The sequence below is a fragment of the Aquarana catesbeiana genome, linkage group LG12, assembly GCF_042186555.1.
Source record: "Aquarana catesbeiana isolate 2022-GZ linkage group LG12, ASM4218655v1, whole genome shotgun sequence".
Taxonomy (NCBI): domain Eukaryota; kingdom Metazoa; phylum Chordata; class Amphibia; order Anura; family Ranidae; genus Aquarana; species Aquarana catesbeiana.
In genome coordinates, this window is record NC_133335.1 from 169,405,143 (window position 1) to 169,477,231 (window position 72,089).

Below are 72,089 nucleotides of genomic sequence, written 5' to 3' on the forward strand. Positions count from 1 at the left end.
TCATTTTCGTCTGAAAAATAAATTTATTTAGTTACTCCCAAAATTTTATTTATTTAGTTTTTCGTTAAAAATTGCATTCGTCCGAAAATCCAAATTAATTAAGGTCGAATCTGTCATTGAAGGCTTATGGTGTCTGTCGAATGTTCAAAGAAGATTCGACGGAGCAGCTAAACTGTACGTGTACATTTCCGGTCGAATTTTCCGCCTACAAGCTAGCTGTAGTAGAATTCTAATGTTGTATGACTAGTAATAATTATATTTATTAATTATTTTACTAGTCAACCAGCATTAGAATTTTTCTATAGCCTATGGGCGGATGCATTTGACCGGAAATGTACGATTGCAGCGTCATACAATTTAGCTGCTCCGTCGAATCTTCTTAGAATTTTCGACAGACACCATAAGCCAAAGATTCAACGTTTGTATGTTTTTCGTTGCTTTGTTGAATCTTCGTCGTTCATGTTGAATGGTCTACTCTACCCCAACAGTCAGCCAACTTTCACATTTGTTTCTCAATCTCCAAGTGCAATGGCGGGCGCGGCATCCGACGATGTGTCAGATATTGATATGGCATTATAATATAGAATCTATAATAATAAACCCCCCCCACAACACGGGCAGCCTCTGAGGCTATCACAACACTAGCAACACTAGTATCACTATCAAGTTCACAACACTAACACAATAGCAGCAGATTATTATGAAAAAGTTATGTTGAACTGTAGCTTGCTTCACTGTTGTTCTGCTGCTGTGCTTATGCTTAATTGCTAAATAATTCAGGTTCTCTGACAAACGGACCAGCTAAGATTGACTGTCTTCTGAAATGATTCAGTGTGTGTGTCTCTCTGCTAGAAAATCGTAAGTGAAAGTAAGTTGGCTGTACGTGTGTACTTAATTCTAGCTATTTTACTGCCCCTTCTCTTTGGTTACAATAGGCCAATAACATTCATCATCATCATTATTTTTATTTTACTTCCCCTACCCAATTCCAGCAGCGATCTTTTCTCTCTATGTCGAATCTTTTCTCTTTGTGTCAAATCTTTTCTCTCTATGTAGAATAATCTTGGACTAATAGAGTTAAGGTTAGGCACATTCGACCACAGGTTCGATAGACACAGATTGTTATTGTCATCATCATGTCGAATCTCCTATCTATATCGAACTGTTGTCGCAACAAAAATGAAAATAAAGCATTTGTTTATGTCGGATCTTTCGGTTTTCGTATTCTGCACTTTCGTTATCGTTTGTTAAAACGATAACGAAAATACCTGAAATTTGGACGAAAATGCATTTGGACGAAAACGAATGCACATGTCTATAATTCAGTGGCCGTTGTCTCGTTTCCAGTGGGACAGATTCCGTCAATTGGCACCGGACGTGGAACTGCACGGGATTCCCTGCTCCGATACAGCTATGGAGTATCGCATTGCCACTGCCCAGTTCTTGATCCATAAGACGGTTTCTGCGGCTACTTGGACAGCGTACAGCAAGGTTTGGCTGGAATGGGGGGACTTGGTAAGTGAGGTTGGGGGGTGCTCTCATGATGAGGGTAGGGCACCCGGGGCGGTGTTCTTCAAGCATGAGGATGGGACTGCTTTGTCCCGCTTCCAATTTCAGGCGTTGTTTAAAAAATGTTTGGTGGCGGCGGGGTTGCGGGCGGATAATTATTCTTTCCATTCTTTCCGCATTGGAGCAGCTACTTAGGCAGTCCGCTGGGGTTTGGATGATAAGGTGGTGCAAAGCATTGGGCGCTGGGAGTCTGCTCGATTCAGATCGTATATCCACCCTCATTTATTGTAAGTCATCGGGGGGGGGTTTCCTTGTGGCTCCTCTCTCTCCTGATTCTTCACATATCCATGTTGTTTGTTCCTGGGGACCCTTGAGTTGGTTTGGGGGTGCTATATTCCCCCCCCCTTTGTTTTTCTTTTCTTTCAGATTCAGAGGCCTGCCTGGTGTGGATCCTGGGGCACTCTTATGTGTATTGGGGTGCCAGGAGGGCTGATGTCAGGAAGGGAGGCAGGCTGCTGGGTTTATCTGGGGATGAGGGCATGGTACGTTGGCTTGGGATTCATGGGGGGGGGGGTTCCTTGTGGCTCCTCTCTCTCCTAATTCTTCACATATCCATGTTGTTTGTTCCTGGGGGTCCTTGAGTTGGTTTGGGGGTGCTATATCCCCCCCCTTTGTTTTTCTTTTCTTTCAGATTCAGAGGCCTGCCTGGTGTGGATCCTGGGGCACTCTTATGTGTATTGGGGTGCCAGGAGGGCTGATGTCAGGAAGGGAGGCAGGCTGCTGGGTTTATCTGGGGATGAGGGCATGGTACGTTGGCTTGGGATTCCAAGCATGCTATGGTCCAGGGTCATGCCTGAAATGCACAGGTACGCTCGATTGGACCGGCCCCCTGATGTGGTTCTGTTACATGTGGGGGGTAATGACCTTGGTTTGCGTTGCACACGGGAACTGATCAGGGACAATAAATTTGATTTTTTGCGATTACAGTCTTTTTTCCCGGATACCATGTGATATAGTGGCCAGGTCTGCTTGGCGTTTGGCTCGTTCTGATGCAGATATTAACAGAGCTAGGGTCAAGGTCAACAAGGCGGTAGCCAAGTTTTTCATACGTAATGGGCGTTTGGCTGTGCGTCATTGGGAGTTGGAGGAGGAGACGTGGCGTTTTCTACATCCGGATGGTGTTCACCTAAATGTAATCGGCATTGACCTGTGGCAGCTGGGTTTGCAGGATGGCATCCAGCGGGCTTTGCAAGTTTGGAGGACGAAACGTACATAAGGTGTCACGTTCATGTGCTGTGGCGGGAGGTCTATGGGGTCTTTGAAGGCGGTGATGGAAATATAATGGAGGTTTAGGGGGTTGGGCCCATCTGGAGGTTTGTTATAATAAAGAGGCTGCTATGGTCTATGGGGACTTTAAAGGTGGTGCTGGAAAAATAATGGAGGTTTAGGGGGGTTGGGCCCATCTGGAGGTATGGGTGTCCCTTCTCTTACTAACAATACAATGTACCGATACATAATTATTATTACGGGGGGGGGGGTTACGTTTCCCTTGCTTACCGGTGTTCGAGAATTTGTTGTTTTTCTTTTGCTAGATAGTCGTAGCAACGGGAGGTCTATGGGGACTTTGAAGGCGTTGCTGGAAAAATAATGGAGGTTTAGGGGGGTTGGGCCCATCTGGAGGTATGGGTGTCCCTTCTCTTACTATCTCTTACTAACAATACAATGGTAACAATGGTGTGTAGTTAGTTATATCTGGAAGGAAGCAACTTTATGGGATGTACCTATACAACTATTTGGTCGAGAAATAATTGCCCTTCAAAGACCTCTAGACCGGGCAGGTTTAAACTGATTTGTATTTGGTTTAATGGTTATGTAAAAATGTATTATATGCATTACGTTTTATGTTTGTGAGTTTTTTGTATTTTATTTTGTTGTAATAAAGAGCCTGCTATGGCCATTCGACTCCAAAAAGGAACGTGTCGTCTGGTCAATCATTGGTTAAGGAATATAGAGAGGTTGATAGCTTTGTAGGAAACGGTAGCCTCAGTAATCTGCCCATCCCTTAGTCAAGTGCTTGTCCTCAACATTAGAAATAACCGAAGTTTTGGTGCAAATTTTTGCAAACAATGACCACATGAACCGAACTATACAAACAGTAAAGTAAAACAACATTGACAAAAGTGACACATGTTAAATTGTACATAGTGTGTCAACTACAAACATAAAACTTTGTTGGACAGAGGTCAAGTGATCTTTGCATTTCTCTAATAGGGCGTACACACGGTCGGACTTTGTTCGGACATTCCGACAACAAAATCCTAGGATTTTTTCCGACGGATGTTGGCTCAAACTTGTTTTGCCTACACACGGTCGCACAAAGTTGTCGGAATTTCCGATCGCCAACAACGCGGTGACGTACACCACGTACGACGAGACTAGAAAAGGCCGGTTCAGAACCAAGCGCGGCACCCTTTGGGCTCCTTTTGCTAATCTCGTGTTAGTAAAAGTTTGGTGAGAGACGATTCGCGCTTTTTCAGACTCGTGGCTTTCAGATCGTTTTCTGACGTTCAGTTTGTGCTTGTGGGTTTGTATCTGCTCTTCAGTGCGTGCAGTCAGTTCGTATCGGAGTTTTCTGTGTGATCTTGCCTGCTCGTTGCTGTTTTTCAGGTCGCTCTTCACAGGCCTTGCTGTTCTTCAATGCATTCTGTTACTTCGTTCTGAGCAGCCGACCGTTTTCTAGCCATGTTTCGTATGCGTACTCCTCGTAGAGTTCATGCTGTGCGGGGGCTTGGTGTTGGGGTCCTGACCTTGACACAAGTCCAGTCCATGAACAGGGTGGGGAGGAGTTCATGGACCAAGAATTGGTTGCTTCAGCGTGACCAGTTCTGTCATATGCCTTTGCTCCGTGAGATCCGTGAGAATAATCCTGATGATTTCAGGAACTTTCTCAGGATGACGGACCCCGTGTTTCACCGTTTGTTGGCTTCGCTGACCCCCTATATCAGCAGGCAGGATACCTGCACGAGGCAAGCCATCACTCCGGAGCAGAGGTTGGTCGCTACCTTGCGGTATTTGGCCACAGGGAGAAGCCTGCAGGACCTCAAGTTCTCGACAGGCATCTCCCCCCAGGCTCTGGGGATCATTATCCCAGAGACCTGTTCTGCCATCATCCAGGTCCTGCAGAAGGAGTATATGAAGGTAAGATTTTTATCCTTTTATATCACATTTTATTGTATTGAATGTTTGCTAATATATTTCTTTCCTCATTCCCTAATTACCATGATTGTAATATGCTGTGAATGTCCCCTTTGTCCTCATGCATGCTGGATTTTTATGTCATTATTATTTTAGGTCCTTCATACATATTTGCCCTTCAATAACCTCCCCAGCATGGTGTCTCCTGCCCTATATTCACCTCATGTAGTCACTTAACAATGTATTTTATCAGCTCCATAGTAGTGCTTTACCCCAAACACCCCCTAAAATGTTTGGAAATGTTATTTTTGATTTAAACTCAGGCAGAGTGCCAGAGGCTTTTTTTTGTGGTGTCCCCAATTTTTTTGTAACCCCCCCCCCCCCCCCCCCCCAACTGCTAAGTCAGCTGATCCCAATTCATTATCCTCAATCATCTATCTGCTGACTTTGCCAAACCCATACACACTATACCCATCTCTTTACTGGTCAGATTTATGGATGAATTCCCCAAAGCATGTAGTGCAAGGGCCTGCCTGTCTACTTTTCAATGGTACTGTTTAAAGTTCTTGTATCCTATTATTATCTTGATAGGTAATAGCAGAATGTCCAAATGTCCTCAAATGTGTACAGTGTGTATTTATATCTTTGTATTATGACACTTCTTACCTGTCCAGTGGTCTGCCAATAGTGTAACTAAGGAGGGGCTGTTCCAAGTAATACCCTGTATTTAGGCATTCATCTCTCAATGAAGTGAAGAGGGTTACCTGTCCAAGAGTTCCCCCCCTATAATGTTAGAAATGGACCATGAGAGGGGGGGAGGGGGAATATGTTAGGTGTACCTTATACTTTGTTGTTGTAAAATTCCCCTTAGTAAATGCTATCTGGAGGTTGACCCATAATGTTTGTGTCTAATCTGCTTGCCATGTTTCTGTGAAAAAATAGTAATGTTTATTGTTTTTTCCTCAACAGTTTCCTTCCACACCACAGGAATGGCAGACTGTGGCCTCCCACTTTGCCCAGCGGTGGGACTTTCCTAACTGCGGAGGGGCAATTGATGGGAAACACGTCCACATCGTCCCACCACCCAACTCGGGGTCGTACTATTATAATTACAAGGGGTTTAATAGTATAGTGATGTTGGCGGTGGTGTCAGCTAATTACGACTTCTTGTATGTGGACGTGGGGAAGAATGGCCGGATGTCCGATGGTGGAGTGATCGCCCAGACGGAGTTCTACAGGCGTCTCCAGAATAGCAGCTTGGACTTGCCACCTCCAGAGGACAATGTTGAAGGTCTCCCATTTGTGTTCGTTGCTGATGAAGCGTTTGCGCTGGGGGACCACCTGATGCGGCCATTCCCGATGAGGACCCTCACCCCGGAACAGAGGGTTTTTAATTACCGGCTGGCCAGAGCCCGAAGAGTGGTGGAGAACACATTTGGAATCCTGGCCAGCCGGTTCCGACTATTTCTGACACCCATCCATATGACGGAGTATAAACTGAACCATATTATACTGGCGTGCTGTGTTCTCCATAATTTTTAAGAAAACATTCAGCCAACTATGCTGGCTCAGTTGGGCCTGAGGCCGGAATACCAAATACATCAACAATGACGGCGCTTGAAATCGGCCGTCCTGGCTTGCCCTCCCTGAGTGCCCGTGATGTCCGGTTACGATACCTGGAGTTCTTTGCGGGTAGGGAGGCTATCAATATGCCAGACAATCTGTGACACCTTTTTCAAATAAAAAACAACCAAAAGCAATTCTTGGTGGACATTTACTGCTTGTGTTTGTTTGAGCTGACCCTGACAGAAATGTGTTGAGTGCAGAAAATGTCGTGATTGGGTAACCTTATAAAGAATAGTGATGGCTGGTACTTCCTAAATGCAAAAACACATTTCACTACAAGTGCACTTGCAACTGCACTGAACTTGCACTTGTAGTGCAAAGTGTATTTGCCCTTAGGAAATAACCCCCATTTTTGCATAAAACAGCAATTACATCACCCCAAAAGTGTTGTAGTGTTGAGACAATAATCCACACATTCTTGAGTAAGGCACTTTTTTATACCTGCACAATCACATGTGCATTTACCAAAGGTTTTTAAAACAAAACAACATGTTTGTTGTATAAGAATTTTTGGGGGGGCATTATCAAAAATCGAAATATCCATTTCAGATAAAACAGGCCTGTGTAAAACCAACAAGAAAGCCAAAAAACTTGAACTTACAAAGTTCACATTAGGTAAAACCTGAAGGCTATATCAGACATCAGTATTTAGGAACTGGGTTTGATATAGCGTTCAGATGGGGGGAAATCACCCCTGGAAAAGCCAAATTTGGAAGATGCACACCAATTTACGAATGTCAACATGTGCTATCTGCCATCAGGGGGGATCAAGGGACGTGTTTTGGGGGAGCAAGCCCTTCCTCAATGCGACTTTATAATTGAGGAAGGGGTTGCACCCCCAAAACGCGTCCATTGATCTGATGGCAGATAGCACATGTTGGCACACTGTGTGCATCCTCCAAATTTGGCTTTTCTAAACATTGTAAAAATTTTTGTAAGATAAAACAGGTGATTTTGTGGGGTTTAAATTCGCCCCAAAACATCAATGATGTTATTATTTTTTTTAATAACATCAGTGATTTGTTGCTGGATGTTTTGCAATTGGAGATTACACCCCATGATCTCCCCGATCAGTATCTGGGCACTTTCAGATGTAAAGCGTTCTGGATCACGATCACCTAAAAAGAGATAAAGAACAAAAAAAACAGGTCTCAAAAATCTGCCAACATCCATCTCTTTTACCTGAGCCTGTGGTCGCAGACACTCACCTGTTGTGGTGCCAATCTCCACCACATCTTCTTCTTCCTCCTGCTCTTCTTCTTGTGTTGGTATTTCCCCTTCTTCCAGAGGGGGGGGTCTCTGGTCTCCTGGGATGAGGAGTGTCCTCCGAGTCTTTTCTCCCCTATGTAAAACAAAAATGGTATACTTAGCACACAGATATTTGATGGCAGAACTAGAAATAGGAAATATTGCTTGGAAGTGGGGTACAATTGTCTATTTTAGCAGAGTTCCAAGATGTATATTTTTTATTGCCCTTTGTCAAGCTGCAATACTTTACCTGTTTGGTACAAGCTTCACAGATGTAGCCCCCCCTATAGTATACAATGGAGCACCTGTGTGCCCCCCTTAATAAAAATGGTGTTCTTGTGTCCCACACTAGTGCTCCAGTGTCCAGATGTGAAAACAGCTGCTCAGTGTCCTCTCCTTACACAGAATCTAGTTTGCATTTCATTCTAGTAACAAACCCATCTACACAAACAAATATTTGGCATCCAAGTAGGCCCAAAAAAAATGTGGGAAAATGCATATGGCCTAAACAATGGTGTTCTAGAGGCTGAAAGAAAAATGTTTGATACGAACGAATAATGGGCTCATGAACATTAAAGTTGACCTTTTTAAACGTTACAATTACTAAAAGCATATGGAGCAGAACGAACGGAATAGACAGAAAGAATATGAACACAGCACAACTACTTACTTTTTTGCAGCACTCTCCGGATCTTTCGGTACTGCTCTGGCTCTCTCAACTTCAGGTCCGACCACCACTTCCTGAGCTGATCTTTAGACCGTCGTACCCCGAAATTCCGCTCTAGACTCCTGACCACTTTCGCCATGATCTTGGCCTTTCGGATGTTCGGGTTGGGGTAAGGCCCATATTTTCCGTCATAGTCGGACTTCCTCATGATGTAGACCATCTCCAACATCTCCCCAAACGACATATTTGTGGCCTTAAAACGTCTCCTTCTGGATCGGGACGTGCCTGGATCCGCCCTTTCCTCCTCCTCCTCCTCGTTGCTACAATTAGCCCGCACCTGCTGTATGTCCGCCATCATGCTCTTCACCCACTGCGCAGAACGAAAAGGGGCGGGGAATACACTAGAAAGAACATCAGGGGCGGGCGGAGTTACACGCATGCGCAGTGTATATAAAGCGTAACACGCGTGCGTATTACGTTTGATCTGTGAGCGGAGGAAGGAGCATTGAACGCGGCGATCGTAAGAACGAAGGTAAGAGACAAACTGGGGCCTATACTGCTTCTATAGATTGAGGCCTATATTGTAACAAGATTAGGAGAGTTTGGTGTGACATTAGGCTTTGTCTTGTGTTGTGTCTTGCAGTGAACATGGATATGGTACTGAAAGATCAGGACTTCATTTCAGTCTTCATAGAGATGCTAAGGGAGCTGCCCTGTCTGTGGGAGATTAAACACCCCCATTACAAGAACCAAACAAAGAGGAAGGCAGCACTGGAGCAATTGTGTGAAATTGTGCAGCAGGTGATCCCCACGGCAGACATCACTTTTTTAAAGATTTTCATTGGTGGCCTGAGGAGCACATATCTGAGGGAGCGCAATAAAGTCCTGGATTCGCAGAGATCCGGAGCAGCAGGTGACATCTATGTCCCCAGGATGTTGTACTACGACAGGCTGCACTTTCTGGCAGGCCAGACTGAACCCAGGCCATCCCTCTCCAGTCTTCCTTCCACGCTTCCTTCCCCCCTGGCTGAGGCTTCTGACGCCCAACCTGGGCCTTCCAGGCCACATGTAGAGGAGCCCAGATTGAGCCAGGTATAGCATTCCTCTAAATATTTCTGCTTGTCCAATCAATGATGTTACCTAGATGTTAGTTGGGAGTACTAATTTATGATTGTGATTGATGATGCAAAAACTAAAACCATGTCCCTTTTTCATACACAGGGAAGTCTCAGCCAGGAGGTGGCCGGGCCGAGCCGGCTGGCTGATCTGCAGGTCCCTCCATCCCCCCTGGAAAGAGAAAGTGGCAGTAGGAGGAGTACCCTAGAGGAGGCGGCTATCAGATTTTTTTATAGGGCTACAGAGGTCCTGGGAGCACCCCACACCAGGCAGGAGAACATTGCTGCATTCATAGCATATAAAATGTAGAGGATGGAGGAGGGCCAAAAAGCCATGTGTGAGGCCCTCATATCTGAGGCTCTGGCGAAAGGTGTGAGGGGCCAAATTACACCTCACACACAGCTTTGGGATGGTCCTCCTCCTCCTCCTGCAGGTCCTACTCCTCCTCCAGGTCCTACTCCTCCTCCTGCCACATCTCCAACTGCACAGCCACAGCCCGGAAGGAAGTGTGGAAGGAAGACCAGAGAGTGATTGCCCTGGATCCAGTCTGGTCGGCCAAAAGATGCAGCCTCTTATGGTACCACAGCCTGGGGACACTGATGTCATCTGCTGCTATCCGAGTCTCTGTGAATCCCGGACCAGACTGCCCTCCCTTACATATGGACTCCTCAGGCCACCAATTTTGAGGTTTAAGAATTGATGTCTGCCGTGGGGGTCCCAGGCTTCACTAATTTCTGCTGTTGATCCAGTGTTGCCTTCCTCTTTGTTTGGTTCTGAGCCCTTAATAAAGGAGTTTTGTTTTGAATTATACTCTCCTATGTGTTTTACTTCAAAAATGACAGTTTGTTTGTGAGGATTCAGGTACATTTCTAATATACAATGTGAAATGAACAAGGGACACCAACAACAAAAAATCTCCTGGAGATTAAATAGTAAAAGATATCAATGGTGTTGGGGTAACTTGACACACAAAACACAGACAAAAATATTCTGGAGTAAAAATAAAAATAACATTGAACAAAGATCAGCCTTGGAAAAAATCCAAACATTAAAGAAAAAAAAAAGGCTTAAAAACAAAAAAAAAAAAACATAAAAAATATAAAACTGTCAGATGTGACATCTAATAACAATATATTGAGGGAATCCCACTAAAAAAACACAAATAAAACTTTGTGAGAAGTGTATGTGAATATGAGCAGCAAAACGACTTAATTCTTGTCACATTATAAAGAAGAAGAGAGTGCGCTGTATTAAACCATTTTTTACATTGCAGCGTGACGAAAGTGCTGTATCCATTGCGAACGCTAAGTTTACCAGAACGAGCTGTCCCGTGTCGGAATTTCTTCTGAGCATGCGTGGCACTTTGTGCGTCGGAACAGGCCACACACGGTCGGAATTGACGCGATCGGATTTTGTTGTCGGAAAATTTTATCTCCTGCTGTCCAACTTTGTGTGTCGGAAAATCCGATGGAAAATGTCCGATGGCGCCCACACACGGTCGGAATTTCCGACAACACGCTCCGATCGGACAATGTCCATCGGAAAATCCGACCGTGTGTATGGGGCATTACTCTGATGAGCACTTCAAAAGATCAGCTACCAATCTTTGGGCAGTGAGGGAATTTAATCCCTGCTCCTCAGACAGATGACATGCTGTTGATATTAAAAAAAAAAAAAAGAATTAACAAAAAGGGTTTTTGAATGTAGTTGATGTTAAAGTGTATGTGTAGTGGCTTACCTGTGCTGCTTGTGATGTTATCAGAGAAATACTGTGCCTGCTTTGCTTCAACATTTGATATAGTTTGGCATGGTTCTGCATCATCATCAGGTCCTATAGCAGTAGCTGGAGCTGTGTCATCAAACTGAACGATATCCATTCCTGTTGTCGCAGTTCTGGTATCAAAGTGTGCTTTCCTGTGTCTTTCTAGGTTTAAGATAATAGAAAATCATGAAACATTGGCCTTTAACCACTTCAGCCCCGGAAGAATTTACCCCCTTCCTGACCAGAGCACTTTTTGAGATACGGCACTGCGCTGCTTTAACTGACAATTGCGCGGTCGTGCGACGTTGCACCCAAACAAAGTTGATGCCCTTTTTTCCCACAAATAGAGCTTTCTTTTGGTGGTATTTGATCACCTCTGCGGTTTTTATTTTTTGCTCTATAAACTTAAAAAGAATGGGAATTTTGAAAAAAAAAAGCAACATTTTTTACTTTTTTCTATAATAAATATCCCCAAAAAGTATATTAAAAAAAATTTCTTTCTCAGTTTAGGCCAATATATATTCTTCTACATATTTTTGGTAAAAAAAAATCGCAATAAGCGTATATTGATTGGTCTGAGCAAAAGTTATAGCGTCTACAAAATAGGGGATAGATTTATGACATTTTTATTATTCATTTTTTTTTATTAGTAATGGTGGAGATCTGCGATTTCTATCATGACTGCGACATTGCGGCGGACACATCGGACACTTTTGACACTATTTTGCGACCAGTGACATTTATACAGCGATCAGTGCTATAAAAATGCGCTGATTGCTGTGTAAATGACACTGGCAGGGAAGGGGTTAAACACTAGGTGGCGATCAAGGGGTTAAGTGTGTCCTAGGGAGTGATTCTAATTGTGTGGGGAATGGGCTCACCACAACATGACAGAGATCACTGCTCCCGATGACAGGGAGCAGTAGATCTCTGTCATGTCACTAGGCAGAATAGGGAAATGCCTTGCTTACATAGGCATCTCCCCGTTCTGTCGCTCCGTGTCACGATCGCAGGCCCCCGGCGGGCATCGAGTCTGCAGGACACGTGGGCACACAGCGGGTGCACGCCCATTAAAGGGGACGTAAAGGTATGCCCATTTGCGCAGCTGTGCCATTGTGCTGACGTACATCATCGTGTGCTGGTCGGCAAGCAGTTAAAAATTCAAGCGCACAATATGGGTAGAGTCCTGAAAAGTGTACATTTTTAAATTGTGGCTAAAATGGAAGTTTACGCATAAAAAAAACACCTTTCCTGCAGCACAGTACAGTATTCTTGCACATAATAATGTAATCACAGAAGCATGCATGCTAAAGAATATGCTTTGCATTGATGAAGACATTGCAGAGAAGACTAGATGGATTATATGCCTAGCTGAGAATGCAAGAAATGGCAGAAAAACATCTAAAATAGCTTTTTTGATCATTCTATGTATTTTCTGCAACTGGGCTTCCTCCCTATGTTTCAAGTCATCTCTTGCGCAGCTGGTCCTTTGTTCGCTCCACACCATACTTCTTGTCAATCACGTGGACAACTTTCTCCATGATGGTGTCTTTTCTTGTATTAGGCTTGGCGTAGTTGTAGAGCCTCCCATCATAATCATTTTTATCAAGAATCTTCCCATAGCTTTCATCTCCTCCAGGGACATAGTTGTTGCTTTTTTTTCACTCTGTGCTGGCTTATTCGTTCAGGAACAGCATGCTCCTTTTCTTCAGCCATTGTTCTGCTGCTAAAGATGGCGCCGGATGAAGAAGAGGGGTGGAGCTTGAAAACTCCCATAGAGCACCCCGGTACATGCCGACCCGGCATACAGAACGTTGTCACGAACGATTACACTGACCTATCCACAGAAGATTCGTAACAACTGAAGGTTTAGTCATACAAAATTACACAATACATCAAAATTCGAAGCCAAAAGTTAAAAGTACCTTTGTACATTTGATTTCTTAAGGCAAAAATAACATGACACCTGTAGTTAGTACTGAAATGATTGCTAATTGCAGACAATCAAATTTACATATACTATTTAGAGGTTGTTTTGCCAATCTACTGCTCCACGACCCAGAAAATATTGTATATAATCCAGGCAATCCTGAGGGGCTAGTTGACTAGAGAGACGTGGTGGGGGACAGCCTAGGTTTAAAAGCCCTTCAGTATCAGGCATGCCCTTACCAGGCATGACATTCCAGACAGAGTATCTTCCCGGGCCACCATGGATTGTGGCATGTAGGTGGAGATAATACGCCTTAAGAAATTATGCAACACACAGCAACAATGAACTATAGTGTCAATTTTTGGGGGGGCTACATTTATTGCTGTATGGAAGATACGAAAGTGGTTGTCCATAATACCAAATGCATTTTCTATAACTCCTCTAGCATGAGATAACCTGTAATTAAAGATTTTTTGATCAGGTGTAAGGTTTTTAAGGGCAAATGGTTTCAACACATGGTCAGATAATGCAAATGCGTCATCTGCAACAAATATGAAGTTTAGTCCTTCCACAGTGTCCTCTTGGGATGGTAGATTCAGAGGTCCATTTTTTCAAACGATGAGAAAATTAGGTTTTCTCAATGATTCCCCCATCTGAATTTCGTCCATTTTTGGCAATGTCCACAAAGATAAACTCATACTTTGCAATCACGATTGCCATTAGGATGATGCTAAAGTAGCCTTTGTAAATAAAATAGAAGGAGCCAGATTTTGCTGGGAGCGTTATGTGAAGATGCTTCCTGTCTATGGCACCACCACAGTTGGGGAAATTCCAATAATCTTTAAATTGTTTAGCTGTTGCTTTCCATTCCTCCACAGATGCCGGTAGCTGTGAAAGGTAAATATATATGTTGTAAACATTTTTAGGCTTAATTATCTATACATTTTTTTTTCCTTTATTATACAGGATCTATTTGGCAATGAATCACAAACTGTCACATCACCACCAGAAAACAGGAACAAAAAGAGAAAGACGAGGCAAGAGTCTACAGGCAACTTTCTACTACAAGCATCTACAGTGTTTAATCAGAAGAGGGATGAATCTGATGACCTGGGTGCATTTACTGCCAAGAAAATACGCCGGATGTCAGAAGACCAAAAACAATTACTGGAATCATTACTCATTCAGCTTCTTAATAAAGGCTTAAGAGGGGAGCTCACCACAAATACGCACTTAGCTGAGCACAAAACCACACACACCCAATCATCTCAACAACCTCAACAAATGCATTAGTGGCGTGTACCATTTACACAGCAGGATTGTCCACAAAACAACTGGGGACATGAGTATCAGTACACATTTGTGAATAACATACATTTAGTTTAAAACATTTTCTGTTTGTCAGTTTGACATGTTATGAACTAGTTTGAGTTTTCACATATGTTTAGAGCTTCAAAATGCAAAGATTACCAAAGCAAGCTCTGTTGTACAGTGTTTAAGAGTTAAAAATAAAAGCAGTGTGTTATTACCTTTAAGTATTTGTCTTGCATGAGTGTTATGATGGCTTGATAGGTCTCAGGTATGATGCGGTCTAGCAACTGGGCAGAGATTCCAGTGGTGAACTTGAGGTCTTCAAAACTTCTTCCAGTTGGCAGGAAACAAAGTGTTGCTACCAGTCTCTACTCCACTGTGATTCTAAGTCTTAAGATTGTGTCCTTTTTGTTATGGGGCTGACACTTGACTCAGGAGGAGCTGAAAGGACTCATCAGGCATCCTCAGATAGTTCCGATAATCATCAGGATTGTTTTCCTTGATCCAATCTCATAATAGAGAAATTATCACGGTTTACTCCATAACCTCGCCTTTTGCTTCTGCTTGCTGTATAGCCATCACTCCAAACATTGCTATGGCAATGGTCCTCTCATCCACATCCATGTTGAAGGTGGTGCTGATGTAGGTGATGCAGTAGAGATGCTCACTGCGCACAAGGTTTGTTCTGACGAACACACGTTGCTCCTCTGGGCGTCTACGTAAACCACAGGAAGCCAAGGTGCAGAGGTCAAATAAATGTTGTCACTTCCTTTTTATATGCAAAAAATGCATGACAAAACGATAAATTGATGTTCATAAACGATTTATTGTTCGAAAATCTGTCATTACCTGATGACATGATTGTTTGCTCTCACGAACGTATGTTCGTTTTTTGAAAGCGCAATTAGCCGATTTTTCGTCTAGTGTATGGCCAGCATTAGGCTTAAATTCCATTTTAATCAATCTGTATTATGATCAGTTGTATGACTCGCATGCAGATATTCATTCAAGCAGTCAGAAACCATCAGCAGAATTCCTCCACCATCAACCTGCCATATATTGTATGATTCCTATTCAATTTGAGTCTTTTAGTTACACGTGTGGTTGTAAAGCCTCAAAGTTTTTTGCCTTAATGCATTCCATGCATTAAGGTAAAAAACCTTCTGTGCTGTAGCTCCCCCCAGCCCCCCCCCCCTTTATCTTACCTGGGTCCGATCCGATCCAGCAATGTGCACCAGTGCAGCGGCTCCAGCCAATGTCTTTCTCCTCATTGGACAGATTGATAGCAGCAGGAGCCGTTGGCTCCTGTTGCTGTCAATCAAATACAGTAACACGAGAGGGGGCTGAGTCTCTCTGTCTGTGTGACACAGCAGTGGTACTCGGGAGTAAGCCCACACAGGTGCCCCCAGGGAAAGCGACTTTCCCTGGGGGGGCATTTGATGAAGAGGTGGGGCCTGAAGCACTGGTGAGGCACCCAAAAGAAGAGGATCAGGGCTGCTCTGTGCAAACTGATTGTACAGAGCTGGTAAGTATAGGCATGTTTGTTATTTTTATTTAAAAAAACAAGGGTTTACAACCCCTTTAAAGAAGCTCACATCTTTTTTTTGATGACCCCTATGGGGAAAAGTGAGTGTAGCAATTTGTCCAGTCTTTCTACATCTTGTATAAGGCTAACTGTGTGGTTGGACTGGCATGGGCAGTGCGCCTCCCACTACTGACCATGCAGCTACAGTATCAAGGAAAAAATAACAACTGAGCTTTGATTCACACTGCTTGCACCATCATTGGAAATGCAGGGGGAAGGGAATGTAAGCTCTGCTCCAGTCACATAAACTGTCTGTATAGATTTTGCATAGCTCCCAACCAGAGGCGTAACTAGAACCTTCTGGGCCCCAGTGCAAGAAACCATGAAGGGCCCCCCTGACCCTGGCCAGGGCCCTTTCCTCCGAGCACGGTGACGGAATGCCAGGGACCGGCCGCATTTGCGACCTTTGCGACCCTGGTAGTTCCGCCACTGGTGTCAGTAATTTTGTTTTGTTTTATTTTCTTTATAATTTTTACCATTTTATTTTATTTTGACATTTTGTTACAATATTATTTTTTAAAATTTTTTAGGAGCAACGTTGGAGGGCTTTGGTGAAATATCAGGGGTCTAAACAGACCTCTGATGTTTCACCTTTGAGACAGGGAAAGGAGATTGAGGACACAACCCTTAATCTCCTTCTTTGCAGCCTCAGCAGCACAGAATGAATGGACAGGAATAGCTCTGTACAGAGGTTTCCTGTTAATTCACAAACTGAAGTATAGTAAACACATTTTACTATGCTTTAGTTTTGAATGGACAGAGTCAGTGATCAGTACGGATCACTGGCTCTATTTATTCAGACAAGGAAGGGGCTGGTAAATGACACATCCTGACAGCTTCCCCCTCAGCAGCTGGCAGAAGTGGGTAGAGGGGAAACCGGCAGCACTGCACGGGAGCCAGGAGAGAGTACAGGGGCCTTGTGAGAGCATGGGGGCAGGAGAGAGCGTACAGGAACCCGAAGAGACCACAGGAGCTGGACAGCATGGGGATGGGAGAGAGCACGGGGGTGGGAGCAGTGCCATCTTAATAGCATCATGGGCTCTGAACTAATGCATTGGGTCCCCTGCCAGGGAGACGGTGACTTGTGGCGTGCATAGTGCACAAAAAGCAAAAAGTGGGTTTGGCTAAATTATACTACATATTGGGCATGACTTTTTACTCTGATTAAAAACAACAAACACAACCAATTCACCCCCTCTATTCACAGTCCCAGACCTCTCTACACACTGCACATCTGTTTACACTTACCCTCTTTTCCCCTGTACACTGCTCCCACTCCTGTTTTTATGCTATCTCCCTCTGTGTACACACTGTCTTCTGTCTTAAATGCCTTTCCCACAGCGGCCTGTACATATGTATGTCTGCGCATAGTACAGGAGAGGTCAGAAGGGCAAAGTACAGGAGAGGTCAGGAGGGTACAGTATGGGAGAGGTCAGGAGGGCACAGTACAGGGGGTGGGCAGATGGGCACAGTACAGGGATGGGCAGAGTACCAGGGTGGGCAGGAAGGCACAGTACGGGGGTGGGCAGGAGGGCATAGTATTGTTGTGTCAGGAACCATGAAACACAGAGACAGAAAATGCAGTAAAAATCATACCTTTTAATAAAATGGTACAACTGGTAAATGTAGTCAAAACATAGCCAGAGCAGAAAGTCTCTAGATATGTTGACCAAGGCGAAGGCAATTGATGAAATGAACCAGGCAGTTTAAATAGCCAGAAATGGCTGGCTGTGGGCTTGACTGACGAGCAGGAGATGATCAACAGGTGAGCCACTGTGGAACAATGAGTACTGGCAATTAACCGACAGCTAAGCAACCTAAGCACAGAGAAGGAAGGGCTGAGAGCCCAGCCCTGACAGTACCCCCTCCTCAGGCATGGGAGGTGAGGGAGGCAAGGGCTGGACTGCAAAGCTCAGAGCCAAACGTACATGAGGATTCCGCAAGTGTTCCTTAAAGAAAGGTCTGGAGTCAACGAGAATGGCAAACGTGATCAACTTCTCCAGGTTTGTAGGTATGTCTCGGGCTGCTATCTCATCTTTGATGTTATCTGAGAGACCATGAGAAAAAGCAGGCACAAGGGCCTCATTGTTCCAAGCAACCTCTGCTGCCAGAGTATGGAATTCAATGGCAACAGTTCTCGTACTTTGTTTGATATGAGGCTCTTAGCAGCAGAAGAGGAGCGTGTGGGAATGTCAAATACTCTTTTAAAAGAAGCCACAAACTCTGGGTAACTCAAGACAACAGGTTTTTGCGTCTCTCATAGAGGGTTTGCCCAGGCCAAGGCTCTATCAGAAAGCAAAGAAATGATGAAGCCTACTTTGCTTCTGTCCGTGGGGAACGCCTGGGGCAGCATCTCAAAGTATATCCCAACCTGGTTCAGAAACCCTATGCATTAAACTGGATCACCTACAAATCGCAGGGGAAGCGGAGCAGAACCAGAATACCTCTTACAGAGGTAATATTCAAGGTGGGTGTCTGCACAGAGACTGGAGCAGCAGCAGGGACGGGACGGCCTGCCCAACCTTTACTGACACATTATCACACACATAGGTTGGACTTGATGGACTTGTGTCTTTTTTCAACCTCACCTACTATGTAACTATGTAACTATGTAACCTGTTGTACTGGCACAGCCATAGTGGGAGGATCCAGGTGAGCAGTCCCTGAGTAAATTAACCCAAAGTACATAAGTTGAGCACTCTAGTCCTTTTATACCCACGCACAAACATGAAGGTGAAAAAGCAGACTGCTATGCACATAAACGCAGTCTCCTCTGCACAGGCACTGCGTCCCTCTGATGATCTTATCCCAGGAGAGCTGTCCATCGGGAAACCTGTTAATAATAAAGAGCTGTGTGACCTGGAAAGGGCATAGAGTCAAGCTTACCGTGACCATAAGAACTCCTGCATGCAGCTCCAGGTGCTCTGCTCCCATGCCTCTGTGGGGCAAAACACATACATGTTGCTTCTTCATTCTGTCTCTCCACTGAGTCTGGCCAGTATGTACTATGCAAGCAGTGTGGGGAGTGGACACCTCTCAGCATGCACTGCATTTTGGGATGCATTTGGCCACTCGAGCTGAGCTGATATGGGACAGCTGGCTGTGGAACTGTACACATGCAGTTTGGAGCCTGTAGCTACTGTAGCACCCTCTACCATAGGTAGGTGCTAGAGTGAAGATTTTTTGGTAAGGAACTGTCAGTACAGGTAAATTTAAGCAGGCCTATGCTGCAAGCTGGGCCTGTTTATTTTGATCTGGGGGCAGGGAGTGGTTAGTGTAGCAGTGGGTGTGACCACCTGTACTTCTGTAGTTCTGAGGCAACTCCCCTGCTTCCAGTGAGAATGTTCTGGAAGAGGGGCAGGGCCTAGAACTGGAGTGGCAGGCAGCTCATGTGAGGAGCCCTGACCAATCCCCAACTGGTATTGGCAGGGGGCAGGTCTCCCATATAAGCTGAGGAAACAGACCACTGGGAGGAGTTGTCGGCCAGGAGAAGTGGATAATGGAGTACTAGACAGCAGCAGGAGGGCACCCCCATCGGGGGGGGGGGGTGCGCCGATCCCAGGAGGAGGCCCGGGAGAGCTGTGAGGGAGCTTCATCCTTACAAGGTCATGGGTGAAGTCCTCATCATTACACGGTCATTGATGAGGAGTTCCTGGAGCAGAGGGGCAGGAGAAGCTGTCGGAAAGTACGGTCCGGTTAAGTTCTCCAACACAGACTCGGGGCAGAGAAAGGTCGGTGAGTGTACCGGGTGGAGGGCTGGATGTGGAGACATGCCAGGAAGTATGTGATGGAACGTCGTCCTTACACGGACATGGATGGAATCCTCATCAATACACGGTCATTGCTAAGGAGTCCTGGATCAAAGGAGAAACTGTGGGGAATAGTGTCAAATCGATGCGGCCTGAGGGTGCAGGATTTGCAAGTTGGACTAGCTGGGAACAGTAGTCCACCGTTCAGCACATGCTGTTAAACTACTAGGCCTCCGGGGAGAGGTACTGCAGGTCTCTGGCTTAGTAGCAGCAACCAATCAGAGTCAGCATTAGAGACTAATCAGAGTGGGTTATTTTGCATTTAGAAAAGGGTGTGACAGGAAACATAATGTGCTACAGAATAAGTTTTGTGCAGGAGGGAAGGATTCCTGGGAGCAATAGTCTGCAGGAGTTACGCAGAGGAGGAGCAATAATCTGCATGGTGATGGTGAGAATGTAGATGTTATACATGTGCATCATTCTTCAAGGCTCAAACTAAGTTCTAAATTATAAATATGATGGCAAATTAATTTGATTTATGGGCATCTCATATATCCTTTTCCCCCAACCAAGTTATACCCCCCAATAAACAAAAACAAAACAAAGCAAATGACTGTTCATTGTCTCAGAGGTGATATATGAAGATCTGGCAGCAGGGTCATATATATGGATGTTTAGATACTAGTGGCAACATACCACTACACTACTATTCCTGACTGCTCCCCTGTGTTCACGGAGTTCAGAAGAGGTTCACATTTTTACAGAGTAACGGAAAGTGCAGGTGCCCCTGATGCACCTAGGGCCCCTGGTCACTGCCTGGGTGGGAGAGAGAAGGAAACTGTATAGGAGGGGAGGCGGGGTGGTTGCATACAGAGGAACCAATCCTCTCTATCTTCCTCCTTCAGCCACTAAATGCCGGCACTCTCTGTATGCAGCCTCCCCTCCTGCTCAGGTGAACAGGGGGCCCCACAGGCCTCCTGGAGCATGGGGCCAGGTCGCAACTGCAACTCCTGTGGCGCCTGTAGCTACGTCAGTGCTCCCAACTGTCCCTAATTTCAAGGGACTGTCCCTGATTTGGAACAAAGTCCCTCTGTCCCTCCTTCCTCCTCATTTGTCCTTCATTTTGGTCTGATTTATATAAATTCCACTTTTTATCTTTCAAAAATCGTTTCCCAGTGCTAAACCTTTCATTTATTTTCTAAATTGCTGCATTTGTAAATGTCAAAAGCCAATATAAAGGAATAGTAGTGATAAAAAAAAGCACTTGTGGATTTAACAAATCTTTTTTTTAATTATAATTCTCCCTTAAAGGGCCATGGCAAGAGGTGTGTCCTATGCCTACCTAATTTTGCTAAAAGGAGTCTCTCATTTCCATCTGGTTGGTGTTGATTCTGGGGGAGACTGGAGTATCAGAACAAGGCTCCAGTTTCACTGACTGTGATTCAGGGCTGATTCAGGGCTGTGATTTTGTTTTTAACCAGTTTAGGACCGCCCTATAGCATATTTACTGCTACAGGGCAACCCTCCTGTGCAGAATCATGTATATATATGTGATTCTGCACTTCTACCTAGGGGACACACGCGCGCACCGGCGGTGGGCTTCTGCTGTGATTACTCACAGCAGAAGACGATTTGCGGGTGACAGGCACTGGATGTCTGCTGGCACTCACGGATGATTGGTCAGCAGTGGTTTCGGGAGGGGCTGGAGCCCCGAATGGGTCCCTGAAAAGCCTCGGGTCTCAGGGATGCATAACTGTATTAGTAGCCCCGAGTGCTGCCGAGCGGGGACTGATCTGATCCCGAGCGCCGCCGAGTGCCGCTGAGTGCAGCCGAGTCACATAGCAGGTCCCACCTTCTGGAGCCTGCAGCGCCTATGATGGACGTCCCACTGGTCCAATGGCAGGACCGTGGGATGTGTGATGTCCATCATAGGCGCTGCAGGCTCCAGAAGGCGGGAATTACAATGCAGCCGCCACGCCACTGTGAGATCCCCGCTCTGCGCTCAGCTCTCCTCTCTCTTCTCCTCCTCTGGCTGCCTGCTGTGATGATGGGTGCACCGCATATGGCTAAGCTGAGCTGCTGCTGTAGGACACATGAAGTCTCATGGTCTGGTAGGTCAGTGTGTGTCACTACTGTTGGTGTATGTAGGTCGGTGTATGTAGTCAGGTAGGTCATTGTGTGTCAGGTAGTTCAGTGTATGTCAGGTAGGTCAGTGCTTGTCAGGTAGGTCAGTGCATGTCAGGTAGGTCAGTGTGTGTATGTCAGGTAGGTCAGTGTATGTATGTCAGGTAGGTCAGTGCGTGTCAGGTATGTCAGTGCGTGTCAGGTAGGTCACGCAACCCCACCGCCCAGCCAAAAAACCCTGCGCCACTACCGCCACCCCCCCATCCCCCACCCCACCTGTGACGGCCTTGGACTTCGGGCTGAAGCCCCTGGACTTTTTGCCACCTAGCAACTCCCCTGTCGGGCAGAGATACAGAATGGAGCTCTGCTTATGTAAACAAAACAGATCTCTGTTCTGATAGGGGGAAGGGATGGATTTTGTGTCTCTGCAAAACAAGGAATACAATCCATCGCTTCCCTGAGTAAAAGCAGCGCACATAGTACAGTGACAGTGCATATTTTTTAGCACTGATCATTGTATTAGTGTCACTGGTTCCCACAAAGTGTCAAAAGTGTCAGTTAGTGTCTGACTGTCTGCCACAATATTGCAGTCCAGCTATAAGTCGCTGATCACCGCCATTACTATTATAAAAATAAATAAATAAAAATTCCAGTATATATACTATAGATTGTATTTGCGTAAACCAATCAATATATGCTTATTGGGATTTTTTAAATTTTTTTCTTTGGATATCTTTTATAGCAGAAAGTACAAAATATTGTTTTTTGTTTTTCAAAATTGTTGGCCTTTTTTTTGTTTATAGTGTAAAAAATAAAGAAAAACACAGAGGTGATCAAATACTACCAAAAGAAAGCTTTATTTGGGGGAAAAAGTTATATAAATTTTTATTTGAGTATAGCATTGCATGACCACACAATTGTCAGTTAAAGTAACTCAGTGCCATATAGTAAAAAATGGCCTGGTCATTAAGGGGGGTAAATCTTCCGGAGGTCAAGTGGTTAATCATAGTTGTAATGATGTTGGTGTTGGCAGCAGTGTGCTATCTAAATAATGCAATAGACTTTCTATGTTGGGAAGGGCTGAGAAGCAGGAAGCCATTCACTAAAGATGAGATTTTCTTTTAAAATACATTAACGGATGATTGTAGAGACAAAGCAAGGCATCTGTACATGCATTTATGCAGTAGTATTCTATTTTTACTGATCATGAGAGTTCTTCTTTAAAGTGTTATTAAACCCAGTAATTTGAAAATAGTTAAGCAGCCCACCCACAGTGCCCACAGCTTATAAATCTTCTTTTTACATTAAAATACTGCCACTATATACCTTTTTGGCTGATCTGTATACCCCAGTCAGTGATAAACTGCACAGATTCTCCAGTGCTGAGAGTTCAGGAAGGTGGAGATTTCCACTTCAGCCTGTATACACGTCCACATTTGTAATGTCAATATCATGTGAATTGGCTATCTCTGAGAACAAGAAACTGTTCTCTCCAGCATAAAAGACACAACTGAGCATGTGTCGGTTGGCTACTTTGCCTATGTTAGCTGGCTTTCCCCAGATAGTGCAGGAGGGGGAGGATCTGTGCATACAGAATAAAACAGCCTTTATACACAATGCAGAGCATTAACCCCTTAAGTTTCACAGTGAGTATAACAAACATGCTATGCTGCATATACAGACAGATTTTACTGTTGTGGGTTTAGTAACACTTTAAGATAAGAAATGCAGTATCTCATAGAACAAAATACATGGCACACTTTCCATGGCTCTGTGGCCACCCAGTGTCCATCCAGTGGTAATACAATCTACAAACGTCCAAGATGTCCAATCTATCAACAAAACATAATAAAACATAGGGCACTCTTCGCTGACAGCTCTGCTGCCACCCAGTGTCCAACAGCCTGCAAAAGTCCAAGACAACAAATATATCCTGTAACAAAACAGGCAGAGGAATTTGTTAAAACTGGGACAGACAAAATCTGGAGGAGCTATGCATAGTAATCAACCAGCTTCTGTCTTCTGTTTTCAAAAAGAAAGTTGGAAGTTGATTGGTTGCCATGCACAGTGGCAACATCAATGTGCAGTTCAATCAATTTGATCAAATCAGAAACTGATTTAATAACCCTCCCTTGCTTTGCAGTTTCGGCAGGGTGCCGGGTGAATGGATTGCAATTTTTTTTTTTTTTTTTAGAAGCACATGATTAGAGCCTGAGGCTCTAATTGGTTTAAAAAAAAGGGTGGGGTAAGTGCAAGGCTGGTGACCGGGGGGAGGAGGATGTTGGCGGTGGATTGTTTGCCGCCCCCCCCCCCAAAAAATATACCACCAGCCGCCACTGCTTTTGGCTAAGATCAAGTGTAGTGTCTGTTCTTATCAGTGTGTAGTAGCAGGGCTCTGCCATCATTCTGGTCTTATGGCTGGCTGTATAGTATCCTTGATGGTATGATGTAGTTCCTGAGGAATCCAAAGCTCCTAACTGTCCCTGATTTCGAGGGACTATCCCTGATTTGGAACAAAGTCCCCCTGTCCTTCTCATTTTTGTCTGATCTATATAGATGTTTATAAAATACACTTTATCTTTCAAAAAGTGTTTCCCAGTGCTAAGACTTTCATCCAATTTCTAAATTGCTGCATTTGTAAATTTCAAAAGCCAGTGTAAAAGAATAGTACAGGTAAAATAATAAAAAAGGACTTGTGGGTTTAACTAATTTTTTTTTTTTGTATAATTCTCCCTATTGGTGGGTGGAATGGGGAAAGATGTGGGGAGGGCTATATGAGATGATATGAAGGTTCCCATGTTACAAACAACCATTGCAAATGGTACTATTTGTACTAAAATAAAAAATATCAGCATACGTTTGCAAAATGTGACAATGAATTTAAGTTTTGGTCACCAATGCCAGAAGTCTGTTAAGCAAAACAGGTGAGTTGGAAGCTCTGGTGCACGAGGAGAAATTTGATCTAATTGGTATTTCTGAATCTTGGCTTCATTCTTTTCATGACTGGGCTATTAATATTCCTGGCTATGCTCTCTTTCGGAAAGACAGGGTAAAATGTAAATGTGAGAAGTGATGCCAAAGTGAGTGTGAAAGAGGACCTAGTTGATGGAAAGTGTGATGAGTCTGAAGCATTATGGGTGGAACTGTACATGGGTGTGCATTTTACAAAGGTTATCATTGGAGTTTATTATAGACCTCCCAGTGTTAGTGAGGTGATGGAAAGGGCTGCAAGGGCTAGGACAGTGATAATAGTGAAAATAGGCAGGTTGACATCCGCACGCTGAATGCTGCAGCCGATAGACCTTCTCTGATGCATGCTAACTTGAACTTCTAACTGTGAGTTACTACAATAAAGTTGTTCAACACAGCGTTAAGCCCCGTTAATTTGCGTTTAACACCTTTTGCCGACGTCTGGCGTTTTTACAGCTCTAGCGCTGAAGCCTCAGTACGCACTGGTCCTGGGTTTTTTTTTGCAGCTTAAAAACGGCTATGTCATTTACAGCTCAAAAACGCCATGGTGGGCACGAAGCCATAGACTAGCACGGAGAGGCGTTTTTAAGCTGCAAAAAACGCTCAAAAAAGCGGCTGTAAAAACGTCCGTGTGCATGAGGCCTTAACTTTAAGAGAGAAAATTTTCCAAGGATGAGGGCTGCTCTCCAGGACTGGGAGAGAATATTGGCATCAATGGACACAGAACGGAAATGGGAATTCTTCAAAGTGACTGTATGTAAACTCACTGCAAAGTATATTCCCATGGGCAATAAGTTTAAAAGGCTAAAAATAAAACCAAAGTTAAAATGGCTATAATTAATAAAAAAAGAGCTTTTAAAAAATATAAAAATGAAGGAACGCTATCATCGTTTTAAATGTTACAAAGAATATAACACAATATGTAAAAAGGAAATCAAGGACACAAAAATTCAAAACGAACTACAAATTGCAAAAGATAGTAGGACAAACCTCCAAAAATTCTTCAAATATATTAATATTAAAAAGGTCAGGTCTGAGCATGTAGGCCCTTTACAAAATAATCTAGAGTGGGTGACTGGGGACAAAGAGAAAGCAAATTTATTAAATACTTAGTGACACAGCTCTAATTGATCCACAATTGCTCAAAAGTGATATGGTCCAGAAATATTTGATCAGAATAAAGGTGGATAAAGCACCTGGGCCGAGTGGTGTATTTAGGTTTTGTGCTGCCCTAGGCCTGAATAAACTTGCCCACCCCCTAATTTAAATATGACCCACCCGTTCCTGTCAAGACCACACTTCTTCCTTTTTAAGACCCGTCCTGTCATCTTCATAGGAGGAGGACAGAGGGATGCACCCCCAACGCCACTGCTCCTGTCAGCTGTACTCCCCTGATGGTGGCCTTGCGTGCGGGAGTAGGGCGTGGGTGCTGTTTTCATGCGGAGGGGATTTTTTGCCGCCTCTCCCTGCAAAGTGCCTAGACCTGGGCCTTGTCGGTAGGGTTGCCACCTCATCCCTTTAAAACCGAACACATATTAATTACACAGTTTCTGTGGCTGATTAAGGTGATAATTAAACTCACTTGGTGCCTTATATGCATGAAATTAGCCTCAGAACCTGTGTAATTCATATGTGTTCGGGCTTAAAGGGATGAGGTGGCAACTCTACATATCAGCCTAGGCCAAATCACAGCACTGCCTGGACCAGATGGCATCCACCCATTGATCCTAAAATAATTGAGCTCTGTCATTTCAAGGCCATTGTTTCTAATATTTAGGGACTCTTTAATGACTGGAATGGTACCACTGGATTGGAGTAGGGCCAACGTGGTGCCTATATTTAAAAAGGGATCAAAGTCTTTACCAAATAACTATAGACCTGTTAGTTTAACTTATATAGTTGGGAAGATACTGGAAAGTTTAATAAAAGACCACATAGATGAATTCTTGCTGGAAAAAAATATTTTAAGCAACAGACAGCATGGATTCATGAAAGACAGAAGTTGTCAAACAAACCTGATTTCTTTTTATGAGGAGGTAAGTGAAACCTTGGACAGAAGAGTGGAAAGATCAATTTGTAAATAGATAGAAAACTGTCTAAAAGACAGAATTAAGAGGGTAGTAGGTAATGATTCTTACTCTGAATGGTCTATAGCTATCAGTGGTGTAAACCAAGGTTCAGTGTTGGGACCCTTACTTTTTAATAGCTTTATAAATGATATAGGGTCTTGGATTAAAAGTAACATTTCAGTGTTTGCAGATGACACCAAGCTATGCAGTGGAATAACGTCCTTACAGGATGTCTCCAACTTACAAGCTGACCTCAATGCACTGTCTAATTGGGCAACTAAGTGGCAAATGAGGTTTAATGTTGATAAATGTAAAGTTATGCACTTGGGGGCTAAGAATATGCATGCATCATACATGCTAGGGGGAGTACAACTTGGGGAATCCATGTTGGAGAAGGATCTGGGGGTTTTGGTAGATCAGGGCCGATTCTGGGCAGGTGCATGGTGTGCACTGCACCCAGGCGCTGCAGGAGGGGGGAAGCCAAAGTGTCAGGGCACCATCAGTCCCCAGTGTGCTGCCTCGAGCTCAGTTAGTATTGTGTAGCCCACAGCAGCTGCTCCTGGCTTCCTAGAGTGCACGCCAGTCGAGGGCGCCGTGGTCTCGCTCAGTGCCTCCACCACCCAGCGTAGTGTGCACATCTCCCCCGCCCGCCAGCGTTCCTGCTACACATTCCCACCCGCTGTATAGCCTGTACGAGGAAGAGGTAGGCTAGGTCTGCCCCACCTCCTCCCCATGTCTCCCTGTGCCCGTCCACAACCCCTTCGTGCAGCCAAACTGTGCCTGGGAATGGGGTGTGGGCGGGAGATGTCTTCCAGCCTTCCATGTGTCATAATCTTCCTGCCTTCCATGTACCATAATGATCCTTCTTTCCTGCCTTCCATGAACCATAGTGCTTCTTCCTGCCTTCCATGTGCCATAGTGGTCCTTCCTTTCTGTCTTCCATATGCCATAGTCTTCCAGCCTTCCATGTGCCATAATCTTCCTGCCTTTGGGCATCTCCACATGGTGAGTGGGTGGCCCCGCAGAAGGAGGCTGCGTCCGCGTGGAAGGTGAACACCGAGGGCAGCTAGGAGCCCAGGAGAGAGAAGAGCTTCACAACCTCCTTGACACCCAAAGTGGTACTCAGAAGCATCCCCAGAGTCCCAAAGTCTGAACTCTGTCTCCTCCAACCTCCTCTCTGCTCCAGCATGTCTACAGTATGTCTAGGGGCTCTTTCTAACAGACTCTCTAATAGAAGGCCTCCAGGTCCCATTAGAGTACTCTGCTTCTCTTCCTGTATTTTGTTTATTGTTAAGACATCGTAGGAGGATCCCAGGGTAACGAAGACTCCTTTAGGGCATCATCTCTGTGTTTGAGTCGTTGCCATATAAACATTTGTAAACGGGAGGAGTTAGTATGATGACCACGCCCATGTGGGGAGTGCCACAAATATTTCTGCACCCAGGCGTCTGTGACTCTAGAATCGGCCCTGTGGTAGATCATGAGCTCAATAATAGCATGCAATGCCAAGCTGCGGTTTCCAAATCAAGCAAAGTCCTTTCTTGTATTAAAGCGGAGTTCCGCCTGCAAAAAAAATAAATAAAAGTCAGCAGCTACAAATACTGCAGCTGCTAACTTTAAAACAAAGGACACTTACCTTTCCAGGGCGCCCGCAATGTTCTCACCCGAAGCCAACCCGTCCCTTGGCTCCAGGTGGAAGCACCTGCATCTTAAGTAAGGGAATCAGGAAGTGAAGCCTTGCGGCTTCACAGCCTGTTTCCCTACTGCGCAGGCGCAAGTCGCGCTGCGCGTTCTGACTGGTCCCTTGCTGTCTTCTGTGACCTGTGTCTCCCAGAAGACAGCAGGGGGGACGGAGGAGGGGCCGGACATGGCACAGATCACCGCGGATACTGCGGCGATCTTTTGCAGGAAGTGGGAGCAAATACCTGGATTAGGGGGAGGAATCCGGACAGCGGAAGTTTGATTTCTGGCTGGAACTCCGCATTAACTCTGGACTCCAGAGAGAGAGATATCATTTTGCTCCTGTACAAATCATTAGTAAGACCTGATCTGGAATATGCAGTTCAGTTTTCGGCACCAGTTCTCAAAAAGGATATCGGGGAACTGGAGAAGGGCAACCAAACTGATAAGAGGCATGAAGGAGCTCGGCTATGAGGAATGATTAGAGGAACTGAATTTATTCTCTCTTGAGAAGAGGAGATTAAGGGGGGATATGATCAACATGTACAAATATATAAGGGGTCCATACAGTGAACTTGGCGTTGAGTTATTCACCTTAAGGCAGGGCCAGATTTTATGGAGTGAACATACGTAAGGGCCGACCATTTTACCTGACATTCTTTGAACCATTAAAATTCGGTCTAGGTGTGTTCGTACGAGCACTAATACACTGCCCAACAAGAATTCTCTGCATTTGTGGCTGTGTGTGTGGTGAAAAGATAAGCTTGGGCATGTTATTTGGATATATATATCTTTTGTGGCCCCCAACAAATCCCCAAGCACCGCTCAGGACTAAGGATGAACTTGGGCGTGTTATTTGGATATACCGTATTTATCAGCGTATAACACGCACCTTCACTTTAAGAGGGAAGTTTCAGGGAAAAGCTTAAATTTTAAATAAAGAACTGTGAAGCAAAATAAGGCTCAGTGGCCATCAATGCAACCTAATCAGTGCCCATCTGCAGCCTCACTAGTGCCATGAATGCAGCCTTACCATTGCAATCAATGCAGCCTCACCATTGCCATGAATGCAGCCTCACTATTGCCATGAATGCAGCCTCACCATTGCAATCAATGCAGCCTCACCATTGCCATGAATGCAGCCTCACCATTGCAATCAATGCAGCCCCACCATTGCCATCAGTGCAACCTGATCGATGCTCATCTGCAGCCTCGGAGGGCATCAGGGAGGGAGGTGGGACGAGCGCCAACAGATTACATACAGGAGAAACTCCTGTTTACTTGGCAGCCTCTTTAATACAAAGTCTTGCTTTCTATGATAGACAGAGCAGTCGTCCAATGCCAGCCCAGGAGACTAAACGGGAGATTCTCCTGTATGTCATCTGACGGCACTCGTCCCGTCCCCTCCCTGTCCCCTCCAGGGGAGCGCCGATAAATACGGTATATATCCAAATTACCAGGGGGGCTGTAATAAACCGTAACACGGGCTGCAATTGGCCCGCGGGCCAGACTTTGGACATGCCTGCTTTAAGGTCATCACAGAGGACAAGGGGGCACTCTTTATGTCTGGAGGAAAAGTGATTTCACCTCCAAATACAGAAAGGTTTCTTCACAGTAAGAGCTGTTTATATACATTTATAGATAAAGCTGATTCTGAGAAAATCCGATTGCCTCTCGGGGGATCAGGAAGGAATTTTTTCCCCTCCTGTAGCAAATTAGATCATGCTTTGCTGTTTTTTTTGTTTTTGTTTTTTTGTTGCCTTCCTCTGGATCAACTGTGGGTATAGGATTGTATATACAGGACTATACATGTGTATATAAATATATGTCTTTTTTATTTTGTTTTATTGGTTGAACTGGATGGACTTGTGTTATTTATTGAAGGGGTTGGCTACCATTATTACTAAGTTTCCCTCAAGGTGCCTCTCACATAAAGCTCTGCCGCCACCCAGTGTCCAACTTCTAGTACTACACACTAGAGAAGTCCAGCACAATAAATCTTTCAAAAATATCAAAACACGCTGCCACCCAGTGTTCACCTAGTAATACTACAGGCTCGCAATGTCTATTATGTCAATTTAACTGTGACTGTTTTTTTTTTTTTTTTATTTCAATTGAACACTGTTGTATCCCGAAGCTGCAACTTTTCCAGGACTGAAATTGTTTCGATATGGAAAAACATGAATGAATCAATAATAAGAAGCGTCAATGGCTGACACAGGGGAAGACTACATTTCCCAGAATGCCGCAGACGGTATCGCGAGAACTGTGTGCGGGATTTGGGAGCTTTATATTGGAAGGGAGCGGCGTGGTGAGATCTCTTCCGTCCTCATGGCTGCTAGGAGAAGGTGGGTGATCATTGGTTGGTGGAGCGGCCACTTTGTGTTGTGGATTGTTTCTATAATCCTTTCCATTTCATACTAATGTCCTATATAACTATTGGTTGTTAGAATTAAAGTTGGTCATTCACCTTCCAATGTGATTGTGCGATCTTCTTAAATACCAAACCTGGTAGAAGTCATCTTACCATGTCATCGGGGCTGGTCATCTTTAGATCTGTCATTAGACGTTTAGTACAATCCGATTGCAATGTGTGTGGTCTGATGGAAGGTGGCCATGCATGCTTTGTGTGATCTCCTCAGGGTCAGATGGTGTGCAGTGCACGGAGCAATGTCATTGGGTGCGGCTCCTTTAGGTTGTCTTGGCTTGCATGGTTTTATCACATGTAAAGCTGACCATACACTATACAATCTGAACACAAACGTAAACATTCCATTGTTTGTATTCAGATAGACTGGACTTTAAAAAAAAAAAATGCTCCTTTAAAATAAATTAAAAAGAAATTGGAGGGAAAACTTTTTTTTTTTTTTTTTTTTTTTTTTTTTTCCAGAAATGGCTGTTGCTAGGCAGATCTTCCTACTCCAGTTCTTGTCCTCCCTTGCGTTGTCTCCTAGGAGATGGGGCGTGATGTCGTCCCCCCCCCCCCCCCCCATCTACTTTTTTCAGATGGGTGGGGTGGGTTTTTTTTTCCCCCCCCAGAGTTTTGTATGCCTGTGTGCATGGGCACATTACAATTGGGCTGTATCTTAGCTCAGTAAAAAAAACTGTGCTGAGCTTTTTCCAGCAGCTGTGTGCAAGAGGCCTAAATAGTTTGGGCCAAACTGGTGTGAACTTTTCCTTTGCTAGCGTTGTGCCTGCTGGGTGTGATGTATAAAATGTAGTTGAGACAACCTTCATCATCCCGCATTGTTCTGGGGGCAAAACAAGACCTTCCTGTCTCTCACCAGGAACAAAATGGTCAATCCTGAGCAGCTTTCATCTATTTATAGGCAGCTTTGCTAATCAGAGGAAGCTTTGTATAACATAGTCGGAGATCGTCAGCCAATCGGAGGAGGCTTTGTGTTCATAGAATACAAAGCTGCCTATGAATGGCTGCCACTCAAAGGCTACTTTCACACTGGGGCTGTGTTGACGGTAAAGCGCAACTCGTCTTAGTGACGCTTTTAACCCCCGCTAGCAGCCGAAGGGTTAAAATTGTCCATGTTGTGGCACTTTTCAGGTGCTTCGGAACGGCTGCCCATGCATTCCAGTGGGCAATGGTGGCTTAGAGTGCTGTGTACTGCGCTCCTAAACAGCCCCAAAGATGCTGCTCCTGTCCTGCAAGCGCACCGCCCCAGTGTGAGACATAGGAGGCAGTTTTCAGGCGCTTTACAGCGCTAAAAATAGCACCTAACGCCTGAAACTCCTTCAGTGTGAAAGTAGCCAAAGCAACATTGATTGATCTGGGTGAGACGGGAAGGTCTCCTCACTCCCACAATACTGTACGTAGCTGAGGCCATGTGGAGTTTGTATAGTGCACACAGCAGATTCATCCGTTAGTCCCCTTTCACACTGGGGCACTTTGCAGGCACTACTCCACTAAAAATAGTGCCTGCAAAGTGCCCTGAAAGCCGCTGCTGACTCTCCACTGTGAAAACCCCGAGGGCTCTCACACTGGAGTGGGGCGCTAAAATAAAGTCCTGCTAGCCTCATCTTTGGAGGGGTGTATACACCACTCCTGCCCATTGAAATCAATGGGGCAGTGAGGCTATACCGGCATAGCGCTGCTGCAGTGCTTTGCGGTGGTTTTAACACTTTCTCGGACGCTAGTAGGGGGGTAAAAGCACCCTGCTAGTGGCCAAATAGCGCTGCAAAATTGGCGGTAAAGCGCAGCTAAAAATCGGCTTTTTACCGCCAAAGCACCCACCGCCCCAGTGTGAAAGGGGCCTTAGAGGAAGAAATGGCTTGGCTCAAACTAAAGTAAACCTGGACCTTTTGTATGTATTGTACAGCATGTTGGTGACTTGGAGTTGGCTGGATAGGATGGTCAGTAGAACTCTAACCAGATGAAGGCAGTGTGGTTTTTCTACTACCACATTAATTGGTATCCACCTCCTATGAAGGTCATGGATTGGTCTCAATTGACGTAAACTTGGACATGGGTACATTGTGTGCTACTACATGCAGACTGCTCTATGGGCACACTTCTGTGTTGGTGTAATGACAACTATTGTTGGGCCTCATTCATTCCATTATGCTCCAGTAATGTACATTGCTGCGGAGCTATGATTTGGACTAGAACCCCAGCGCACCTTTTGAATACAGCATGTAACAATGCACTGATGAAGACCCCACATGGCCTCTTTGTCTGGTAGCATGCTCAAATCAATGGACTTATTTAATGCACCACACAGGAGTGACTGTGTCCTCAGTGTTTCATTTAGTGCTAGTTCACACCAGATGCAGTTCTGTGCGCTTTTTTTCACTGCACTAAAAAAATGCATGCACAGGGTTTGTCAAGTATTCCAATGGCTCTAGTTCACACCAGTGCAGTCAGTTTTGGGTGCAGGAAAAAAGTTGAGCTTTCTGCATCTTTTTTTTTTTTTCTGCACTGGAACCTAGCAACTTGTATCAGAACTGTAGGCAAAAACTGATCCGAAACATATGAGTGCATTTTTGTGGTGTGAACTGGTCCTAAAAATGCATGCTCAGTTTTCCATGTATTCCAGTGGCTCTAGTTCACACCAGTGCAGTCAATTTCTGCACTGAAAGCTGACTAGAATTGACCACATTGGTGTGAACTAGAGCCATTGGAAAACACTGTGCATGCATTTTTAGTGCAGAAAAAAAGCGCATGGAACTGCATGTGGTGTGAACTGGCCCTTATTGATTTCATGTTTTTGCTTAAACGTGAGAATTTTTGGTGATTTACAGCACTTGTCAACTTGCTTTAACAGGCATGTGATGGACATCATGAGAAGCATAGCAGAAATGATCCCAGGATGATGCTGTTGGTAGGTATTTTTTTTTTTTAACTTGTTTTGCCAGGAAAGACAAACGCCAGTCCATCAAAATGTGGAAGTCTGTCTCAGCTATGCATTGGTGGACACAACAACTTCATTTTGCCACAGAATGCCTTGGGTTAGGTTTAAGTCAACCTGTACAGGTTTATTTCAGTGTTGGTCCAACTAGCTGCACATGCTTGGGCTCTTTCTTAAGGGGTATGGCTAGGAGGGGGTGGATCTTGGGCTGTAATCATAATGGGTTGGGGTTCATTTCATGGAGCACAATGCTTGGCCTGCATATGTTGGGGGGGGCTTGGAGAACCAAAAGAAATATATAAGGCATATTGTCCATGTTGGGTTGCACAGGTGGAGGAATGTGAGCTGTGCCAATTGTGTGTTTTGTAGTCGCCTGTCATTCAAAGCTACTGGAACAGCTGCAGAAAGCCTATAGACTTCCATTTTGCATAGAGCTTGCTGGTTGAAATGGTGTGTACACCAAGGCTCCATGCACACTGGACGTTAAAATGTTATAAAAACGGCAGTAGCTTTGCAGTGAGTCTAAGACCCCTTTCACACTGAGGGTGTTTTGCAGGCACTATAGCGTTAAAAATAGCACCTGCAAAATTGTAATCAATGGGGCAGCGCTGCAATACTTCCGGCAAAATGCCGCACCAGCAGCATTTTGCAGGCAGATTTAACCCCCTTTCAGCTGCTAGTGGGCGGTTAAAACCGCCCCGCTAGCGGCTGAATAGCACCGCTAAAACGAATTGTAATGCGTCACTAAAAATAGAGCTGCTTTACTGCTGACGCCCGGGGCGGCTTGGTGTGAAAGGGGTCTTAATATTTTTGCAATAGCGTTAGCATTTTTAGCTTTTATTTTTGTCAGAAAAATGACTCCTGAATGCAACTTTTTATGACGTTCAGAAAACTGCGCATAAACTCCACTGCTGACCAACATCTAAAAACGTCCATGTGTGCATAGACACATACGATAGCATAGAGGGGAGTTTATGGGCTGTTAAAAAAAAAAACACCCAAAAATGGCTGTTTATGAGCTTCAGTGTGCATGGAGCCTGGATAAATAGAAGCATTTTCTATGATGGCTTAATCGGTGATTGATGGCCAGTCTGGCTCTGAAGATGGGTGACACAGAACCATACCTGATCTCACAGGTAGGTCTGTACATGGCTCTATTGGCAGGGCCTGATATAGGCAGGCAGATATAAGGACTGTGCTGTGATGAAATTAACCTAAAATGAGCTGGAATTACCGTCAGATTGCTGGTGGTGAGAAGGGTTCTTCTGAGCACACATCCCGTTCTGTAACACTCATTAGAAATGCTTTTGCTGCTTAAGTGTATAATTGCCCATTTACATGGTACAAGGCTTTCTGAAAATGCAGTAGAATAAAATGCCATCTCGGTTGTCTTACACTTTGTTTTGTTCTCTTCAGGTCTGATCACTTGGAGTTTCTGATCTTTCAGGTCTGCCTGTTTGATTGTGGTAAGTTTAACATGGGTATTACATAAACTAGGGGCTTTGAAGAGTAACTGAGCTCTGGAAAGGTTCTACTTGGGCTTAAATACCCTTTCTAAATGTTCCCTATAACATGGCAAAGCTTTATTACTTGTAATGTGCAGACTGGAGAGCTGCAAGTCTAAAGGGTTTTTGCTCTTCTGTAAATTTTTTCATAAGTTTTTTTTTTGTTTTTGCTCGTTAAACTTGCCTGTCTTCTGTCAGATTAGGCGACCCATCAATGTGTAACGGAAGTAACGTTTTGTTGCTACACCCTGCACTCCACCACAATAAGGATACACTGAGAAGGGGGCAAGTGGACATCTTGTTACACCCACCGGAGTTTTGCATTTTTTACTTTTTATTAACAGTAAACTGAGTTTATATGGTGAAATACAGTACCTAGAACTCTATATAAATGTTTAGATTTTGAAAGCGGTGAATTTCTGTTCGATTAGCAAACCTGTGAGATCAGCAGGCTTGCCGCTGCTTTTAAAATTCAACATCTAAACGGTCAAACTAAGCTCTTAGTACTGTTTCACCATATAAACTGTTTACTGTTAAATGTGTAAAATGCAAAACTCCAGTGGATGTAACAAGATGTCTGCTTGCCCCTTCTCAGTGTATCCTTACTATGGAGTGTAGCAAGATGGCAATGAAACGTTACATTCTGAGGGGTCACCTAATCTGACGGAACACATGCTTTGCACAAAGCAGCCCCATCTTCCTTTTTCTGTGGTCCCCCGTTGGTGTTCTGTGCCCCACAGGAAGACCTTTTATAAAGGGGGTACTTGTGCAGGCTTGAATCCAAGACTTGCTGCCTGCATCTGTAGACACAGCATGGCCTGCCCCTTGTCAGCATTTGATAGCAGGAGCCAATGGTGCCCATTGCCATCAATCTGCCCTGTGAGAAGAGCTGCTGCTCCCAGGCACTGTGCTGGGTGAGATTAGGCTCGTGTAAATATAGGGAGATCCTACATCACAGAAGGTGTTTTTACCTTGATGCATTAAGATTAAAAATCAATAAGCTTTTAGAACCACTATGTAGAACTATTCCTTCCCCAGTGTATGTCCCTTTAATCTAAATATATATAATGCTTGGGGTAGTTGGAGCAAATAAACACATGTAGGAAGCTGGCAAACGAGCGCAACTGCCACCAGACAGAGCTGCATTGGGTTTTGGGTGGATTTGATATGTTGTGTCACATGATGAGATTCGGGATATAGGAAGTGCCGTCAGATGCGATAACTGACGATAATATCCTGTTCTGATTGGCACCCATTTACTTTTGTTGATGATCGTGTATGGATTCCTTGCCTTACTAGCTGTCCTGTTACAGGAGGATGAAAGCCTGGCAGTGGATGTCGGTCCAGCAAGAGGGGAGATGACCAGTCGTGCCATGTCAGGTAATTGTGCTGTCTTGCCATTTTGTTTTGTGAGCCAATGATGCTTGTTATCCCTGTCTGATTTCAGTCATGAGGACACATTCTATTACTGATGGCTCTGTAAATGATTGCATGCATGTGCCTGATTTTGCAATGTGAGGATTTGTAAAACATTTGTGCATTTAGACATTTCAGTAGTATTGAAAGCCTATTCTGCATTAGCAGTAAATATTGACTTGCAATGAGCAGAAATTCTAAGGTGCACAAATGTGTTCTGCTGGCTTCCATTCTTTAAAGCTCCTGAAAGTCAGGATGTAGGCATGCTCCCACATAATGGTCTATAAGCTGTGTAAGGCCCTATTCACATCTGAGCGTTTTGTAGCTTGAAGCCTGAAGCTACAAAATGCTGGAGGGGGGAAAAAAATCAATTCTTTATGGAGATGGTTCACATCTCTTCTCCAGACGCCAGAAGCTCAAACAAGTTCTGGAACTTTTTTTTTTTAGGCAGATCTGGCTGTTTTTCTGCTTTTTACATTGGTGACCTTTTTGATCTGCACAGAAATTGCAGCAAAATTGTGTGACTTTCTGCCTGAAAACAATACTCAGGTGTGAATGGGGCCTAAGTGTTGCAGGATTCAGACATGGGTTGGCTCTTCTACAGCTGTTGGAAAGAGATCTACCCATGTGCTTTAGAGGCTTTGTACCTGGAAGAGTGACAGTTGTGCAGAAAAGCAAAGGCCCTTCATCACGCCTGTTATGGTGGCAAGAAATCTAACTTTTTTATATAGAGACATGCAAGATGCTACTGCTAACATTTGAGTTGACAAAAGTTCCTCTTCAGCAGAGCTTCGGAAGCTCTATAGGACTGGGACTCTTTAAGAAATGAAAAGGTTCAGGGGTGGAAGTGAACTGTCAAGTGCTGCAAATGGCATATTGTCCATGTTTGTACAGAACTAGAATTGCTTGGTGGTTACTTCTATTCAGCATGAGTAGATCTGATTGAATTTCAAAGAACTTTCCTGTTCCTATCTTCCATAAACAGTTCAGTTATGTCATGATGGAAACGCTGTACAAGTTGGCAAGTGCAGTTTTCTAGCATTTCCCAACCTGTAAGAATGGGAATTGACTCCAATACTGTAGACATTTTCTGGTGGGGGTTATTCTACAACTCGGCCTCTTGTGTGATGGGTTTATAGCTTTTCTCCTACAATGGTCAAGTGATCTCTTCCTGACAGAAGGAATGCTGGTCTATACACAAACAGCATTATTGGAGAATATGCAAGACTGCTTACTTGCAGTTTTATTGGCAGGAAAGTAGCCACGGCACAGTGATTTATTAACTTGTATTAATGGAGCTTTCATTCTTTTGTAGGAACTTCCATAATGAATACTTGAATGCCCAGCAACATCATTCCTGGTTTTAAGGTATACTTCCCCTCCTGTTTGTCTTTTAAAGGTCATCAGTGATGGTATTCTTTCTCAGTAAATCAAAGCTCCTGGAGCAGCTGTAGAAAGGTCCTGTAGACTTCCTTCTTAGAGCTTGCTGTTTGAAATGGCAGGTGTGGACATTTAAATTGGTACTATACATGACAAGGAATACATTAAAGGGTAACTACTTTAATGGGAATAAGTTGGCATTTGAATGTTAGTTTGCCATTCCTTTTCACTATGCAACACTAGAAAAAAATTTTTTCTATAAAATATGGCTTCCTGGAGGTGTTTTGTACAAACTGTACACAACTCCCTCTGAAAATGTCATTTCCTTGTGTGATTGGCTAACTGATTTTCCCAGAAGTCTGGACAAAGATGCAAGTCAGATTTTTGGCACCCCTCCAGCAAAAATCTCATTTTTGATATGCTACCAAATGGATTTCACATCTAAATATATGCAGAGCCTGCAGCAGCGGATTATAAAACCACTCCCATACAGATTCACTCTGCACATGGGTACAAAGCTATTCCTTCAGAATAACAATGTAGGAATCTGCAATAAAATCCCTGCAATGTACATTGATCACCAAGAAGTTTTTGTTGCGAGAAATAATTTTTAGGGCCAGTTCACACCACAAAAATGCACTCTGGATACATTCCGGATCAGTTTTTGCTTAGTTCACAGCACACAGTTCCAGTGCATTTTTGATACAATTTGCTAGGTTCCAGTATCTCTACTTTTTTTTTTGGAAAACACTGCACGTATTAGTGCAGAAAAGCACATGGAACTGCACCTGGTGTGAACTAGCACTAATTCTACATTCTTAGTGGTACAGGGCATGTGAAAATCTTGCCTGGATAAATGGAAGCATTTTAGGTGATTACTTAATCAGTGATTTGTTGGACAGTCTGGCTCTGGAGACATGTGACAGCCATAGCTGATCCTCCCAGGGAAAGGCCTGTACATGGCTCTGATCTCAGGCAGATATAAGGACTGTGCTGTGATGAAATTAACCTAAAATGAGCTGGAATTACCGTCAGATTGCTGGTGGTGAGAAGGGTTCTTCTGAGCACAAATCCAATTCTGTATCTTCATTAAATGCTTTTGCTGCTTAGTAATTTTAGGGGGGTGGGGGTCCAGTGTTGCACATATTAGGCCAGTGGTTCATTAACATGTAGTAATGGGACTTTTATTCTTTGCAGGAACTTCCATAATGAACAGTTGAATGCCGAGCCACACCATTCCTGGTTTTAAGGTATACTCCCCCCTCCTGTTTGTCTTTAAAGGTCATTGTGATATTTTTCTTAATATCTCAGTAATTCAAAGCTCCTGGAACAGATGTATAAAGAGCCTGTAGCCTTCCATCTTGCATAGAGCTTGCTGTTTGAAATGGCAGGTGTGGACATTTAAATTGGTACTAGACATGACAAGGAATACATTAAAGGGTAACTACTTTAATGGGAATAGGCATTTGAATGTTAATTTGCCATTCCTTTTCACTGTGCTAGAATTTTTCTATAAAATATGGCTTCCTGGAGGTGTTTTGTACAAACTGTACACAACTCCCTCTGAAAATGTCATTTCCTTGTGTGATTGGCTAACTGGTTTTCCCAGAAGTCTGCATAAAGATGCAAGTCAGATTTTTGGCACCCCTGCAACAAATGTCATTTTTGGAGAGTTCCCCCAGAATGGAAATCACATCTAAAGGTATGCAAGCCCTGCAGGTGCAGCAGCTGATTATTATAAAGCCACTCCCATAGAGATTCCTTCTGTACATGGACTCAAAGCTATTCCTTCAGAATAACAAGTTGGGAATCTGCAAAAAAAATCCTGCAATGTACATTGATCACCAAGAGGAGTTTTTGTTGAGCGAATGTTACTCTTTAGTTCTACATTCTCGCTGGTGTAAAATCTCTTGCCTGGATAAATGCATTTTATGTGAGGGCTTAAGTGATGGACAGTCTGGCTCTGAAGACGCGTGACACAGAACCATAACTGATCCTCACAGGGAAAGGCCTGTACATGGCTCTATTGGCAGGGCCTGATCTCAGACAGATATAAGGAGTTGTGCTGTGATGAAATTAACCTAAAATGAGCTGGAATTACCGTCAGATTGCTGGTGGTGAGAAGGGTTCTTCTGAGCACACATCCCATTCTGTAGCATTCATTAAATGCTTTTTCTGCTTAAGTGTATAACTACCCACTTGGTACAAGGCTTTCTGAAAATGCAATAGTAGAATAAAATGCCATCTAGGTTGTCTTAACTTTGTTTTTGTTCTCTTCAGGTCTGATCACTTGGAGTTTCTGATCTTCCTGCTTGTGGTAAGTTTAACATGTTTGTTACATAAACTAGCGGCTTTGAAGAGTAACTGAGCCCTGAAAAGGTTCTACTTGATCACAAATGCCCTTTTGCCATGTTATTGAACATTTAAAATCTTGTACCTATAATGTGCAGACTGGCTACAGGCCTAAATGTTTTCTTAGTGTTTTTTTTTTTTTTTTTTTTTTTTTTTTTTTGGGGGTCCCCCTGCTGGTGCTTCATGCCCCACAGAAAGCCATTTCTTATGGGGGTACTGGTGCAGGCTTGAACCCAAGCTGTGCTGCCTGCATCTGTAGACACAGCATGGCCTGCCCCTTGTCAGTATTTGATAGCCGCAGGAACCAATGACTCCCACTGCTCTCGATGTGCCCTGTGAGAAGAGCTGCTGCTCCCAGCCACAGTGCTGGGTGGGATCAGGCTTGTGTTTAGTATAGGGGGATCCTACATCAGAAGGGTTACCTTTTTTAATGCATTAAGGTAAAAATCCTTAAGCCTATAGAACTATTCCTTTCCCATTGTGTCCCTTTTTTAATATAAATGCTTGGGGCAGTTGGTGGAACAAAGAACCACATGTAGGTCATCCTGAGATGTAGCTGGGAAGAAACAAGCTCAACTGCCACCAGACAGCTGGATTGGGTTTTGGGTGGATTTGATGTGTCACATGAGATTCAGGATATAGGAAGTGCTGTCAGATGCAATAACTGACGATAATAATCTGTTCTGATTGACACCCATTGACTGTAGACTTCCATCTTGCATAGAGCTTGCTGGTTGAAGTCCTGCAGTTGCAGCAGCTGATAATTATAAAGCCACTCCCATACAGATTCCCTCTGCACATGGACACAAAGCTATTTCTTCAGAATAACCAGATTCTGCAACAAAATCCCTGCAATATAAATTGAGGAGGTGTGTGGGGGTTTGTTCCCTAAAAAAAAGTTGCTCTTTAATTCTACATTCTCGGTGGTGCAGGGCTGTGTTTAAAAAATAAAAAAATTTTATGTGATGGCTTAATCAGTGATTTATTGGACAGTCTGGCTCTGAAGACACCTGACAGAGCCATACCTGATCCTCACAGGGAGAGGTCTGTACATCTCAGGCAGATGTAAGGACTGTGCTGTGATGAAATTAACCTAAAAATGAGCTGGAATTACCGTCAGATTGCTGGTGGTGAGAAGGGTTCTTCTGAGCACACATCCCGTTCTGTAGCATTAATTTGAAATGCTTTTGCTGCTTAGTAAGTGTATAAATTGTCCATTTAAATTGTACAGGGCTTTCTGGAAATGCAGTAGTGGTATAATGTCATCTAGATTGTCTTACACTTTGTTTTTGTTCTTTTCAGGTCTGATCATTTGGGGGTTTCTGATCTTTCAGAACTGCCTGTTTTTGATTGTGGTAAGTTGTATGTACTGTGCTCACTGCAGAGCTAAAGATTTTTGCTCAGTTCTGTAAAGTGATTGTAAACTTGTTTTACTTTACTGCTCTGTGCATTGGCTCTGCACAGAGCAGCCTGATCCATTTCCTGTGGTCCCCCGCTGGTGCTACTTTTTCAGCAAGTGTCCCCACAGAGCCATTTCAGGGGTACTTGTGTGGGCTTGAACCCAAGCCATGCTGCCTGCATCTGTAGACAGCATGGCCTGCCCCTTGTCAGAATTTGCTTGCAGTAGGAGTCATTGGCTCCCACTGCTATCAATGTGCCTTGTGAGGGAAGGGAGAGATGTTGATCTCGGGCATGGTGCTGGGTGAGATTGGGCTTGTGTAAGCATAGCCTACATCAGTGTTTTTTACCTTCAAGGTAAAAATCCTTAAGCCTGTAGAACCATTCCTTCCCCAGTGTACGTCCCTTTTAAATATATAATGCTTGGGGCTGTTGGAGCAAAGAAGCCCATGTAAGGTTTGCAATCCTGAGATGTAGGAAGCTGGCAAGAAATAAGCTCAACTGCCACCAGACAGAGCTGAATTGGGTTTTGGGTGGACTTGATATGTTGTGTCACATGATGAGATTCGGGATATAGGAAGTGCCGTCAGATGCGATAACTGACGATAATATCCTGTTCTGATTGGCACCCATTTACTTTTGTTGATGATCGTGTATAGATTCCTTGCCTTACTAGCTGTCCTGTTACAGGAGGATGAAGGCCTGGCAGTGGATGTCGGTCCAGCAAGAGGAGATGACCGGTTGTGCCATGTCAGGTAATTGTGCTGTCTATTACTATTTTGTTTTGTGAGCCAATGATGCTTGTTATCCCTGTCTGATTTCAGTCATGAGGACACATTCTATTACTGATGGCTCTGTAAATGATTGCATGCATGTGCCTGATTTTGCAGTGTGAGAATTTTTGTAAAACATTTGGACATTTTAATAGTACTGAAAGCCTATTCTGCATTACCAGTAAATATTGGCTTGCAATGACCAGACCTCATAAGGTGCACAGATGTGTTCTGCTGGTTTCCATTCTGTAAAGCTCCTGGAAGTCAGGATAGAAGCATGCTCCCACATAATGGTCTATAAGCTTAGTAAGACAATGGGGTTGATTTACTAAAGGCAAACACTTTGCGCTACAAAAGGCACTGCAAGTACACTTGGAAGTGCAGTTGTAGATCTGCTGATTTTATCCAATCATGTACAATCAAAAATGCTGTTTTAATTACCTTGTATGTCCCCCTGCAGCTCTACAGTACCTTCGCTTCCACTGCAAAGTGGATTTGCCTTTAGTAAATAAACCCAATTGAGGTGTAAGTTTCAGGATTCAGACATGGGTTGGCTCTACAGCTGTTGGAAAGCTATCTACCCATGTGCTTCAGAGGCTTTGGTGTAATTGGAAGAGTGACAGTTGTGCAGGCAATCTGTGCACCCTTTAATGGTTGCAGAATATGACTAACATTTGAAAGTAATGAATGTAATTGAATGCAATGAAATACTTGATCAAACAGTTTTCTGGATGTGTATACTAATGCCTGTTTCCTTTTATTATAGGGGGAGAAGCTCCCATCTTACAAAGATGAAGACTTGTTTGATTGTGATTCCTAGTTCTGTTTCATAATAAAGTAAAATGTGAGATCATTCACCAGTAACTGTTCCTGCAACTTTTTTGGCTTTACTAAATTGTCTAAATTTTTTATTTTATGCCTTTTTGCTGGCAAAATTGCATATCCTTCTAAGGAGCCTGCAAATCATTGCACCTATGATTAGCAGATCATGGGTGCAATGGCAGGGGCCTGTAGACTTGGCTGTCTGCCTGTACCTCCTGTATGAACCGACAGCTACTGAACTGCAGGAAGATCAATTAACTACAAGAGCACTTATCAGCACCCTTGCGGTTTGAGACATACAAGGTGTCTCCCACAATGGGTGATGGTACTTGTAGTCTATTCATTTACAGAACTCCTGATGTGGCTGTGCGAGTCACGGAGGATGCTGAACATGTTACACCTTAACAAATGTAATTTGTTCAGAACGGTGAACTTGGTCTTTAACAAATGTCTGCTGTGGACTATTGGCTAGCTGCTTGAGTAAGCAGGGTAATGTACCAAGAGAACTTGCTGTCACTGTGGGAAATGGGGTCCTGGGGGTCTGAAGCTTGCCTGCACATTCCTACTGATTCCTGTCTTTTTATGGGCCAATAGTGTGTGTGGGACATAAACTGGGGGGGGGGTTGCATCCTGACACTACCCAGAACGGTCTGCCATGTGACTGTTACATGTTTGGGAAGGTGCTGCATGTATAGAAGCTTCTGCACTTTACCTCCTGAAACAGCCTAAAGCCTCATACACACGATCGGATTTTCCACAGACAAAGCACCAGACTTTTGTCTGAAGGGCCTGTGCTGTGAACTTGCCTACAAATGGTACAGTTGTCAGCCAACAAACACGAACGTAGTGATGTACAAGGAATTTCGGCTCTTGAGTGCCACCCTTTGGGCACCTACTAATGTAGTGTTTGAGCATTGATTCTGAACGTGTATGTTTATACTTTGGACTTGTGTACACACAATTGGAAAATCTGACAACAGACCGTTGTCCGCCAAAAATTTACTTGCCTGCTATCCAACATTTGTTGGTGGAAAGTTAGCCAACAATTGTCTGGAGCATACTAGTGGTCAGATTTTTAGGCAGTCCCACAATTCCCTGCTGAAAATCCAATTGTGTACGAGGCTTAAGTGTGCATTATTTGGTATCCTGAAGGGAGTTCTAAAATAGAGGACAGCGGGAGTTTGTCTGCTTTAATGTTGGTGCACTGGAACAATGAAAAATGGCAGAGGTTACTATGACCTTCCACTAAAGTGCTGAAGCATTTTATTGGTGCATCTGCACTTGGTTTTATTAGTCTTGTGCAACTCAAATCCTGCAAATGAAGTTATGCAGCTTCATGTGATGTGGCAACTATGCTGTACTACTGAGTTCAGAGCAGAGTTGCCAATTGACTATGCCTGCTCTACTAAAGTTAGTTGAAAAGATGTTTAAGGGGACATGGCAGTTGACACAATGCTGCATATTTTTGCAGCACACTGGAAGTTCATGCATTGCAATGTGCTGTGCTGATCTCTGGCACACATCACACTGCCCCCTCATTGCATGGTAAAGTGAACCGTGTTTTTTTTTTTTTTTTTTTTTTTTTAACACTAAAACAGCGTTTAGTATATAGGTACTGTGAATGAGCCCATTTTCAGTTGTAAGCTGGGTGGTGTCAGCCCTGCCCATTGGCTTTTGCTGAACTAATCAAACAAGGCAAATGTAATAAATGACTCGGTCCAAGATGAGGACCAGGTGCCAATTGGGGTATGTTTTTCAATTGCATACAAACAGATGCACAATAGAATCAGTGATTGTCACTAACAATATCAGGAGCAGTATTGCTTGCCTTCTAAGCGCATTTCCCTTGTAGACTCGTCTGATTCTGACACTTTAGTTTTCTGGAAATTGTGTTCCTGCTGTGTGCTATGGGTTCTTCCCATTGACTAATTGGTTTTTTGTTTTTTGCCTAGCCCAGTGGAGGCTGGACAGGGTTGTACACAAATGATGCCCAGCCCATTTCCTTTCATGTAATTGAGGCTTTGCTGCAACAGTTTTGCAACCACAGGGTTGTGGGTGTGGGCTTTTCAGGGTTAAATTTGGTGGTGAATAGGCAACCTAGCTGCTTGTCAACTGCTGATTAACACTGGCTCACTTTTCAGAGGGTTTCTACAAATGTGAACAACCCCTTATGGTTGACATGCGCACTTTTTTTGATTGTGCGATTTGATCAAATAGGCTTAACTTTCTTTTTGGTCCATTGACTCAGTTTGATCTAAAGCAGCCAGGGCAAAAAAATACTCAATTGTTTTACATTTGAAGAAAAAGCACTGATGCCTTCATGAATTTGATCAGATTATGAGATTGCTTGGTGTAAACAGATAAAATTGATTTACAATTTTATCTTCCAACTATTGCTCAGTATCACAAAGGGAGCAAGGGTGGAGGTGGAATCCTTATATGTAGGGCTCCAACAGGAGGAAACTAAGGGGAAAGTAATACTGGGAGTATGCTATAGGAGGTCCCCTCTCGGGTTAGGTGGGCCCTATCACAATTTGAATTGGCAGCAAGAATGGGAAGTGTCTTTATAATGGGGGATTTTAATTATCCAGATTGTGTGGAAGGTAACACACATTCATCTAAGGTGTGTGGGGGGGGGGGGGGGGGCAGGGGCTTCAGTAGCCAAAACTGCAATGTTTATCCTAATGACATGTCACAGGAAGCACCCTCATGGCTAACAGGACAGGATTAAACTTAACATTAAGTCAACAGGACCAGACGGCTTGCACCCAAGGGTCCTTAAGGAACTCTGTCAAGTAATTGGCAGACAATTGTTCCTAATTTTTAGTCTACTGACTGGAATGGTACCAGCTGATTGGAGGAAAGCCAATGTAGCACCAATATTTAAAGGGCCAAGATGCATCTCTGGGAATTAGAACCCCTTTCACACCAAGGCGTTTTAGCGTTAAAAATAACGCTCATAATACACTCCCCATGCATTTCAATGGACCCTTTCACACTGAGGTGTTGTGCTGGCGGGGCGTTGAGTAAAGTCCTGCAAGCAGCATCTTTGGAGCAGCTTTTGGGCATCGAAAAAAGCGCTTCAAAAACGCCCCTCTCCATTGAAATTAATTAAACGCTGTAAAAACGCCTATAATCTGCCCTGAGCTGTAGAAAAGTCACATGATCTCACAAAGAGGTAAACATTGCAAGCAGAAATGAGAGCATCTACAACAGGACTGAAATTGTGGGAAGGTCAGAATGATTAAACAGACCATCAAAGGGATTTGGGACTAGCGGGACTAGGGTTCTGGTTTTGGGACTAGTGGAAATGGGATTGGGGTTAGGGATTTGGGAGTAGTGGGAGCGGGGTTAGGGATGTGAGATCAGGATATAGATACTTACGTTGCAATGCAAATTGTCCAATTGAGGTGTGCGCTTGGAGGATGGGATGAACCCAGTAGCGACGGTGCTGCCTCTGTTGGTGGCTATGCTCCCAATAGAGTAGCACAAGAAACAAAAACAGATCCATGAACTCCCATCTTTATTTACCCTCTTTCACCTCAATGAGATACCAGGAATTGATGTAGGGAGGTAGAGTTGTTCTTTGACGCCGATGCTTCAATAACGCTGTTAAAATGCCTGCAGCGTTGCGTTAATTTTACTGCTAATGCCCCTAAAATGCTGTAATAACGCTATGGCGTTTTTAAGGTGTTTTTGAAGCGCCTTGGTGTGAAAGGGGTCTTAAGACCAGTTAGCCTAACATCAATCGTATGCAAGATCTTGGAGGGGATGAGTCTACAAGGTTTCAGTAATGACAACGGTATTAGTAATCGTGAAGAATCATTCTTGCCAAACAATCTAACCTATGTGGTAGCTGCCATCTAGATGAAGGAAGGCCCATAGATGTGGTGTATCTGTTTTTTGCAAACGCATTTGATACTTTGTGCAGTAAATGTTTATGGGGAACTGCAAGGTTCGTTGGCATGGACTATATATAGGGTGAGTACATGGATTAAAAACTGGCTACAGGGGTGAGTTCAGAGAGTGGTGATAAATGTGGAGTACTCAGAATGGTCAGGGGTGTAAAGTGGGGTCCCCCAGGGTTCTGTCCTGGGACAAATCCTATTTAATTCATAACCTGGAGGATGGGATAAACAGTTCAAACTCGATTTGCCAACAATACTAAGCTGGGTAATAACTTCTCCACAGGAGGTAGGACCTTGCAAGAATTTGGTGGGTGGCTACATGCCAAATGAGGTTTAATGTAAAAAAATGTATTTGGGTGGCAAAAATATGAATGCAATCTACTCACTGGTGGGAGAACCTCTGGGGGAATCTAGGATGGAAAAGGACCTGGGGGTCCTAGTAGATAGGCTCAGCAATAACATGCAATGCCAAGATGCTGCTAACAAAGCAAACAGAATATTGGCATGCCTTAAAAAGGATCAACTCCAGATAAAACGATAATTCTCCCGCTCTACAAGACTCTGGTCTGGCCACACCTCGAGTATGCTGTCCAGTTCTGGGCACCAGTCCTCAGGAAGGATGTACTGGAAATGGAGCAAGTACAAAGAAGGGCAACAAAGCTAATAAAGGGTCTGGAGGACATTAGTTATGAGGAAAGGTTGCGAGCACTGAACATATTTTCTCTGGAGAAGAGACGTTTGAGAGGGGAAAGGATTTCAATTCACAAATACCATACTGGTGACTAGGGATGAGCTTCGAGTTCGAGTCGAACTCATGTTCGACTTGAACATTGGCAGTTCGCCGAACAGCGAACAATTTGGGGTGTTTGTGGCAAATTTGAATGCCGCGGAACACCCTTTAAAAGTCTATGGGAGAAATCAAAAGTGCTACTTTTAAAGGCTTATATCCAAGTTATTGTCATAAAGTGTTTGGGGACCTGGGTCCTGCCCAAGGGGACATGGATCAATGCAAAAAAAGTTTTAAAAACGGCCGTTTTTTCAGGAGCAGTGATTTTAATAATGCTTAAAGTCAAACAATAAAAGTGTAATATTCCTTTAAATTTCGTAGCTGGGGGGTGTCTATAGTAGGCCTGTAAAGGGGCGCATGTTTCCTGTGTTTAGAACAGTCTGACAGCAAAATGACATTTCGAAGGAAAAAACCCATTTAAAACTACTCGCGGCTATTGCATTGCTGACAATACACATAGAAGTTCATTGACAAAAACGGCATGGGAATTCCCCACAGGGGAACCCCGAACCAAAATGTAAAAAAAAAAAAAAAAAATTGATGTGGGGGTCCCCCTAAATTCCATACCAGGACCTTCAGGTCTGGTATGGATTTTAAGGGAAACGGCGTGGGGTCCCCCCAAAAATCCCTACCAGACACTTATCCGAGCACGCAACCTGGCAGGCCGCAGGAAAAGAGGGGGGACGAGAATGTGCCCCCCCCCCCCCCCTCCTGAACCGTACCAGGCCACATGCCCTCAACGTTGGGAGGGTGCTTTGCTTTGGGGTAGCCCCCCAAAACGCCTTTTCCCCATGTTGATGAGGACAAGGGCCTCATCCCCACAACCCTGGCCGGTGGTTGTGGGGGTCTGCGGGCGGGGGGCTTATCGGAATCTGGAAGCCCCCTTTAACAAGGGGACCCCCCCCCCTGAAGGGTCTGGTATGGAATTTAGGGGGACTACCACGTCTGTGTGGTTTTTTTTTTTTTTTTGATTTTATTTTGGTTCAGGGTTCCCCTGTGGGAAATTCCCATGCCGTTTTTATCAATGAACTTCTATGTGTATTGTCGGCAATGCAATAGCCGCGAGTAGTTTTAAATGGGTTTTTTCCTTCGAAATGTCATTTTGCTGTCAGACTGTTCTAAACACGGGAAACATGCGCCCCTTTACAGGCATACTATAGACACCCCCCCAGCTACAAAATTTAAAGGGATATTACACTTTTATTGTTTGACTTTAAGCATTATTAAAATCACTGCTCCTGAAAAAACAGCCGTTTTTAAAACTTTTTTTGCATTGATCCATGTCCCCTGGGCCAGGACCCAGGTCCCCAAACACTTTTTCTGACAATAACTTGCATATAAGCCTTTAAAATTAGCACTTTTGATTATTCATGTTCGTGTCCCGTAGACTTTAACAGTGTTCGCGTGTTCGAATGAACTTTTTTTCCTGTTCGCATGTTCTGGTGCGAACCGAACAGGGGGGTGTTCGGCTCATCCCTACTGGTGACCCCACAATAGGGATAACACTTTTCTGTGAAAGGAATTTAATACGACGTGGCCATTTTCTAAAATTAGAAGAAAAGCAGTTTAACTTTAAACTGTGAGGGTTCTTTTACTGTAAGAGCGGTTAGGATGTGGAATTCCTTTCCACAGGTGCTAGTTTTAGCAGGGAGCATCGATAATTTAAATCTATTAGTGCCAGTTCACACATGACTTCAGCGGTGACTTGCAAAACTACTTCTGTATAGAAGTCAATGCAAGTCGCCTGAAGTCGCTACAGGAACCTTTTTCTAAGTTGGAGCGTCGCTTCTATTAGAACGGTTCCGTAGTACAGAACGGGAGGCGACTTATCAGGTGGCTAGGTCACCTGACAAGTCGCCCCTGTGTGAACCGATACTAAGGCACCTGAGCGACTACAACATACAGGGATATACAATGTATTACTGACATATAATCACACACAGGTTGGACTTGTGTGTCCCCCCCCCCATTATAACCATGTACTGGAGAATTGTAGACACGGTACAGCTGGAAGCTTCAGCCATGACTATGAAGGTAGATGGTATCCTGAGTGTACTACACTCTAAGAGCCCTTGCACATTGAGCTGTGGGCAGGGTTAGCGGTAAAGCAAAGCTAATTTTAGCAGTGCTATTCAGCTGCTAGCGGGGTGCTTTTAACCCCTGCTAGCGGCCAAAGAAAGGGTTAAATGCGCCTGTGTGGTGCTTCAGCAGTGGTGGCCATTCATATCAATGAGCAGGGGAGGTGAAGGAGCAGTGTATATACAGTTTTTCCACTGCATTGAAGATGCTGCTTGCAACTTTTTTTTTTTTTTTTTATTTATTTAATGTCCTGCCAGCGCAGCGCCCCAGTGTGAAAGCACTCAGGCTTTCACATCGGGGTGTCAGTTGAGTCGTGCTTTATAGGCTCTGTTTTTAGCCCTTTAGCGCCTGGGGAAAAAACAGCCCAAAATGAAAGGGGTCTAAATGTTTTGGTTGATGTTGCAGTAGTGACGCAACCCATTTGAGCCAAATATATGCTAAATGTAAAAATGCAAATTTTAGCAGCCTTAGAAGAAATGGATAGATGTTACCACTACTGACCACCTGAATATTTTACATTGGTGACTGCTTTGATTCAGTCTCGTGCATTTCATGCCTTTAGATCAGCATAACAGCCAGGCAATAAGTATTTCTGAATGGGAGAGCTACATCCTTGTCTCACTTTAGATTTCCTTTTAATTTGGTGGTTGTGACTTTGTACCAGCAGGGGTCACTGTTGCTGTAAAATGGCACTGTCTAATTGGTAACTTATTTTTGTATATTTGACACAACTAAAGTTAAAGCAACAACTGTATTTAAAAAGGTCTGTGTATTGCTGGCCATACAGTTTTTATAAAGAACGTTTGTTTTAAATTTTCTAAGCATTAGTGGGTTTAAATCATCAGTGATTGAATTTTCTCATCGTGTTTAAAATCCAAGGACCAAAATGGAAAATGTACTTGAACAAATTTCCAACACCGATTCTTTTGGGAAGTACATTCATTCTAAAACCGAAAGATAAAGGCAATTAAGATTTTCATGTGACAGTCATATAATGTGCAAAGAATTTTTGTATGAAAGTTTAAAAATCTGCTAGTGTATGGCCAGCGTATGGCCTCTATAAAATGGGCGCTGAGGCCTGTAGTCTGTAACCGGTCTCTCAAAGAGAGCGGTGAGGCTGGGTATCCGGGCCTTAGGAGAGATGGCACTGAAGGCAGCACTTTGTAGAGAAGAAGCAGCTCTTGAGGGGCTTAAAGGAAAGAGAAAGGCGCCTCTAAGTGCGGCGCTTAAAAGATTTATTGCAGGCACAATGGGATTAAAAACACTTACAAAGAGAGTAAGAGGTCATAGGCATATGATTAGTCTTCATGCGGATCTCTGTAATCCTTGTCTATCTGTGGGAGAGCTGCCCTGCAGCTGTCAGTACCTGGCGACTTAGGTTAGTGAGGAGGTGAAGATGTGATGAGGCGGCCCAGGTTCTGGAACCAAGCTGTGGCCAATGTAACATCAGGTGTGGGTGGTAACTCATTTCGGAGCATGCATGGCTCCTTCGTCAGACCTACGCCCATGCTTGCCCACCACATTCACCTGATGTTACATTGGCCATGTGCGTTCCAGAACCCAGGCTGCCTCATCACATCTTCACCTTGCTAATCCACGTCACCAGGGACTCTTGATAGTTGCAGGACGGCTTTCTCCCCAAGACAAGGATTACAGCGATCCGCACGAGGCTTATATATGCCTATTACCTCTTACTCTCTTGTAAGTGTTTTTTAATCCCTTTGTGCCTGTCATCTTTTAATCACTGCACTTAAAGTGGAGGTCCGCCAAGAAAAATATATTAAAAGCCAGCAGCTACAAATACTGCAGCTGCTGACTTTTAATATATGGACACTTGCTTGTCCAGGGAGCCCGAAATGTCGGAAGCCGATCTGTCCGTCGGCTCTTGACTGCTGCCGCCACCATCCTCGGTAAGGGAATCGGGAAGTAAAGCTGTGCGGCTTCACTTCCTGGTTCCCTACTGCACATGTGTGAGTCGCGCAGGGGCTTCCTCACTGGTCCCTGCTGACTTCTGGCTCCCAGAAGACTGTGGGGGAGGACAGAGTAGGCGTAGAACGCCGCGGTGATCTATGCCAGGAAGTGGGAGCAAATACCTGTATTGGACAGGTATCTGCTCCCTCCTCCCCTCTGAAAGGTGCCAAATGTGACACTGGAAGGGGGGGAGGATTCCAAAAAGTGGAAGTTCCATTTTTGGGTGCAACTCCACTTTAAGAGGCATCTTTCTCCTTCATGTAATTGGTATGTGTTTATGCGGCTTGTGCAGGCAGCTCATGTAAGTGTATGGGGACATAATGTCCGTATGGACACAGATGCTCGTCCCAGTCCAACAGGTATATGGGTGAACAGCCCTTGTCTTCTTACCAACCTAAAGAGCAAGTTCTTTTAACTGTTTGACAACTTACACAATCGCCTTTCACGCCAATAAATGTCTCATACACTAAGATCACGCCCCTGCCTCTCTCTGAACAGCCACTAATACCTGTCACAGGCTGCCTGCATGCAGCCAACGGGTGGGTCAAGCCTCATACACAGCCCATTCAGGGACTGCAGGCCTATGTGAATGAGACCTAAAGAGTTACCTTTTACCTGTCACACCTTTTGATCTTTGCTTTTCTAAAGAGCTACAGTGGCTGAAGAGTTTTTAGTAATGCACTCACTACTGGCTGCATTGGAGACATAGTCCCCCATTTCACTCTGGTTCTATCCACTGCTACGGGTAGCAGGTAGAACCACATGGACCCACCCCATGTTGAGGGTGTATGGTTCAGAAGGTGCTTGTCTTTTCCCCAACCCCCCCCTTTCCTTACCTGGCTGCTTGCTTTGCAGAAGGGTCTGGTATTAAAAAATTTGAGGGCCCCCCATGTTTTTTTTTTTTTTTTACGTGGGGTCCCCCTCGACATCCATACCAGACCCTCATTAAAGTGGAAGTAAATGCTTATTCCTGACAAATAAATGGCCCCTGCCCCCACCCCCCACCTATAACTGGTTTTCACAGCAAGGAGCACATGGAAGGGCTATCACATAAAAGACAAAAACAGAACATTCCATAGCTCAACTCATAAACCAGTCTGCCAACTGACCAAATTAACCTGCCCAACATTCTGCATTAAAAACAGGGGTTTAGTTAGCACGCATTTGCAAACGCATGCATAAGCTGCAAGGCCTCTTCACGGCACCCTGTGTATGCTTGCAGTCCTAACACTACTGAATTTATAAGTGTCTCCATAATGGAAGCACATGCATTAAATGGATAGATGAGAGCAGGTGGGGCTGGAGGCAGCCCAATCCCCCTTAAAGGAACAGGAGCACACTGGACACCCAGCAAGAGCACAATGGCAGCAAAGGTGTACAGTGTGTCCCCGGACTTGTACCTACAGGTAAGCCTATAACAAGGCTTACCTGTAAATACAGTGAATATCTCTTAAACTTGCACTGTTTAGGAGATCTATGCACTGCCTGCAGCTGGTGATGTCCCTTCACAGTGCTCTGCCGTGATGTCATCGCAGCTCGGCACTCAAACCCAAAGCCACTGGAGGACTTCATTCTAAGTTAAATATTTCATAATGTGCTAGTATGCAATGGATACTAACACATTATGCCTTTACCTTGCAGGGGATGAGTCTGTATTTTTGGAGGAATCCCAAGCCATTTTTTGTGTGTGTAGGTCCCCCATTAATATCTATTTCAGACCCTCATGTAGGATCAGGGTCTGATATAGATGAAGGGCATTCCAGCCGCTTTGTTTACAAGAAAGAAGTAAAGCAGCTGGGAGCTGTCATTTACTTGCAACAGCATTCCTTTTCTTTGTAAATGTTGGTTTTGCTGTAGGTTGTATACATCAAACGATGCGGCCACTTCAGACAGAGTCAGGGAGTTTCCCAGCCATGGTATTTAACAAGGTTTTAATGTTGGCCTTAACTCTTTTTCGCTGCCAGAGCCTCTTTTGCTTTTTTTTTTTTTTTTTGCTGCACACATGATAATATGCACGTTTTAAGCCCGAAGATTAGTTAAAATCCTCAAACACTAAATATTTTCAGAAAGCAGAAACTCCAGAGATTTGAATGCTCATAGTTTAATGTCAAGATATTGTTGCAACACTTTATCGAGCACACATTTCCAGTAAAAAAAAATACACTAAAGTAAGTTTTAGTGAACACAAATGCAATACAGGTGCATCTCAAATTTGAATATCATCAAAAAATGTATTTCAGTAATTCAATTTAAAAAGTGAAACTCATATTATTAAGTCATTACACACAAAGTGATATATTTCAAGTATTTATTTCTTTTAATTTTGATGATTATGGCTTACAACTAGTAAAAACCCAAAATTCAGTATCTCAGAAAAGTAGAATATTACATAAGGCCAATAAAAAAAAAAGTGTTTTTAATAAATGTTGGCCTATTGAAAAGTGTGTCCATGTACAGTATAGTATGCACCTAATACTTGGTAGGTGCTCCTTTTGTGTGAATTACTGCATCAATGCGGCGTGACATGGAAGCGATCAGCCTGTGGCACTGCTGAGGTGTTATGGAAGCCCAGGTTGCTTTGATAGCGGTCTTCAGCTTGTCTGCATTGTTGGGTCTGGTGTGTCTCATCTTCCTCTTGACAATACCCCACAGATTCTCTATGGGGTTTAGGTCAGGCGAGTTTGCTGGCCAATCAAGCACAGTGATACCATGATCATTAAACCAGGTATTGGTACTTTTGGCAATGTGGGTAGGTGCTAAGTCCTGCTGGAAAATGAAATCGGCATCTCCATAAAGCTGGTCAGCAGAGGGAAGCATGAAGGGTGCTAGAATTTCCTGGTAGAGGGCTGCGCTGACTTTGGACTTGATAAAACACAGTGGACCAGCAGATGACATGGCTCCCCAAATCATCACCGAAAAAGTCCAGTGTGAACACTTCATACTGCACCTCATACAACTTGGATTCTGTGCCTCTCCACTCTTCCTCCAGACTCTGGGACCTTGATTTCCAAATGAAATGTAAACTTTACTTTCATCCGAAAAGAGGACCACTGAGCAACAGTCCAGTCTTTTTTTTTTTTTTTTTCCTTAGCCCAGGTAAGACGCTTCTGACGTTGTCTCTGGTTGAGGAGTGGCTTGACACAAGGAATGCGACAGTTGTAGCCCATGTCCTGGATACGTCTGTGTGGTGGCTTTTGAAGCACGGACACCAGCCGTAGTCCACTCCTTGTGAATTTCACCCAAATTCTTAAATGATCTTTGCTTCATATTCCTCTCAAGGCTGTGGTTATTCCTGTTGCTTGTGCACCTTTTTCTACCACACTTTTTCCTTCAAATCAACTTTCCATTAATATGCTTGGATATAGTACTCTGTGAACAGCCAGCTTCTTTAGCAATGACCTTTTGTGACTTTTGTGGAGGGTGTCAATGACTGTCTTCTGGACAACTGTCAAGTCAGCAGTCTTCCCCATGATTGTGTAACCTACTGAACCAGACTGAGAGACCATTTAAAGGCTCAGGAAACCTTTACAGGTGTTTTGCATTAATTAACTGATTACAGTGTGACACCATGAGTCTACAATATTGAACTTTTTCACAATATTCTAATTTTCTGAAATACTGAATTGCGGGTTTGCACTAGCCATAATCATCAAAATTAAAAGAAAGAAATTACATCATATGTAATGAATTTATATAATATAGGAGTTTCACTTTTTGAATTGAATTACTGAAATTAACTTTTTGATGATATTCTAATTTTTTGAGATGCACCTGTATATTACCCATTTTGTGACTGTTGTGTGGGGTAAATATACAGTGTATAAAATACCGTACTTATCGGCGTATAACACGCACTTTTTTCCCCTGAAAATCAGGGGAAAATCGTGTGTGCGTGTTATACGCCGATCCCCCGCCGATTGTAAGCTTTTCGGCGGCTCTCAGCGGCTTTTAGCTTTTCTCGGCGGCTTTGAAAGTGGCGCCGCCGTTCTCGGCGGCTCTCGCCCGCCTTCGGCCATTCTCGGCGGCTCTCGGCCGCTTTCGGCAATTCTTGGCGGCTCTCGGCCATTCTCGACGGCTTTCGGCCGCTTTCGGCCATTCTCGGCACCTCTCGCAGTCCCGCGGGAGCCGCCGAAAGCCGAGTGCGTCCGAGAGCCGCCGAGAATGGCCGAAAGCAGCCGAGAGCCGCCGAGAATGGCCGAAAGCAGCCGAGAACGGCGGCGCCATTTTCAAAGATGCACAGACTACAGATGGACACTAACAAGGCTGCAGTGGGGGACAAGGCTGCAGTGGGGGACAAGGCTGCAGTGGGGGACAAGGCTGCAGTGGGGGACAAGGCTGCAATGGGGGACAAGGCTGCAATGGGGGACAAGGCTGCACTCAGGGACAACACTACAGATGGACACTGACAAGACTGCAGATGGACACTGATGAGGCTGCATTGATGGGCACTTAAATGTAAGTTTTTTTCCTTAAACTTTTTCCTCCTAAAAGTTTTTTTCCTTAAAATTCCCTCCTAAACTTGGGGTGCGTGTTATACGCCGAAAAATACGGTAGATAATACCTAACATGTCAAGAATTGTGTGTGCCTATGAAACCGCAAAAAACGTCAGTACCTAAACTCTTCCACAGGCAACACTTTAAAGTCCATTACCTGTGAGTGGCCCTAGTACTATTACGCTTGCTCCGGTGTGCGTGGCAATATCGTGTAATGCAACTGCTGTTTCCATTCATAGGCACCCCTGACATGGGCGATTATGTACATATGTGGGGGTGGAGGGTGGGAGGTTTAAGTGCTTTCTTGTCCCTTTAAAGCCTAAGTTTAGCTAAAATTAAAAACCTAAAAATCAGCACAAGAGACATAACTTGCAGGTAGTATGTGTTGCCCCATTAGCTGATTCTTCTTCTTTCAATAGAAATGGAGTTGGACAGAGGGAGATTTCTATCGAACAATGAAGTATCAGCACAAGAGATACATCATACTAACTGTAAATTATGTCCCTGTGCTGATTTTTTTCTATATTTTACTTTAGCTAAACCTAGGCTTTAATTTTTTATAATTTTTTTTTTCACTTAATTTATCTGAGAGTCAAATTGGTTTCTCAAGGAAACCATAGCTACTTGTGTTAAGACTGTCTTACATGCTTACCTTACCTTACACTGTTTCATAAAAATATAGAAATCTTATTTGCACACCCACTGTGGTTTTTTTCTTCTTTTAGTGTGTCTGTGTTACCCACTTCCTGACCAGGCCATCTTTTGCGATACGGCACTGCGTTATTTTAACTGATAATTGCGTGGTCGTGCAATGCTGTACCCAAATAAAATTAATGTCCCTTTCTTTTCCACAAATAGAGCTTTCTTTTGGTGGTATTTGATCACCTCTAAATTGAATTCAACACCACATCACCAACCATACGGTGATAATACACAGTGCAAAGGTGCATGTACTGTGAAAGAGGCTAGGTAAACCACAAATAAAGTGACAATGTTCAAAATGCCAGTGATAGACACACTAAGTAAACTAATATTGAGGAATGACCAATCTATCGATTAAACTTTCCTTATGTCCATAGCATATCTTCTTTATATATAGTGTAAAAATGCAGAATAAAGTGCTGTAGATTAAATGGTGACTTCATATATAAAGTGCAGATAAATAGTGACTTGAGTGCTGCAGACGTTGATGGTGACTTCATATATAAGGTGCAAATGAATGGTAACTTTCTCAGTGCAATACATGATGTCTGGATGTCCCCTTACCTTACTGCTGTAAGGTAACAGCGTGTGAATATAACTTTGCAGATAACGGGTATGTTCCCTATTGATCCAAGTATCCCACGACCTCTGGATCTGCCGTTTCTGGACCTGCTGGTTTATGTCCGTCTATGTGACCAATAGCCCTCTGCCAGCCATGGCTAGTTCAGCAAGCCTCGTAGGTGGGCGTGAGGAAGTATAAAAGGAAGAACAGGGAGGGGTGCTCGATGGTGTAATATGTTTGTATAAAGTGTTTATTAAGAAAAGCCAACACAAACAGGGTACTCATATTTAAAATGCATGTAAAAGCAAAACAAAACACCAGCAACGAGCTCGCCGACGTCACTTCCGGTGCCTACATCCCTACGCGTGTTCGTTACAGTCACTTGACTTCATCAGGGGGTCACACATGGCACTGGAAGTGTCCTTAAATATGCTTATAATGGAACTCTTTAGGCGGCCATTTTCCCTTAGCTCAAATACAGGAAATAGAACGGTGGCCATTTTCCCATGGATATTAAGCCATAGTAAACAACCCAGCCATCATCTTGGAGTCAAAAGACCTAGTTTCCATAGCGACCATTTTCTGAGTGACAAAAAAATATATATTATCATGGCCATTATACTGGAGACCAATGTGTTTATATTAATAGCAGCCATATCCCGAGTGTCCAATAATATAGCTAATACAACCAAAGATTTGCAATGACGATAAAAACGGGTAATGTAAATGTAACTGAACAGGCTAAAAATATGTTAAAAGGTAAAATGGATCAGGCTTACGGTGGTATATAATATCTCATAGTGAGACACCAAAACTACAAAAGCAGGGGCACCGTAAAACGAGCAGATATAAAAAAATGCACGTAAATGGTATCAGCAGCATACATATAGCATACTATTAATAAAAATAATAGTGAGAAAGAGAGAAGAGAAGGTCCATAAAAGGATAATATAAAAATTTAAAATACCAAACTTTAAAAATCATACTAATAAAAAAAAACAAATAAAATAAAGATCAATAACTGGTGGTCCTAAAAATTGCTAATGAAGGAATTGAGGTCAGATTCTACATTTAGGCCCCGAGGTGCAAATGTATCTAAAGTAAAAATCCACTTAGATTCTAGTTGGTGCAATGTCCTTACTTTATGGCTACCTCGCCAATGTCTGACGTAAGGATCTATCCCCCAAAACTTCAACTGAGTGGGATCTTTGTTGTGGCAAATGGCAAAATATTTAGATATGCTGTGCTTATCAAACCCTTTAATTATGTTCTGCACATGTTCTCTTATGCGTATTTTGTGGGGCCTCTTAGTCCGTCCTAGGTACTGCAGCCCACAGCTGCACTCCAAAGCATATACTGCTCCCTCTGCGTTGCAACAAATGAACTCTTTTACTTCATAGGTATTTCCTGTACTTGTAGAAGGAAAGTTAATTTTCTTCTCATTTGGGCGCTTTGTTTTGACACACGAAAAACACCGTTTACATGGATAAAATCCTTTCCCAGTGAAGAAAGTCAAGCCCCTTCCTGGAGGGTCAGGGATAGGGATGAGCTTCGAGTTCGAGTTGAACTCATGTTTGACTTAAACATCGGTTGTTCGCAAGTTCGCCGAACAGCGAACAATTTGGGGTGTTTGCGGCAAATTCGAATGCCGCGGAACACCCTTTAAAAGTCTATGGGAGAAATGAAAAGTGCTAATTTTAAAGGCTTATTTGCATGGTATTGTCATAAAAAGTGTTTGGGGACCTGGGTCCTGCCCCAGGGGACATGGATCAATGCAAAAAAAAGTTTTAAAAATGGCCGTTTTTTCGGGAGCAGTGATTTTAATAATGCTTAAAGTGAAACAATAAAAGTGTAATATCCCTTTAAATTTCGTACCTGGGGGGTGTCTATAGTATGCCTGTAAAGGGGCGCATGTTTCCCTGTTTCCCGTGTTTAGAACAGTCTGACAGCAAAATGACATTTCAAAGGAAAAAAGTCATTTAAAACTACTCGCGGCTATTAATGCATTGCCGGTCTGACAATACACATAAAAGTTCATTGATCAAAACGGCATGGGAATTCCCAACAGGGGAACCCCGAACCACAATTTAAAAAAAAAAATGATGTGGGGGGTCCCCCTAAATTCCATACCAGGCCCTTCAGGTCTGGTATGGATATTAAGGGGAACCCCGGCCAAAATTAAAAAAAAAAAAAAAATGGTGTGGGGTCCCCCTCAAAATCTATACCAGACCCTTCAGGTCTGGTATGGATTTTAAGGGAACCCCGCGCCAAAATTAAAAAAAAAAACGGCGTGGGGTCCCCCCAAAAAATCCATACCAGACCCTTAGTCCCCATGTTGATGAGGACAAGGGCCTCATCCCCACAACCCTGGCCGGTGGTTGTGGGGGTCTGCGGGCGGGGGGCTTATCGGAATCTGGAAGCCCCCTTTAACAAGGGGACCCCCAGATCCCAGCCCTCCCCCCTGTGTGAAATGGTAAGGGGGTACCCCTACCATTTCACTAAAAAAGTGTCAAAAATGTTAAAAAGACAAGAGACAGTTTTTGACAATACCTTTATGTAAATGCTTCTTCTTTCTTCTGTCTTCTATCTTCCTTCGGTTTCTTCCTCCATCTTCTTCTTCTTCTGGTTCTTCCTCCAGTGTTCTCGTCCGGCATCTTCCTCAGCGGTGTCGGCATCTTCTTCCCTTCTTCTCCTCGGGCCGCTCCGCATCCATGATGGCATGGAGGGAGGCTCCCGCTCTTCTCTTCATCTTCTTCTCTTCATCTTCTTTTCGGGCCGCTCTGCATTCATGATGGCATGGAGGGAGGCTCCCGCTGTGTGACGCTTCTCCTCCTCTGACGGTTCTTAAATAACGGGGGGCGGGGCCACGCGGTGACCCCGCCCCCCCTCTGATGCACGGGGACTTGACGGGACTTCCCTGTGGCATTCCTGAAGGGTCTGGTATAGATTTTGAGGGGGCCCCACGCCATTGTTTTTTTAAAAATTTTGGCCGGGGTTCCCCTTAATATCCATACCAGACCTGAAGGGCCTGGTATGGAATTTAGGGGGACCTCCCACGTCCTTTTTTTTTTTTTTCATTTTGGTTCGGGGTTTCCCTGTGGGGAATTCCCATGCCGTTTTTATCAATGAACTTCTATGTGTATTGTCGGACCTTCAATGCATTAATAGCCTCGAGTAGTTTTAAATGACTTTTTTTCCTTTGAAATGTCATTTTGCTGTCAGACTGTTCTAAACACGGGAAACATGTGCCCTTTTACAGGCATACTATAGACACCCCCCAGCTACGAAATTTAAAGGAATATTACACTTTTATTGTTTCACTTTAAGCATTATTAAAATCACCGCACCCGAAAAAAACGGCCGTTTTTTAAAACTTTTTTTTGCATTGATCCATGTCCCCTGGGGCAGGACCCAGGTCCCCAAACACTTTTTATGACAATAACTTGCATATAAGCCTTTAAAATTAGCACTTTTGATTATTCATGTTCGTGTCCCATAGACTTTAACAGTGTTCGCATGTTTGAACAAATTTTTTGCCTGTTCGCATGTTCTGGTGCGAACTGAACAGGGGGTGTTCGGCTCATCCCTAGTCAGGGATACTTCTTCGTAATTTTGTTGCAAATAGTGGGGGCTCTTCTATATACAAATTTGGGAAGAATAGGGAGTATTCCTTGTAAATGCCTATCAGCCAGAAAAATGCACCAGTGTCGCTTGATGATTTTATCGATTTGTTTGTGTTGAATATTATGGTCCAAAATAATCGGTATCTTTCTTGCCTCTTAATTTACTGCGATCCATTTCTGCCACTTCTGATATTTTCAACCACTTAAGGACTAGCCACGTTTTAAGATTTTGGTGTTTACAAGACTAAAACTGTTTTTTTTTGCTAGAAAATTACTTAGAACCCCCAAAAATAAAATGGTGGTCATTGCAATACTTTTTTTCACACCGTATTTGCGCAGCGGTCTTACAAGCGCACTTTTCTTGGAAAAAAATCACTTTTTTTGAATAAAAAAATAAGACCTAACCAGTAAAGTTAGCCCAATTTTTCTTTATATTGTGAAAGATAATGTTACGCTGAGTAAATTGATACCCAACATGTCACGTTTCAAAATTGCGCCCGCTCATGGAATGGCGTCAAACTTTTACCCTTAAAAATCTCCATAGGCGACGTTTAAAAAATTCTACAGGTTGCTTGTTTTGAGTTACAGAGGAGGGCTAGAATTATTGCTCTCACTCTAATGCCGTGTACACACAGGCGGACTTTTCGACGGACTTTCCGAATGAACGGACTTGCCTACACACGATCAACCAAAGTCCGACGGATTCGTACATGATGACGTACGACCAGACTAAAACAAGGAAGTTCATAGCAAATAGCTGCCCTAGCGTCGTTTTTTGTCCGTCGGACTAGCATACAGACGAGCGGACTTTTCGACCGGACTCGAGTCTGTCGGAAAGATTTGAAACATGTTTAATTTCTAGGTCCAGCGGACTTTTGGGAAAAAAAAGTCCGCTGGAGCCCACACACGATCGAATTATCCGACGGACTCCGGTCCGTCGGACCAAGTCTGCTGTAAAGTCCGCTCATGTGTACGCGACATTACAATCGCGGCGATACCTCACATGCGTGGTTTGACCACCGTTTTCATATGCGGGCGCTACTCATGTATGCGTTCGCTTCTGCGCTCGAGCTCGTCGAGACGGAGCGCTTTAAAAAAAAAAAATTTATTTTTTTCTTATTTATTTTACATGATTTTATTTATTTGTTTAATTTTTTTTAAAAAAGAAATTGGGTAATTTTTATTCCTATTACAAGGAATGTAAACATCCCTTGTAATAGAAAAAAAAGCATGACAGGACCTCTTAAATATGAGATCTGGGGTCAAAAGGAGGACCTCAGATGTCATATTTGGACTTAAATGAAATAATAAAAAAAAACAGAAAAATGTGCCTTTAAGACGTGTGGGTGGAAGTGACGTTTTGAAGTCGCTTCCGCCCTGCTATAGTATGGAGACGGGTGGGGGCCATCTTCCCCTCACTCATCTCCATACACAGACAGGTCCCGATCGCCTCTGCTGCTGCCGGTGGCTCCGGTAAGTGGCAGAGGGCGCGGGAGAGTGGTGGGAGGGGGGGTGGCACCTCTCCCGCCGCCGATAATGGTGATCACGCAGTGAATCCGCCACAGAGACCACCATTATCGTAAACAGAACCGCCGGCTCTAAAGATGGGTACCTCGGTTGTGGCAGCAGCTGCTGCCGTTACCGAGATATCCATCTTCAAACTGCCGACGTATATGTACAGGAGCCGGTCGGTAAGTGGTTAATAAACTTGTTATTGTAACCTTTCTCCATAAATCTGTGTCCCATTTTCTCTGCTTGAACCAAAAACTAGTCTTTATGTGTACAATTTCGCCTTAGGCGCATTACTTGGCCCTTTGGGATATTGTACAACCAGTTCTTGTGGTGCCAACTCTCAAATGGAAGATAACTGTTCCTGTCTACGTTCTTAAAGTGTGTTCTGGAAGTGAGTATGTGTTCTTCTTGTAAAATCTCTAAATCCAAGAACGTAATCCTCTTGTCACTAATTTCCCAAGTCACTATTTATCTGCACTTTATATATGAAGTCTCCATTTAGCCCGGGTTCACACCTATGCGAATTAGATGCGGCTTACAACGCATCTAATTCGCAGGACATTTTAAACTAGGTTCATTTGAATGAGGCTGGTTCACATATGTGCGATGCATTCGCACTGCGCATTGCACAAAAAACGTGTGCGAATTACAAGCCCGTTATCTTCTATTGGCACGCATCTGATTCGCAGCTGTGTTGCGGTGTGAACAGAAATGCTCTCCCCTCCTCCTACACCTCCCCCTCTTCCAGTTCCTCCCCTGTCTGTTTTGGTGTGTGGTGACCGGAGCAAGCATGGCAAAAAGGGGTAGAAAAGTTTCATCAAAGGCGAAGGAATCCGTGGATTGTGAGGAGCTGATGAGGGATAAACCGATGATTTATGACACCCGGCATCCTAAATATAAGGACAACGTTGTTAAAAAACATGCATGGCTGGAAATTGCCAGAATCATCTTGCCAGAGTGGAGCATGTGCTCATCCCAAGTTCAGGCTGCCAAATGTAAGTTTTTTTATTCCCTTTCACTACCTGTAGATGCTGTCCTATTGTTTAGTTATGTTGGCCATTTTTATTGTAATATTATAAAAAACAACAGCGTGTGTTTGCCCACAAATCCATACCAGGCCACATGCCCTCAACACTGTGCACATAACGGCGTCAGACAGCGACGGAGGGGTCCCTAAATTAATTAATAAGCTAAGATTCGCTTAGGCTAGCAAAATAATATACAATGCAAATGTGAACAACATTATTTTTATTTAACTGAACCAAAATTATGAAAAAAAGCATTATTTGTTACAGCACACTTTTAACTTTGTCAAGGCCCTGATAATATAATGCAAAACAATACACATTTTTTCTGATTAGATAGAATTCATCTGCCAACGCACCTCCCCAGCTGGCGACATAAAGAAGTTTTGGAATTCACCACGAATATGTGTACCACTAGTGGTGCCCCTAGTAACATTCCACTGTGCCGCCTCCATGTTATGGCTCAGGGAATCCTCCAATAGATATCTGTCACGTTCACGCAAATAGTTGTGCAGTGCACAGGCTGCTTTAACAGCACTGATAGCATGGTCAATACTGAGATTTATTGATGTACAGGTATGCATGAATCTCCACTTATTGCATAGTATCCCAAATAGTATCCCAAATGCACATTCAACTACTCGTCATGCCCTAGTGAGCCTATAATTGAACACTCTTTTTTCTGTTGTCAAAGAGCGACTAGAAAAAGGCCTGAGCATGTGCTCTGCAAGTGCAAACGCTTCATCTCCTACAAATACATGTGGGAGGGAAGGATCTGTTGTTCCGGGCAGGGGAGAATGACTGGGCAAGTCTAGTGTATTCTCCGCAGCATGCGGCCAAATGAGGAATGTGAAAATACACTAGAATCTGAGCTGCTGCCATAAGAATCCACATCAATATAAAGAAATGTATAATTTGCGTCTGCCACTGCCATTAATACCAACGAAAAACATTTCTTATAATTAAAATATTGGCTACCACTAGCTGGAGGCTTGAGGATGCGGATGTGCTTCCCATTAATGGCTCCCAGACAGTTGGGGAAGTTGCAACACTGCCAGAATAGCTCCGCTACCTGCAACCATTCGTGTTTGTTTGGCTTCTTCATAACCAAATCCTTCAGTTCTTCCCATATGACTAGGCAGGTTTCATTAACAATGCCACTAATAGTTGATTTCCCAACCTTAAATTCAAAGTGCAAACTTCCAAACGAATTTCCTGTTGCTAGGTACCTAAAAGCAGACATAAATAAAAAGAATTTTATTTATTTGTTTTTCAGTGCATTACTTACAGACAAGGTGGCACAGCATGCGTGATGCTTACCGCAAATATAAACGCCATCTCAAAGAAGCAAGGAGTGGCTCTGGGGCAGCGCCTAGGGTACCCTATATGTTTGCCAAGGACTTAGATTTTCTGCAACCCATTGTGGAGATGAGGGAGTAAGTTTTCATCTATATCATCTATGTATCTGCAAACCTCTTAACTTTGATTATGCCTAGTTAAGTTACACTCTTTTTTTGCTTAATAGGACAGAAGCTAGTTGGGAGGAACAAGATGTGATGGATGACCAACTGAAGGCACAACCGGAGGCCCAAGCCCAGATTAGTTTGGAAGAAGGCACAGAGGATTTGTCACAAATCCAAAGCTCCTCGAATCTGTGGGAAACCAACCCAGATGAGCAATCTGCAGTGGCAGGGGCTATCCCTGGGCCCTCCTCTGCTCCTGCACACATTGTTCTGCCAGCCAAAGTGCCACGGAGGCGACCACCTCTATTGCAACCTGACATAAGTGAGCGCCTACTTGAAATGTTGAAAAACATGTCTGAAAAGGTGGATGTTTTTTATGTCCGGATACTATACTGGCGCTCAGTTTTGTCCCTCTAATAAAGAAAGTCAAACCTGAGAGCTACTTTGAAATGCGAAGCACTATCGAACAAGTGCTGCACTCCTTCTCAGAGCCACGTGAGGAAGCTTCATTTCAAGTGCCATATGTGCCACCACCAAGACCTCCCCTGAACTACCCCAGATACGTCCACTACCCAGAACAACACCAACCTTACCCCTATAATCCCCCATCCTTTCCTTCTAGCTTTGAAAAGCCAACCTCCATATATGAAGTTAGACACAGTAACATTCCCTATCCCATCCCACCCCCAATTCCTTCAATCAGCCCCCCCCCCCCAAATCCTGGTATGTATGTGACAAGTCAACATGGCGAGGCTAGGCCAGATCCCAGCACTGCCCGTGATGACCAGGCTTCCGCCAGTCACTACTCCACTGAGGCCCCTTTTAAAAAAACATATCAGAATCTGTGATTTCTGAGGTCTGTCCAAGGTTGAGGACCAAGAGGACACGTTTTTAAAATTATGTTCAAGAGGCCTACTTGAGAAACATGTATATTTTTAATTTTTGTTGAATGTTAATTTATGTTGGCTACATGTGCCAATTTTATAATTTTTTTTAAGTATACTTGAATAAATAATTATTACGCCAACTTTTGTCGGGTTATATATTTAGAATGACACATGTTTGAAAAGTTCAAAATAAAAAATATTGCATTCTCCTACATTCACATGACAAAGGACATCAGTGGTGAAAAGTACCTTAATGTGATCAGTAATCTTTCAGCAGGCTGGATACTTGGTCTGTAGAACGTGTTCTGACGCTCCAAGCGAGGGGAGATTAATCCAAGTAATTTGTCATAACTAATTCAAAAATGAGTCTTTTATTAGATTAGTGTATGAAACCAATTTTTACATACACTTTTCTAAATAATAAGGTAAGTGTTTAAGAACATTCTTATTTGTAAGAAGGCCTGTATTCTTTATCAAAATAAAAATGTATGTTAAAGAAGTGGCATAACAGATAAGATATAACGTCATTTGCAGTTGTGTCATCATTTGGACAAATGTTTAGCCACTGGCAGCTGAATTTAACAATAACAATTGTCTGGTCACAAACTGGACAACAAAACGTTGTGGGATCCCCCCACACAAAGCACCTTGTCCTCATCAACTTGGGGGCAAGGTGTTTTTTGGGGGGTGGGGGGGGGGGGGGCACAAAACACACTACACATGTTAAGGGCATATGGCCTGGTTTGGTCCAGGAAGGGGGTGCTCACTCCCCCCCTTTTCATGGCCTTTTAGGCTGCATGCTCTGATAATATTCTGGTATGGATTTGGGGGGGGGGTACCACGCTTTTTTTAATTATAACACTGACATAAAGTCACACACATAGGTTAGACTTGATGGACCAGTGTCTTTTTCAAACCTCCCCTACTATGGAAATATGTTTTTTAAATTATTGTTTGGCAAATAAATTACTCACCTAGTTATTGACATGCGTGTGTAATTAAAAGATTTTTCTTCATGCCCACGGAGGTCTTCATACAGGATCATGAACTGGCCTCTCTCATCCCTATTTGCTAGTATGGGATGCACCCAGTATCTTCTCCTCCTCTTCTCTACTTCCAGCAAGATTGCTGCTGTTACAGCAACAACTATTGGCATTATCATAGGCAGAGCAGCACACATTTTGCTAACAAAAATAACCCACACAATACAGACTCCTGGACAACCAGGAAGTGTCCAGAAAAATCAATCTTTTTATAAGCAGCCTCACAAATAGATAACAAGTGATTGGCCTGCTCTAAATTCGCATCTATAATTAGACACTCACTGGTTACTTCCGAATTCGCAGCTGATCCGCAGCTAAAACGCTGACGAACCACTGAACAACTGATTTTTCTCTGCGCAGTGAAACCGCAGCGTCAATTTGCACCGCACATGTGTGAAACCGGGCTTAATCTACAGCACTTTATTCTGCATTTTTGCACTATATATAAAGAAGATATGCTTTATCGATTTGATTGTTCATTCCTCAATATTTGTTTACTTAGTGTGTCTATCACTGGCATTTTAAACATTGTCACTTTATTTGTGGCTTTCTTACACAGTACATGCACCTTTGCACTGTTTATTATCACCGTATGGTTGGTAGTTAGTTTACAGCGCAGCACTATTTTTTATTTTGAATTCAATTTAGGGTTTGGTATTACCTTCAGTGTTTGCAGCAGTATATGCTCTATTCATTTAGTGGCGCGTGGATAGTCTCATTTTATTTAATCACCTCTGCGGTTTTATTTTTTGCTTTAAAAAATAAAAAAAGATCGTCAATTTTGAAAAAAAAACAAAACATTTTTTTTACTTTCTGTTTAAAACATACCCAATAAAAAAAATGTAAGAAATAAAATTTCTTCATCAATTTAGGCCAATATGTATTCTGCTACACATTTTTGGTAAAAAAACAAAAACAAAAAGCGTATATTGATTGGTTTGCGCAAAAGTTATAGAGTCTACAAAATAGGGGATAGATTTAAGGCCTTTTTTATTAAGTTTTGTTACTAGTAATGGTGGTTATCAGTGATTTTTAGCAGGACTGCGACATTGTGGACAGATCAGACACCTAACTGACATTTTTGACACTTTTTGGGAACCAGTGACATTACAGTGATCACTGCTAAAAATATGCACTGACATTGTACTAATGACACTGGCAGGGTAGGGAATAACGTCAGGGATGATCAAGGGTTTAACTATGTTCCCTGGGTGTGTTTTACTAACTGTATGGGGGATGGGCTGCCTGTGAAAACACAGAGATCTGTCTTCCTGCATAGCAGAAACACGAGATCTCCGTGTAATCCCCTGTCAGAAGGGAGATCTGCCTTGTTTATTTTGGCAGATCACCGTTCTGTCTCTGCGGGGAACCATCGCGCACGCCCACAGAAGCTAGTGCACGAATCGCCGTTGTCATTTGATAATCCTGTAAATAACACACGTCCTGCCCTTGGGAGACAACGCTAACTCCCCCACTGTATCTGTGGAAGGAGCCAGGTGAACCACCTTGGCTGAGTTTCAAACATGTCTGCCTTTGTTCAATGGTGGATTGTTGGGACTTTTCATTTACAAAAGAAATATAACACAGTTCATGCTGTGTTTTTTTTTTTTTTTTTTTTTTTTTTTTTTTTTTTTACAGTTGGAACACTGAATTTTTGGCAAGATCAACAGGTACTTGCTTTAACCACTACAATACAGGGCATTTTGACCCCCTTCCTGCCCAAGCCAATTTTCAGTTTTCAGCGCTGTCACACTTTGAATGACAATTGTGCAGTCATGCAACACTGTACCCAAATTAAATTTTTATCATTTTTTCCCCATGAATAGAGCTTTCTTTTGGTGGTATTTGATCACCTCTGCGGTTTTTAGTTTTTGCGCTATAAACAAAAGAAGAGCGACAAATTTGAAAAAATTTAGATATTTATAATATTTTTTATTTTTTGCTATAATAAATATCCCAATTAAAAAAAAAAAAAAATGTCCTCAGTTTAGGCCGATATGTATTCTTCTACATATTTTTGGTAATAGCGTCTACAAAATAAGGGATAGTTTTATGGCATTTTTATTTATTTATTTTTTTGTACTAGTAATGGCGGCGATCTGCGATTTTTATCGTGACTGTGGCATTGTGGCAAGCCCAGGACGTCATATGACGCCCGCCCAGGATGGGAGATCCCATCTGTGGGCGTCATATTACTATGGGCGGGATGTGAAGTGGTTAAATGTTCTTAGCCTTTACAAACTAATGCAGCCACTATATCTAAGGTCTTGTAGGCTGCAATATAATAGTTTTTTGATTTTGGGTTTAGATGCACTTTTTTATTATTGCAACAGAAGGATGTACTAAATCTAATGCCGCGTACACACGGTCGGACTTTTCGTCTACAAAAGTCCAACGGACGCTGACGGACTAAAGCTGGCTGGTAATCCGATCGTGTGTGGGCTTCTCCGGACTTTCAACGGACTTTTTTAGCCTCAAATCCGACGGACTTTAGATTTGAAGCATGCTTCAAATCTTTACGTCGTAACTACGACGGACCCCGAAGTCCGCTCGTCTGTATGCTAGTCCGACGGACAAAAAAACGACGCATGCTCATAAGCAAAAACTAAACGGAAGCACTCGGTCTAGTAAAACTAGTGTTCGTATTGTAGGTAGCACATTCATCACGCTGCAAAATCTGTGATCGTTGAATGCAGCGCATTTTATTTCTTCTTTACGAAGGCTCTATAAAGAACGAAGGTGTTTTGCTGTTCATAATCAGAGTTCTCCCAAACTGATTTCTGGATTCTTTTTCTCTTTGATCTCATGAATGATATAGTATGCATTTTAAAAACAATGTTTCCATACTAATAATACTTTTTCCCCTTTTTTTTTTTTTTAGGTTTGTAAAGTTACCACAAAGAACCCATTATTCTGTTTTTTTTTTTTATAGTGATTATTTTTTAGTTTTTAGATAAAGTTAACCCAAAGCACCGTTTTTGGTTACGTAAATTTTTTGATTTTCAAGACTTACCACTTGAACATTATTAACATTAGTAATGTATTTTTGGTGTGTTTTTTTTCAAACTCAATGAGATTGTTGTCCCTTGTTAATTTAACATTGTGTGTAAAATCAATGATTTCAAAGAAAAAACATAAAGTCTTTTGCTAAACTCAAAAAATGATCCATTTATTCATGGTCAAAATAAAATAAAGAGGAAGTCAACGCTGGAAAAAGTCGGTGTACCAGAAAATTGGGATCTTGCGGAGTCCATATAAGAGGGAGCACAATCTGGTCCAAGAATCCCAGAGATCAACAGCACCAGCAGATGATCTAGATGTCCCCAGACTGTGGTCCTACAACAGCCTGCGTCTTCTGTCAGACCAGACTGAACCCAGGTCATCATTTTCTTCTCTTCCCTGCAGCCTTTCCTCCACGCTGCCCTGCAGCCTTCCCTGTAGCCTTCTTTTGAGGCTGTGGCTCTGGTGTTTCAGTTGTGGCAGGAGGAGGAGGAGGAGGAGGAGGAGGAGGAGGAGGGGGGGCTGCCTCATGTAGTTGGGTGTTTTGTGTTAGCGTGCCCTGCAGCCCCTTATGGATTGTTTCCCCAAATAGGCGCTCACAAATGAGGCGCTGCTCCCTATTCATCTGAAGAAGCCTGCTGGCTAAGTAGCAGCCATAGGATTCTTCCGCTTCGGGGGGGCTCCTTAAAAAACGGGTGGCCTCTTGCATGAGGCGCAGGGATGCGTCCTGTGTGACCATCCCCTTCCTGGCCCTTTTTTTGGGAAGGTGGAGGGGAGGCACTTGGGATTCGGTCAGGCTCCTACTGGGCCCAGCCACCTCACTTGGCCCAGCCACCTCACTTGGCCCAGCCACCTCACTGGGAGCAGCCACCTCACTGGGAGCAGCCACCTCCTGCCTGACACTGGGCCCAGCCTCCTCCAGGATGATGGTGAATCCGGCCTCCTCCAGGCTGTCCATGGGCCTGGTCTCCTCCTGCCTGCCACTTTCCCCACATTCCTCCTGGATGGACTCATCCTGTGTATAAAAAAAGGACAATAGTTTGAGTATATTTTTTTGGGTTCATCAATGACACACAGTTTGCTTCTCATGAATAGCAAATTCAATGTGAATACTTCTCTTTAATAAAAGAGTCTAATCAGACACCCTAATTATTTCAAGCAGGTGCCAAACATATTTAGCCACTACTGTCAATTGATATGTATACACAATTTTGAGTGCCAAATTATTTTAGACAATTATAACATCCAGTTAACATCATTAATATTAGTACAGTAAATATTTGTTAAAATAATTTACCTGACTCCAGATGGTCATATCTGGTTCATCCAGGATGGAAGACCCAGCTTGCTCCTCATCAGCCTCTGCTGGGGTGGAGGGAAGGGTGGAGGGAAGGGTTGAAAGTGATGGCCTGGCTTCATTCTGGTCATCCAGAAAACGGAGTTGATTATAGTACCACAGCCTGGGTACATAAACATCATCTGCTGA

The 72,089-nt window shown here is 43.6% G+C and overlaps 1 long non-coding RNA gene and 7 other non-coding genes across 9 annotated transcripts; all 8 read left to right on the forward strand.

Moving 5' to 3' along the window:
• The first annotated feature begins 30,802 nt into the window (after window positions 1-30,802).
• LOC141113225 (uncharacterized) lies at window positions 30,803-43,589 on the forward strand. Of its 2 annotated transcripts, none has more exons than XR_012236749.1 (10): window positions 30,803-30,889; window positions 33,818-33,874; window positions 35,318-35,367; window positions 36,720-36,786; window positions 38,138-38,190; window positions 39,400-39,452; window positions 40,483-40,519; window positions 41,857-41,909; window positions 42,612-42,707; window positions 43,492-43,589. It is a non-coding gene; the product is annotated as an uncharacterized lncRNA (long non-coding RNA). The 2 variants fall into 2 exon arrangements; XR_012236748.1 differs by having other exon boundaries at window positions 42,643-42,707.
• Window positions 35,100-35,172, forward strand: LOC141114708 (small nucleolar RNA SNORD65). Its single transcript, XR_012236978.1, has one exon. It is a non-coding gene; the product is annotated as a small nucleolar RNA SNORD65 (small nucleolar RNA).
• Window positions 36,582-36,653, forward strand: LOC141114698 (small nucleolar RNA SNORD49). Its single transcript, XR_012236969.1, has one exon. It is a non-coding gene; the product is annotated as a small nucleolar RNA SNORD49 (small nucleolar RNA).
• Window positions 39,196-39,268, forward strand: LOC141114709 (small nucleolar RNA SNORD65). The gene has a single exon (XR_012236979.1). It is a non-coding gene; the product is annotated as a small nucleolar RNA SNORD65 (small nucleolar RNA).
• Window positions 40,268-40,340, forward strand: LOC141114711 (small nucleolar RNA SNORD65). Its single transcript, XR_012236980.1, has one exon. It is a non-coding gene; the product is annotated as a small nucleolar RNA SNORD65 (small nucleolar RNA).
• LOC141114701 (small nucleolar RNA SNORD49) lies at window positions 41,168-41,243 on the forward strand. The gene has a single exon (XR_012236971.1). It is a non-coding gene; the product is annotated as a small nucleolar RNA SNORD49 (small nucleolar RNA).
• Window positions 41,632-41,705, forward strand: LOC141114712 (small nucleolar RNA SNORD65). Its single transcript, XR_012236981.1, has one exon. It is a non-coding gene; the product is annotated as a small nucleolar RNA SNORD65 (small nucleolar RNA).
• Window positions 42,505-42,576, forward strand: LOC141114699 (small nucleolar RNA SNORD49). Its single transcript, XR_012236970.1, has one exon. It is a non-coding gene; the product is annotated as a small nucleolar RNA SNORD49 (small nucleolar RNA).
• Window positions 43,590-72,089: the final 28,500 nt, after the last annotated feature.